The sequence below is a fragment of the Siphateles boraxobius genome, unplaced genomic scaffold (genome assembly GCF_051911475.1).
Source record: "Siphateles boraxobius isolate OS27281-9 unplaced genomic scaffold, OSU_SipBor_1 8, whole genome shotgun sequence".
Lineage (NCBI taxonomy): Eukaryota > Metazoa > Chordata > Actinopteri > Cypriniformes > Leuciscidae > Siphateles > Siphateles boraxobius.
Window position 1 is genome coordinate 29,878,302 of NW_027509208.1, and position 72,089 is coordinate 29,950,390.

At 40.8% G+C, this 72,089-nt stretch overlaps 1 protein-coding gene, 8 non-coding genes and 1 pseudogene across 9 annotated transcripts; all 10 read right to left on the reverse strand.

The window, feature by feature from the left end:
- Positions 1–709: 709 nt before the first annotated feature.
- LOC143730008 (small nucleolar RNA U3) lies at positions 710–915 on the reverse strand. The gene has a single exon (XR_013200250.1). It is a non-coding gene; the product is annotated as a small nucleolar RNA U3 (small nucleolar RNA).
- A 912-nt stretch (positions 916–1,827) lies between these two features.
- LOC143730001 (small nucleolar RNA U3) lies at positions 1,828–2,033 on the reverse strand. The gene has a single exon (XR_013200243.1). It is a non-coding gene; the product is annotated as a small nucleolar RNA U3 (small nucleolar RNA).
- Positions 2,034–2,945: 912 nt separating this feature from the next.
- LOC143730010 (small nucleolar RNA U3) lies at positions 2,946–3,151 on the reverse strand. Its single transcript, XR_013200252.1, has one exon. It is a non-coding gene; the product is annotated as a small nucleolar RNA U3 (small nucleolar RNA).
- A 9,235-nt stretch (positions 3,152–12,386) lies between these two features.
- LOC143729908 (small nucleolar RNA U3) lies at positions 12,387–12,600 on the reverse strand. Its single transcript, XR_013200160.1, has one exon. It is a non-coding gene; the product is annotated as a small nucleolar RNA U3 (small nucleolar RNA).
- Positions 12,601–14,269: 1,669 nt separating this feature from the next.
- On the reverse strand, positions 14,270–14,483 carry LOC143729944 (small nucleolar RNA U3). The gene has a single exon (XR_013200193.1). It is a non-coding gene; the product is annotated as a small nucleolar RNA U3 (small nucleolar RNA).
- Positions 14,484–22,110: 7,627 nt separating this feature from the next.
- LOC143730013 (small nucleolar RNA U3) lies at positions 22,111–22,343 on the reverse strand (annotated as a pseudogene).
- Positions 22,344–30,452: 8,109 nt separating this feature from the next.
- On the reverse strand, positions 30,453–30,664 carry LOC143730009 (small nucleolar RNA U3). Its single transcript, XR_013200251.1, has one exon. It is a non-coding gene; the product is annotated as a small nucleolar RNA U3 (small nucleolar RNA).
- A 10,238-nt stretch (positions 30,665–40,902) lies between these two features.
- LOC143729378 (uncharacterized) lies at positions 40,903–52,237 on the reverse strand. Its single transcript, XM_077220609.1, has 6 exons — positions 52,053–52,237; positions 51,802–51,943; positions 50,980–51,119; positions 50,112–50,297; positions 46,188–46,286; positions 40,903–40,944 (listed from the first exon to the last, which is right to left on the reverse strand). The coding sequence occupies exons 1-6, from the start codon at positions 52,152–52,154 to the stop codon at positions 40,903–40,905; spliced, it is 711 nt and encodes a 236-aa protein (XP_077076724.1). The 5' UTR covers positions 52,155–52,237.
- On the reverse strand, positions 42,569–42,783 carry LOC143729962 (small nucleolar RNA U3). The gene has a single exon (XR_013200208.1). It is a non-coding gene; the product is annotated as a small nucleolar RNA U3 (small nucleolar RNA).
- LOC143730095 (small nucleolar RNA U3) lies at positions 43,438–43,651 on the reverse strand. Its single transcript, XR_013200324.1, has one exon. It is a non-coding gene; the product is annotated as a small nucleolar RNA U3 (small nucleolar RNA).
- Positions 52,238–72,089: the final 19,852 nt, after the last annotated feature.

Below are 72,089 nucleotides of genomic sequence, written 5' to 3' on the forward strand. Positions count from 1 at the left end.
GGCTGTGGTATCAACAAACCGGGCTTTGTTCCACACATCTGTTACAACGCTAGGCCACCTTAAAAGGGCAAAATAGAACTGAAGAAGGTCATTAAAGAAGATTTTGCAAGTCTAACTCTGTCTTCTTACTCTTCAGCTGGTTTCTCTCTTGGCCAACATGTGCTTCAGCACCTCATACTGAAGGATTCTGTCCTTCAAACCATCTAACCTTGAGTGTAGCAGAGTTCTCAATTTTATGGTGACCTCCATTAGGCCATCATTGCCTACAGCTGTGGGTGGTTCCAAGTTTGGAGTGTGAGTAGGTTGAAATGTTCATGATTCATGTCTTCTCCTAGCCGTGAGCTTTTCCATTGGTCCTGGGCTCCTCTTTCCAATATTGAACTGCTACAAAGCGTTCCAGAAAAGCATCTAAAACAATCCACTTTCTCAAAAGGCACAAATGTTAAACAACGCTCAGATCATACCCCTTTCTTCAACATCGACAACAGCAACACAGAAACTTCATCAACGATGAAAACTTGCTTCTTAGAAAACTTGCGATGGCTGACCTCAAACTAGGGACATATCCAAAGCTCTCTTTACTCTAAAACCCACTATTTGCAACTGCTGTCTTAGACAACAGACAGTTCCGCATTTCAACAAAGTTTACTGCATAGGACCTACAGATGCAAAAACAAAACAATTCCAAAATGAAACTTAAATATCAAACACCACTCAGATCACACTCCTTTCTTCAATATTGCAAAAAGCTACACAGAACACTCATCAACGACACAGAGCTCAAAACCAAAGTCACTGCTCTGTGCCCAATTCATGCTCAGAAACGAGCATCTTCTTCACAGGTTGGGAGACAAGCATTTCGGAACACATTTCTAAGCAAGGAACTATAGAAATGATCCCTGAAAATATACTCTTAACAGTTTATAGAAACTCAATTGGCATTCCATTCTGCTGCGCTTCTCCTCTAAAAGGGTTTTGCGTAGTTGAATTTTGTAGGCGCTAAAGTTTAAATGACATTTTAGCGGACACATCGAGGCCAAAAGCAGAAAGGACTTCCTCAATCTCTTTGAAGCCTACTGTTAAGATATGTGAAATACAAACAACAATCCATAATGTCTTACTTTTTTGCAGCATAGCTACCCGTTTCATGCTTTGTAGTTCATTCGTTGAAGCCAAATTTAGAAAACCTTTAATAGAAGTCACACACACATTAACAATTCTTTATGTAGACATTTAACTCTTCTTACTCTTCAGCTGGTTTCTCTTTTGGCCAACGTGTGCTTCAGCACCTCATACTGAAGAATTCTGTCCTTCGAACCATCTAACCTTGAGTGTAGCAGAGTTCTCAATTTTATGGTGACCTCCATTAGGCCATCATTTCCTACAGCTGTGGGTGGTTCCAAGTTTGGAGTGTGAGTAGGTTGAAATGTTCATGATTCATGTCTTCTCCTAGCCGTGAGCTTTTCCATTGGTCCTGGGCTCCTCTTTCCAATATTGAACTGCTACAAAGCGTTCCAGAAAAGCTTCTAAAACAATCCACTTTCTCAAAAGGCACAAATGTCAAACAACGCTCAGATCATACCCCTTTCTTCAACATCGACAACAGCAACACAGAAACTTCATCAACGATGAAAACTTGCTTGTTAGAAAACTTGCGATGGCTGACCTCAAACTGGGGACATATCCAAAGCTCTCTTTACTCTAAAACACACTATTTGCAACTGCTGTCTTAGACAACAGACAGTTCCGCATTTCAACAAAGTTTACTGCATAGGACCTACAGATGCAAAAACAAAACAATTCCAAAATGAAACTTAAATATCAAACACCACTCAGATCATACTCCTTTCTTCAATATTGCAAAAAGCTATACAGAACACTCATCAACGACACAGAGCTCAAAACCAAAGTCACTGCTCTGTGCCCAATTCATGCTCAGAAACGAGCATCTTCTTCACAGGTTGGGAGACAAACATTTCGGAACACATTTCTAAGCAAGGAACTATAGAAATGATCCCTGAAAATATACTCTTAACAGTTTATAGAAACTCAATTGGCATTCCATTCTGCTGCGCTTCTCCTCTAAAATGGTTTTGCGTAGTTGAATTTTGTAGGCGCTAAAGTTTAAATGACATTTTAGCGGACACATCGAGGCCAAAAGCAGAAAGGACTTCCACAATCTCTTTGAAGCCTACTGTTAAGATATGTGAAATACAAACAACAATCCATAATGTCTTACTTTTTTGCAGCATAGCTACCCGTTTCATGCTTTGTAGTTCATTCGTTGAAGCCAAATTTAGAAAACCTTTAATAGAAGTCACACACACATTAACAATTCTTTATGTAGACATTTAACTCTTCTTACTCTTCAGCTGGTTTCTCTTTTGGCCAACATGTGCTTCAGCACCTCATACTGAAGAATTCTGTCCTTTGAACCATCTAACCTTGAGTGTAGCAGAGTTCTCAATTTTATGGTGACCTCCATTAGGCCATCATTGCCTACAGCTGTGGGTGGTTCCAAGTTTGGAGTGTGAGTAGGTTGAAATGTTCATGATTCATGCCTTCTCCTAGCCGTGAGCTTTTCCATTGGTCCTGGGCTCCTCTTTCCAATATTGAACTGCTACAAAGCGTTCCAGAAAAGCTTCTAAAACAATCCACTTTCTCAAAAGGCACAAATGTCAAACAACGCTCAGATCATACCCCTTTCTTCAACATCGACAACAGCAACACAGAAACTTCATCACCGATGAAAACTTGCTTCTTAGAAAACTTGCGATGGCTGACCTCAAACTGAGGACATATCCAAAGCTCTCTTTACTCTAAAACCCACTATTTGCAACTGCTGTCTTAGACAACAGACAGTTCCGCATTTCAACAAAGTTTACTGCATAGGACCTACAGATGCAAAAACAAAACAGTTCCAAAATGAAACTTAAATATCAAACACCACTCAGAACATACTCCTTTCTTCAATATTGCAAAAAGCTATAAAGAACACTCATCAACGACACAGAGCTCACAACCAAAGTCACTGCTTTGTGCCCAATTCATGCTCAGAAACAAGCATCTTCTTCACAGGTTGGGAGACAAGCATTTCGGAACACATTTCCAAGCAAGGAACTATAGAAATGATCCCTGAAAATATACTCTTAACAGTTTATAGAAACTCAATTGGCATTCCATTCTGCTGCGCTTCTCCTCTAAAATGGTTCTCTTACGAGAGGTTCTCTCGTATTGCGTAAGTTTAGCTTACGCTACGGGAAAGATTCATCTTCTCGAGATACTGAAGCCAAAAAATTATCCTTAATTTTGTATACCTTGTCAACGCAGTGCAGCAGCTAGCAGACCTAGAGCAGGCCATCTCGCGTGCTCATTGGCTGCCCTGCGGGCAACTGCTGCAGCCTACCAGTGAGCCCGGCGTGACGTCGCGCCCAATGAAGGGCGCTCGCGCCTTTATAGCGTCACAGCCCGCCAGATAGGCGTGGCTTAGCGTATAAAATAGGGGCTGTAGGCTGAATTCTCTGATTTTTCGACTCTTCAGCGAGCTCTTCGCATCGCTGGATTTGCCAGCCTAGGACAGCGCTGAGGAAGCCGGCCGTCTTCGCCACCTTCAGCCATCCGTGCGAGCTACGCTATCCGGCGACGTATCCTTTTTTGCTATTATTCTAAAAGAGCAGCGAGCGTCTTTTTAAAGATGCCTCGCACTTCCTGTGGCTCGTGTAAAGCCCCGCTCAGCGCCGGAGACCGCCACCTGATCTGCGCTCTCTGCCTGGGCCTGGAACACGCAGAGCTCGCAGCCCCCGGACGCGAGGGCGAGCTCTGCGAGGAGCTTCCGCTGTCGACCCTGCGGGCTCGACTCGAAGCTTTCAACACCGCAGCAGTCATTCCGCCCCCTGTGGGACCGCGCAGAAAGAGGCGCCGTTCCCTGAGACAGCCGGAACCGGTGGCCACAGCGACGCGCTCGCCGGAGAACCTCCCTCGAGCCTCGCTCTCGCCTTCCCCACCTCTCCTCATCGACGTGCGAGCCTCACTGCCGTCGCTTCGGAGGATGAGTCCGAGGGACACGTCACAAGAGACTGCTGCTCTATCCTGGTATCAGACAGCGAGGAATGGTCGCTTCACTCCGCCTCCTCGTCAATCCAGGAATCCACCAGTACCCGCGCTGGAGCTGACGCGGAACTTATGCGCCTGCTGACGCAAGCTGTTGACCGTCTCGGGCTCGAGTGGTCGCTGCCGAAGGAACCCGCGCCGAACAGGCTCGACGGCTGCTTCCTTCAAAGTCGCCGCCGTGCAGTTTCAGAAACTAGGCCCGCTCCATTCCTGCCGGAACTTCATGCGGAGCTGACGAAGTCATGGAATACACCGTTTTCTGCTAGACTTCAGTCACAGGCCTCCGCGTCGCTCTCCCGAGTGGACGGCGCCGCCGAGAAAGGGTACATAGCGATTCCCCCTGTGGAAGAGGCGGTCGCAGCGCACCTTTGCCCGCCCTCCGCGAGATGGCGGTCACGGTCAGCCCTCCCGTCTAAAGCCTGCAGAGCCACTTCCGCCTTGGTCGGCCGCACTTATGCCGCCTCCGGCCAGGCCGCGTCTGCTCTACACTCGATGGCTGTGCTTCAGATCCTGCAAGCCGACTCCTCCGTAAATGGGATGAGAAGGGCCGGGACCCAGCTGCGGTTACGGATTTGAGAAGCGCGACGGATCTCTCTCTCCGCGCCACCAAAGCCGCAGCCCAAGCCATCGGACGAGCCATGGCCGCGTTGACCGTGACGGAGAGGCACCTCTGGTTAACGCTTGCGGATATGAGGGAAACTGAGCGAGCCACCTTTCTGAACGCGCCCCTTTCCCCTACTGGTCTTTTCGGCCCAGCAGTGAACGGGATTGTTGACCGCTTCTCTGTGGTACAAAAGACCACGCAGGCCATGAACCTCTTCCGGCCGCGACGCTCGAGTTCTGCCACAGGCCGCTCTCGCGAGAGACAAAGCCAGCCTCCTGTGCGAACCAGCACCCAGCGTCCAGCACAGCCTCAGCCTCAGCCCTCGCAGCGACGTCAGGGCGGCCGCCCTAGATCGCGCTCAGACAGCCGTCACAGACCGCCGCCCCCCAGAGGGCCTCGGCAAAGAATCACGCTGAAGTCCGAGCACGCGAAGCCCTCCTAACAGCGAGAGAGAAAAGACGCATGTGTCCCGCTGCGGCCGGACCGCCGTCAAAGTTCATTTCCCTGTCAGTCCCCTTCGAACAGGCTACTGCAGTGGTTCAACTAGCAGCCAACGAGCCGGTTTATTCACCCTCTCGCCTGCACACAAACGCCGTTTTCACCCAGAGAAATCTCAAAAAGAGTATAATGTCTGGTCCGGCTCACGCCGTCAGTGTTTTAAGTGTAGTGAATGTGCCCACGCCCCAGTGTTCACCCCTACACATAAGCACCCCAAATCCCGTGTCACTCACAGAGCACACTCTCATAAAGCGCAGAAAAGCCGCTCGAGTGTTGAATGTAAGAAATGTGTCCACAGGTCTGTGCCCACTATCTGCCCGCTCTGTTACACGATCAAAGAAGCAGGTTGTGAACGTAAGTCTCGTGCCCGCCAGAGAGCGCTCACGCTTGCTAACACAAACCTCCCCCCGGGCCCCGCCTGCGCGTTTAAGTGTTATCACAAAACACAGGGCGTTAATAAAGCGCTCCCCATCTATTATGATCGAGGCGTCAGAGACAGTTGTAAGTCTCGTGCCCGCGTGCGCGCGCTCACGCTTACAGAGAGCTCTTCCGCCCAGAGCGCTGCTCGCGCGTCAAAGTGTGGTAAAAGTATGTTCCCCATCCCTTATGATCGGGACATCTCACATAAGTCAGCCGGTTTCGGCTGTCAGCGAGCGGCCATTGCCCAGAACCGAGAGCGCGCGCGCCACGCTCTCGGCTCCGGTTCAGTTTCACAAGCCCGCAAATGGCGGCGGTCTGAACCCGGAGGCCATTCGCCCCCTAGCGGCTCACATAGCTGCGTGGGAAACTATCCCAGGGATCTCAGAATGGGTGTTGAGCACAATAAAGCAGGGCTATACACTTCAATTCATTCGCCGTCCCCCGCGCTTTCAAGCCCGGACCGCGACGATAGTGAATGCGGAAGTAGCACACCTACTTCACGCAGAAATAGCAAAGCTGCTGTGCAAAGGGGCTATAGAAAAGGTACCGCCTTCTCTGACCGAGTCAGGTATTTACAGCCGATATTTTCTCGTACCCAAGAAGGACGGAGCCCTTCAGACCTATTCTAGATCTGAGATATTTGAACAAAGTGCTTGCAAAAAGACCGTTCAAAATGCTTACGACCAGGAAAATCCTCGCGCACGTTCGCCCGAGGGACTGGTTTATTTCTCTAGATCTGAAGGATGCCTATTTTCAGATTCAGATAGTACCCCGTCACAGGCAATTTTTGAGATTCACCTTCGACGGTCAGGCATATCAATACACCGTCCTGCCGTTCGGCCTGTCCCTGGCACCCCGTACATTTACAAAGTGCATGGACGCGGCGCTCGCCCCCCTGAGAAGTCAGGGGCTGCGCATAATGAACTATCTGGACGATTGGCTGATATTGGCACAGTCAGAGACAGAACTACTATCTCACAGAACAGTGCTTCTCAGTCATCTGGAAAGCTTGGGTCTCACGGTCAACTGGACCAAGAGCTCATTACTGCCCAGCCAGTCAATTTCCTTTTTAGGAATAGAACTGGACTCGGTGACCATGACAGCTCGTTTATCGACACAGCGCGCGCGCCGTGTTCGCCACCTAGCCGCATCTTTCCAGAAGGGCAGCTTTCTCCCTTTGAAAACATTTCAAAGGATGTTGGGCTGTATGGCATCAGCTGCAGCGGTGCTCCAGCTGGGCCTACTGCGCATGCGCCCGCTCCAACGCTGGTTGAACGCTCGCACGCCTCGCAGAGCCTGGGTGTCTGGCGGCCAGAAAATCAGAGTGACTCAGACCTGCATAACAGCTCTGCAGCCCTGGTTAGTGGCCGACTGGTACCAGCAGGGAGTAATGATGGGAACCATCTCTTATCGGAAGGTCATCTCGACAGACGCGTCCAACTCGGGTTGGGGCGCGCTGTTCGAGAGCAGACCGGCCTTTGGCCAGTGGTCAGACCAGGAGAAGGGTTTTCACATAAACTGTCTGGAAATGATAGCGGTCGAGAACGCGCTGAAGTGCTTCCTCCCGTTCATACAGGACCAGCATGTTCTTGTCCGCTCGGACAACACATCTTGTGGTATCCTATGTAAACCGTCAGGGCGGGGTCAGATCCAGAAATCTCTGCAATCTGACGGAACGCCTCCTTATTTGGTCACAGATGAACCTGCGCTCGCTGAGGGCGGCGCATGTGCCTGGCCATTTGAACGACGGCCCAGACAAACTGTCCAGGGACAATGTTCCCCCAGGGGAATGGTCCCTGCACCCCCAAACGGTCCAGAAACGGTGGCGCATATTCGGCAGAGCGGAAGTCGACCTGTTTGCGTCAAAAGACAACGCTCAATGCCCGACGTTCTTCTCGAAGGATACTTACTCTTGTCTGTGCTTGTCATTCATCTGTTATTTTGCTTGGTGATTTTAACATACATGAAAACACTGCACAATGCAAAGAGTTGATGTCAGTATTGGACTGTTTCAACTTGATTCAAAATGTAACTTTTGCCACTCACTCCAGAGGCCACATACTGGATCTCATATGTACATCTGTCTTGAATAATATTCTTGTTAACGGCTCTGATTTTGCACTTTCAGACCACAAACTTATAAATTTCAGTTGTTGTTTTCCAATATCTATGTCTCCTCAGAAGAAAATGCTGACCTATCGTAAAATTAACTCTGTTAAGTCAACTTCTTTTTCTGCTTCTATAAGGGCTTCTACTTTATCAGAATGTCTACTGTCTAACCATCCATCAGAAATCTGCTGTACTTACAATAATGCTCTGTCTCAAATACTTGATATGCATGCCCCTGTTAAAACTAGACTGGTTCCATCTACTCGTGCCTCACCCTGGTTCACTCCTGAACTTCGGATGATGAAAACTGAGGGTCGCCGTCTAGAAAGACTATACAGGAAAACTGGACTCATTGTGCACTCTTTAGCTTTTAAAGAACACCTGCTCAACTACCGGACCGTCCTTAACAATGCAAGATCCACTTATTTCTCCTCCACTATTAGAAATTCCTCGTGGAAACCCAAATCACTCTTTGCTATGGTTAACAAACTAACAAATCCACCACAACATGTTATGTCAGGCTCTGTGGAGCTTGTAAATAGCTTCTCTAAATTCTTTTCAGACAAATTGATGTCTATCACTTCTTCCATCACCAAAAACAAGCATACAAGCGACTCAAACTTAATGATAACTGGACCAGCCCACTTGTCAAACCCTCTCTCTACTTTTACTCTGACTACTCCTGTTGCCATAAGTGACCTAATTGTGAAGTCAAATTCTACATCCTGCCGGCTCGATCCTACACCTACTGTTCTACTTAAGAAGTGCGTCCTCGAGGTCGCACCATTCATAACTCACATGATAAACTGTAGTTTAGCCCGTGCCATTGTCCCAGCGGAATTAAAAACTGCTGCAGTGACTCCCATTCTTAAAAAACCTGGCCTTGATCACCTAAACATGGACAATTACAGACCGATATCAAACCTAACATTCTTAAGCAAAATCCTTGAAAAGGTTGTTGCTTCTCAATTACGCTCTTATTTGGATATGAATGGTCTTTTTGAACCTTTTCAGTCGGGTTTTCGCCCATCTCACAGCACTGAAACTGCTCTTCTGCGTGTGGTTAACGACATTCTCTCATCGATGGATTCAGGGTTAATAAACATCTTGATGCTCCTTGATCTAAGCGCCGCTTTTGACACAGTCTGCCATGAATTGCTTATTTCTCGGCTTTCTGATATTGGTATCACTGGTCCCGCTCTTTCCTGGCTTATTTCCTATATCACTGACAGAATGTATTATATCACCATACAAGGTCATAATTCTGCCACCAATTTACTTACACGGGGCGTTCCTCAAGGTTCGGTTCTTGGTCCACTCTTGTTTATCATCTACATACACCCACTTGGTAGCATCATACGCAGGCATGGACTACAATTCCATTGCTATGCAGATGACATTCAAATTTACCTCACCACCAGCTCCGATAGACCATCCCTGCCTGACTCACTCACTGCATGCATCAGGGACATAAAGCATTGGATGTCCCTTAACTTCCTCAAATTAAATGATAATAAAACTGAGATATTAGTGATTGGTTCTCCAGTTTCAGTCAAAAGGATGGACCAGTCCTTCTATATTGATGGTTTCCATATAAAGCCTTCATCACTGACTCGCAACCTCGGTGTCTTATTTGACTCAACTCTGTCTTTTGGCTCTCATATTTCTTCCATTGTTAAAAACTCTTTCTTTCATCTTCGAAATATTGCTCGTCTAAGACCATCTCTCACTTTAGCTGACGCCGAACTCTTAATTCATGCATCAATCACATCACGTCTGGATTATTGCAATGCTTTATTTCTTGGCCTTCCCAAAAAACGTATTGCAAGATTGCAGTACGTCCAAAACTCAGCAGCAAGAGTTCTCACCTCCACCAGGCATTCTGCTCACATTACTCCGGTGCTTCATGACCTTCACTGGTTACCTGTTTCATCACGTATCCACTTTAAGGTATTGCTTTTAACATATAAGGCATTAAATGGTCTTGCACCCCCATATTTGTCTGATCTACTTTTCACCTACCGTCCTGCACGCTCTCTCAGATCAACTGAACTTGGTTTACTGTCCATCCCTCGTTTTCGATTATCTACAGTAGATGGAAGGTCATTCAGTGTTAATGCGCCAACATTATGGAATTCACTGCCCCTTTCACTTCGAAATATCTCATCAGTGACTGCTTTCAAGACACAGTTAAAAACATATCTGTTTAACATGTACTTCGCCTAAATGTGATTATATGTGTCCTTTTTGATTGTAAAGTTGTGCGGCAGTGTTAAATGTATTATAAAGGTACCATGTAAAGCGACCTTGAGCTTTGGAAAGGCGCTATATACATAAAATTTCTTCTTCTTCTTCTTCTAAACTTACGCAATACGAGAGAACCTCTCGTAAGAGAACAATACTCGGTTACTAACGTAACCTCGGTTGTCTCTAGAGAGGGAACGAGTATTGCGTAACCGGCCGTGCTTGCGCCACGAGCGACTTCACATCAGTCGTCGAAAAACCGGAGAATTCAGCCTACAGCCCCTATTTTATACGCTAAGCCACGCCTATCTGGCGGGCTGTGACGCTATAAAGGCGCGGGCGCCCTTCATTGGGCGTGACGTCACGCCGGGCTCACTGGTAGGCTGCAGCAGTTGCCCGCAGGGCAGCCAATGAGCACGCGAGATGGCCTGCTCTAGGTCTGCTAGCTGCTGCACTGCGTTGACAAGGTATACAAAATTAAGGATAATTTTTTGGCTTCAGTATCTCGAGAAGATTAATCTTTCCCGTAGCGTAAGCTAAACTTACGCAATCAAGTCAGGTCAGGTCACGCAATCAAATCAAGTCAGGAATCTGGGTGTGTCTCTGGAGTCAGACCTTAGTTTCAGTAGTCATGTCAAAGCAATAACTAAATCAGCATATTATCACCTGAAAAATATTGCAAGAATTAGATGCTTTGTTTCCAGTCAAGACTTAGAAAAACTTGTGCATGCTTTCATCACCAGTAGGGTGGATTATTGTAATGGACTTCTCACTGGCCTTCCCAAAAAGACCATAAGACAGTTGCAGCTCATACAGAACGCTGCTGCTAGGATTCTGAGCAGAACCAGAAAATATGAACACATCACACCAGTCCTCAGGTCTTTACACTGGCTGCCAGTTACATTTAGGATTGATTTTAAAGTATTATTACTGGTATATAAATCATTCAATGGCCTAGGACCTCAATACATTGCAGATATGCTCAGTGAATATAAACCCAACAGATCACTCAGATCATTAGGATCACATCGGCTAGAAATACCAAGGGTTCACTCTAAGCATGGCGAGTCTGCTTTTAGCTACTATGCCAGCCGCAGCTGGAACCAGCTTCCAGAAGAGATCAGATGTGCTCCTACAGTAGTCACATTCAAATCCAGACTCAAAACACATCTGTTTAGCTGTGCATTTACTGAATGAGCACTGTGCCACTGTTCGTCCGACTGTTTGCACTGTATTTTATTTTATGTTTTAATTATTCTGATTTCTGTATTTTATCTTTTATTCTAAACTGTTTTAATTATTCTGATTTCTTTTGATTATTTTAATTTCTTCTATGTAAAGCACTTTGAATTACCATTGTGTATGAAATGTGCTATATAAATAAACTTGCCTTGCCTTGCCTTGCCTTGCCTTGCCTTGCAATACTCGTTCCCTCTCTAGAGAGAACCGAGGTTACGTTAGTAACCGAGTATCGTTTTGCGTAGTTGAATTTTGCAGGCGCTAAAGTTTACGTGACATTTTAGCGGACACATCGAGGCCAAAAGCAGAAAGGACTTCCACAATCTATTTGAAGCCTACTGTTAAGATATGTGCAATACAAACAACAATCCATAATGTCATACTTTTTTCAGCATAGCTACCCGTTTCCTGCTTTGTAGTTCATTCGTTGAAGCTAAATTTAGAAAATCTTTTAATAGAAGTCACACACACATTAACAATTCTTTATGTAGACATTTAACTCTTCTTTCCCTTCAGCTGGTTTCTCTCTTGGCCAACGTGTGCTTCAGCACCTCATACTGAAGAATTCTGTCCTTCGAACCATCTAACCTTGAGTGTAGCAGAGTTCTCAATTTTATGATGACCTCCATTAGGCCATCATTGCCTACAGCTGTGGGTGGTTCCAGGTTTGGAGTGTGAGTAGGTGGAAATGTTCATGATTGATTTCTTTCCCTAGCCGTGAGCTTCTCCATTGGTCCTGGGCTCCTCTTTCCAATATTGGACTGCCACAAAGCGTTCCAGAAAAGCTTCTAAAACAATCCACTTTCTCAAAAGGCACAAATGTCAAACAACGCTCAGATCATACCCCTTTCTTCAACTTCGACAACAGCAACACAGAAACTTCATCAACGACACAGAGCTGACGTCCAACGAAAAACTAAAAAACCTACCAACAATTGCTAACTTATGCACTTCAGAAACTTGACATTGATTGCATTCTTAGAAAACTTGCAATGGCTGACCTTGAATTGGGCACGTATCCAAAGCACTCTTTACTCTAAAACCCACTTTTTGCAAATGCTGTCATAGACAACACACAGTTCTGCATTTCAACAAAGTTTGCTACATAGGACCTACAGATGCAAAAACAAAACAATTACAAAATGAGACTTAAATACCAAACACCACTCAGAACATACTCCTTTCTTCAATATTGCAAAAAGCAATAAAGAACGCTCATCAACGACACAGAGCTCACAACCAAAGTCACTGCTCTGCGCCCAATTCATGTTCAGAAAGGAGCATCATGACTCTTCATCGTGGGTTGGGAGACAAGCACTTTCGAAACACATTTCCATGCAAAGAACTATAGAAATGATTCCTGAAAATATAGTCTTATCGGTTTATAGAAACTCAATCGGCATTCCATTCTGCTGCGCTTCTCCTCTAAAATGGTTTTCCGTAGTTGAATTTTGTAGGCGCTAAAGTTTACGTGAAATTTTAGCGCACACATCGGAGCCAAAAGCAGAAAGGACTTCCACAATCTCTTTGAAGCCGACTGTTAAGATATGTGGAATACAAACAACAATCCATAATTTCATACTTTTTTGCAGCATAGCTACCCGTTTCATGCTTTGTAGTTCATTCGTTGAAGCTAAATTTAGAAAATCTTTTAATAGAAGTCACACACACATTAACAATTCTTTATGTAGACATTTCAGAAACCTGACGTAATTTGAGCACTTAGAAAACATGCTATGACTGACATCGAAATGTGAAATGAACCCGTGTCAGGCCCGTTTTTTCAATAACACCTGATTTTCATATCTGCTGTCTTATCCGAGATGCAATACCACATCGCTGGAAACATTTCAAGTTTTTGCATTGATATTGTATTGTATCTTGGATGAGACAACGTATGCTTTATACAAAGGATAATGTGATTCGGGCCCCAAGACGAGAGAGGTTTAAACTGCCGCAAAACACAACCACAAGAGAGATGGGAGCCGGGTTAACAGAAATGATCTTATATTTAGCCAAGAACTTAGGAATTTAAACTGGTACTTAGGTTCTTCCCGGGCTGTGGTATGAACAAACCAAGCTTTGTTCCACACATCTGTTACCACGCTAGGCCACTTTAAAAGGGGAAGACAGAACTGAAGAAAGGCAACATCATTAAAGAAGATTTTGCAAGTCTAACTCTGTCTTCTTAATCTTCAGCTGGTTTCTCTCTTGGCCAATGTGTGCTTCAGCACCTCATACTGAAGAATTCTGTCCTTCAAACCATCTAACCTTGAGTGTAGCAGAGTTCTCAATTTTATGGTGACCTCCATTAGGCCATCATTGCCTACAGGGTGGTTCCAAGTTTGGAGTGTGAGTACATTTACATTTATTCATTTAGCTGACGCTTTTATCCAAAGCGACTTACAATTGCTATATATGTCAGAGGTTGCACGCCTCTGGAGCAACTAGGGTTTAAGTGTCTTGCTCAGGGACACATTGGTGTCTCACAGTGGATTCGAACCCGGGTCTCTCACACCAAAGGCATGTGTCTTATCCACTGCGCCATCACCACCCCTTGAGTAGGTGGAAATGTTCATGATTGATGTCTTTTCCTAGCCGTGAGCTTTTCCATTGGTCCTGGGCTCCTCTTTCCAATATTGAACTGCCACAAAGCGTTCCAGAAAAGCTTCTAAAACAATCCACTTTCTCAAAAGGCACAAATGTCAAACAACGCTCAGATCATACCACTTTCTTCAACATCGACAACAGCAACACAGAAACTTCATCAACGACACAGAGCTGACGTCCAACGAAAAACTCAAAAACCTACCAACAATTGCTAACTTAGGCATTTCAGAAACTTGACGTTGATTGCATTCTTAAAAAACTTGCGATGGCTGACCTCGAACTGGGGACATATCCAAAGCTCTCTTTACTCTAAAACCCACTTTTTGCAACTGCTGTCATAGACAACACACAGTTCTGCATTGCAACAAAGTTTGCTGCATAGGACCTACAGATGCAAAAACAAAACAATTCCAAAATGAGACTTAAATACCAAACACCACTCGGAACATACTCCTTTCTTCAATATTGCAAAAAGCAATAAAAACCGCTCATCAACAACACAGAGCTCACAACCAAAGTCACTGCTCTGCGCCCAATTCATGCTCAGAAAGGAGCATCATGACTCTTCATCGTGGGTTGGGAGACAAGCACTTTCAAAACACATTTCCAAGCAAAGAACTATAGAAATGATCCCTGAAAATATAGTCTTATCGGTTTATAGAAACTCAATCGGCATTCCATTCTGCTGCGCTTCTCCTCTAAAATGGTTTTCCGTAGTTGAATTTTGTAGGCGCTAAAGTTTACGTGACATTTTAGCGCACACATCGGAGCCAAAAGCAGAAAGGACTTCCACAATCTCTTTGAAGCCCACTGTTAAGATATGTGGAATACAAACAACAATCCATAATGTCATACTTTTTTGCAGCATAGCTATCTGTTTCATGCTTTGTAGTTCATTCGTTGAAGCTAAATTTAGAAAATCTTTTAATAGAAGTGTAGCGACAATGAGTCTTACATTAAATTAGCTCAAATTATATATAGGGAATTTAATAATTAATCATGAATGATTAATATATTGCACATTACAGTTAAATTCTCGAAGCTGAAAATAGATCGATTGTATATATGAATGATCACCATAATGGGTTATGGTTCGTCATTAATATATCAATAGTCTTATTACAGATCAATTATATGAGATAACCTTAAATGGAATTAATTTAGTTATCGAACAATCTGTTTGTCCAGCAAACGGCCGTAAGATTAACTCATCAACTTCCCAATAAAAGTTATCACTTCTTATAAACTCCAATAAATATTAATTTTCTGGCCGTGAATATTAAATTTCCTGTGTTTATAAAATTAAACCGAACGTGAAGTTACCAAGGAAATAGTTCAGAATTCATCTCCCTCGGGAGGGAGAGGCGAAAAATGAAAATAAAACTTAGTAAAGAAAGAAAAAGAAAAGAAACGCGGTGTAAAGCTCCCTAAGGAGCCATGGGACCGGAAACCTCTCACAGGGAAAGTGCTCTCTGAGAAACTTCTGTGTCAGTCTCTTATAGAGAGGAGGGGTTCACGCCTGCTTCGCGTATGTGAACCAATCATCTTAGAGCATCTCAGCGGGAAAAGTTCTTCTTTGTCTTGTCAGGATAATTTATGATGGTATAACATTTTGTCATTTCTAGCCAGAAAGATTGTACACACAGAACAATACATTTTACTGTAATATCCTATGTATGACTTGTTTAGTCAAAACAAGACGGTCAAACAGGCACCAAGAATGGCCGGAAAGAGTAGAAGAAACATGAAGTTACATTCATATGCAGAATTACACACATTTAATGTTCACTCACATGACTATAAAGCCATAATACTGGCTACCATGACCTAGGAAAGATCAAATTCATGTTTATACATTTCTTAAGTGGTTATACTTATAGAAAATATATAATTGCAGAGTCTATTCCTCTTTCTTGATCAGAATTCAAGTGGGAGCTGTGATTCCCTTGGAATTCCTTTTGGGGGTCATAAAGTTTTATGACCTAGCAAGAGGGAGAGTTACAGAAGATGATCCTGTTAGGTAATCTTTCTTTAGAAATACACTTAAGATTTGAAGTTACAGACCAGTCTCCAATTACATCTATAGAAAAAGACAAAACTAATTAGATATGCATGCATACAGGAAGGTCAGATACAAATCTGTGTTATATACATTAAGGACATTCCTATCCTAAGTTGCACACAAAGGACGTTTGTGTGCGGGTATGTGTGGTGTGTGTGTGTGTGTGTGTGTGTGTATCCTTAGGTATACTGTCCATCTGTGGTGTGCACCATGTGAGGGTTTTCGAGAACAATGGGGACCTGTTTCTTGATTGCTCAATGCGTCATTAATGGTTAATCAATGACCTGCTGGCAGACATTGGGGCACCATTTCACATGATTCAAGGTTTTGTGAATTAAACATATATGTGTTCATATTTGTTCAGTAGTGAAAGGAAAACAGGATTCGGTCAGTCGCTACAGAAGTCACACAATTCAATTCAATTCAATTCAAATTTATTTGTGTAGCGCTTTTCACAATACACATTGTCTCAAAGCAGCTTTACAGAAAGTGCATTTCGGAAATGTACATAGAAAATACAGTTAGTTAATCAAGTAGTAATTTATGGCATAACATATCGCCGGCTTTGAGTCGTCTCTTCACAGGCGTCGAGTCGTCTCTTCACAGGCGTTGGGGCATCTGAAGTCTCCGTGAGAGGCTGGATACAAACTGGAGCTGACGAACGCTATTTACCTCGGGACTAGCGTCCCGAGATAACAGCAGAAAGGCAGATGGGAAATAATTAGCATAGCTGATTTTCATAATGTTAATGCATTCGAACTGATTCAGCAGTAGTATTAAAGGTTAAGCATTAAGTGAATGCTTGGTTAAAGAGATGCGTCTTTAATCTAGTTTTAAACTGGGACAGCGAGTCTGAGTCTCGAACAATATCAGGAAGGCTATTCCAGAGTTTAGGAGCTAAATGTGAGAACGCCCTCCCTCCTTTAGTGGACTTAGATATCCTAGGAATGACCAGAAGCCTCGAATTTAGTGATCTTAAAGAGCGCGATGGATTGTATGGCGATAGAAGGTCTGTTAAATACACAGGAGCTAAACCATTTAGGGCTTTATGGGTCAGTAGGAATACTTTGTAATTGATACGTAACTTAATAGGTAACCAGTGTAGAGATGATAAAATAGGTGTTATATGATCATATTTTCTTGATCTAGTAGGAAGTCTAGCGGCTGCATTTTGCACTAACTGTAGCTTGTTTATTGATGATGCAGGACAACCAGCTAATAAAGCATTACAGTAATCTAGTCTCGAGGTCATGAATGCATGAACTAACTTTTCTGCATCAGAAACAGATAGCATGTTACGTAGCTTAGCAATGTTTCTAAGGTGGAAAAAGGCTGTTCTTGTAATATATGAAATATGATTTTCGAAAGTCAAGTTCCGGTCTAGTATAACACCCAGGTCTTTTACTGTAGTGGATAAAGTAACAGGACATCCTTCTAAATTAAAGTTGTATTGTAAGGGATTTTGTGGGTAGTTTTTTGGACCAATAAGTAGTACCTCCGTTTTATCTGAATTTAATAGCAGGAAATTACACGTCATCCAGCATTTTATATCATTTAGACACTCTGTCAATTTAGATAAGTTAGTGTTTTCATCTGGTCGTGATGAGATATATAATTGAGTGTCATCAGCATAACAGTGGAAATTAATTCCATGTTTTCTTATTATATTACCAAGTGGCAGCATGTATATTGAGAATAGCAGAGGGCCTAACACCGATCCTTGCGGCACTCCATAGTCTACTGACGTAATCTTTGATTTTTCCCCATTTAAACAGACAAAATGGTAACGGTCTGATAAGTACGATCTAAACCAGCTTAATGCCTGTCCCTGAACACCAGTGTAGTTTTGTAGTCGATCCAAGAGTATTTTATGATCTATAGTGTCGAACGCAGCGCTAAGATCGAGTAGAACTAGTATTGAGATACAGCCTTGGTCAGAAGCTAAAAGTAAATCATTTGTAATTTTAACTAGCGCAGTTTCTGTGCTATGATGCGGTCTGAATACCGACTGGAATTTTTCATAGATATCATTTTCTTGCAAGAAAGAACACAATTGAGCGGACACAACTTTTTCTAGTATTTTAGACATAAATGGAAGATTTGAGATGGGTCTGTAATTTGCTAAGTTATTTGGATCTAATTGCGGTTTCTTAATGAGAGGTTTTATTACTGCCAGCTTGAATATTTTTGGAACATGACCTAAAAATAAAGATGAGTTAATAATGTTAAGAAGAGGCTCTTCCACTACAAGGTAACACTTCTTTCAGTAGTTTAGTGGGTATTGGATCTAATAAACATGTTGTTGGTTTAGATGCAATGATAAGTTTATTTAGCTCTTCCTGTCCTATATTTGTAAGGCGGTGTAGTTGTTCTAGAGGGGCCATAATTGAGGCTGAATCATAAGACATCATAGAGGATTGTATATTTACAATTGTGTTTCGGATGCTTTCTATTTTCTTATTGAAGTAATACATAAAATCATTACTACTATATTGTAACGGAATATTTTGCTCTGGTGATGTGTGTTTATTTGTTAGTCTAGCCACGGTGTTGAATAAAAACCTTGGATTATTTTGGTTATTTTCTATTAGTTTGCGGAGATGCTCAGCCCTGGCTGCTTTTAGAGCCTTTTTATAACGTGACATACTGTCTTTCCACGTGATTCTAAAGACCTCTAAATTAGTTTGTTTCCATTTACGCTCTAAGTTACGAGTTTCTCTCTTGATTGCATGCGTAGCATTGTTGTACCATGGTGCTTTAGTTTTCTCTCTAACCTTTTTTAATCTAATTGGTGCAACAATATCTAGTGTCATAGAGAACATTGTGCTCAAACTGCTAGTCATTTCCTCTAGTTCATCTGTTTGTTTGGGTGCACTGAGCAGCTGAGATAGATCAGGTAAGCTATTTGAGAATCTATCTATAGTGGTTGGAAGGATTGTTCTGCCTGGTCGATAACGTGGCGCAACATTACAAATTTCAGCAGTACGTATTACGCAAGATACCATGTAACGATCAGTGAGATCGTCACTTTGCGGTATAATATTTATATCAGTTGGATTGGTTCCATATGATATAATTAAATCTAGTGTATGATTTAGACGATGAGTGGGACCACTGACGTTTTGCGTGACCCTAAAGGAGTTTAATAAATCTGTAAACGCAGCCCCTAACGCATCATTTTTATTATCTACGTGTATGTTAAAGTCTCCAACAATTATTGCTTTATCGACATTGACCAATAGATCTGAGAGAAAGTATGCAAACTCTTTTAGGAAGTCAGCATAGGGCCCTGGAGGTCTATATAGGGTAGCCAAGGCTAGAGATAATATGGATTTGTTTCTTACATCTAAGGGCGTAACATTTAGCACAAGTACTTCAAACGAATTCAACCTGTGACCTGTTTTCTGAGTAACATTAAGAATATCTCTATAGATTGTTGCAACACCGCCGCCACGACCGATCAGACGGGGCTCATGCTTATAACAGTATCCTGGTAGAGTAGACTCATTTAGACCGAAATAATCATTTGGTTTAAGTCAGGTTTCAGTAAGGCAAAGTACATCGAAACTATTATCTGTGACCATTTCATTTACAATGACCGCCTTAGGTGTGAGCGATCTGATGTTTAGAAGACCTAGCTTTAGAAATTGTTTTTGTTCACTGATATTTAGATTTTCTGGTTTAATTACAATAAGATTTTTGCTAGATCCTACACTAGATTTATTGTTTGGCCTCACTAAGCAAGGAATAGACACAGTTTCTATATAATGTTCAACACTACTTATATCAATTAGGTTGGGACAGCAAAGACTGTGATTTGGACTTTGACTTACTAGTCATATGGTGTGTAACGTCTTGGAGATGTTGTCCGACAGAACAGCCGCTCCGATTCTGCTGGGGTGCAGGCCATCAGCACGGTAGAGCCTAGGTCGCTCCCAGAACAGATTCCAATTATTTACAAAGAGCAGTTTCTGTTCATTACACCATGACATTAACCATTCATTTAGAGCAAATAATCTACTGAACCTTTCTTGTCCTAGTCGGGACGTGGGAAGCGGTCCAGACACGATGATCGTTGCTTCAGGCGATGTGCTGCGAACCGTCTCGATCAGGCTTCTGTAGTCCTTCTTCAGAACCTCCGTCTGCCGCAGCCTGATGTCGTTCGTTCCCGCGTGTAGCACCACAGCTCCGACGCGCTCGTCACCATTCAGGATCTCGGGAATCTGTGCAGCGACATCAAGAACACGAGCACCAGGAAAGCAGTGAGTGCGCACCTTACGCTTACCTGAGGTAGCACGGACATGACGGACCATGGAAGTGCCGATGATCACGGCGGCGTCACGTTCCGACTCGCGAAGAGGGGAGAAGCGGTTCCGGGTGGAGATCTCGAAGACCGGGAAGGCGGGAGGGGTCCTTGGTCTGGTCCTGGCTCGTGTCTTCCGATGTGGGATCACCCAGGGTCCATGGTGTGAGCATCGGCGCGTGATGTTTCAAGCGCTGATCGTCGATCTCGCAGCTCGGCTTGCTTCACCAGCAGAACACGGATCTGCTTCTCCACCGACTCCAGCTCCAATCGTAGCGAAAACAGCTCGAATGTGTCCTCACCTGCACTCAGAGGTAACGTTAGACACACATACGATATGTTCGCCATTATAACAGATGAACAGTAAATTAGTAGTGATAGTACCAATATCACTACTAATTTAGGACTGAAATGATGGATATAACCCGTATCCTTTCAGTGAAACGGGTGTAAAATGAGAGGGTCGATAGGCGCAAGGCCACGCGTGAAATGCTAGCGGGCTAAAGGCTAGTAGCCGAGATTCGGAAAGTTGGATCTAAGTAGCGATATCAAAGCAATCCGATTGTTTTTTATATAGTGTCGAGGATAAGTTCACATGATATAAAAATAGAAAGTGCTTGTTTATAAATGAGTGGTAAAGAAGAAAATCAGGGATTAATGAATCAATTCGACGGAGCTCCAAACACAAACACGCGCATGCGCAGAAAAAGAAAAAGTCCATTTCAGTAACACACACATTAACAATTATTTATGTAGACATTTCAGAAACCTGACGTCATTTGAGCACTTAGAAAACATGCTATGACTGACATCGAAATGTGAAATGAACCCGTGTCAGGCCCGTTTTTTCAATAACACCTGATCTTCATATCTGCGGTCTTATCCGAGATGCAATACCACATCGCTGGAAACATTTCAAGTTTTTGCAGTGATGTGGTATTGTATCATGGATGAGACAACGTTTGCTTTATACAAAGGATGCTGTGACACGGGCCCCAAGACGAGGAGAGGTTTAAGCTGCCACAAAACACAACCACAAGAGAGACGGGAGCCGGGTTAACAGAAATGATCTTTTATTTAGCCAAGAACTTAGGAATTTAAACTGGTACTTAGGTTCCTCCCGGGCTGTGGTATCAACATACCGGGTTTTTTTCCACACATCTGTTACAACGCTAGGCCACCTTAAAAGGGGAAGACAGAACTTAAGCAAGCCAACATCATTACAGAAGATTTTGCAAGTCTAACTCTGTCTTCTTACTCTTCAGCTGGTTTCTCTCTTGGCCAACATGTGCGTCAGCACCTCATACTGAAGGATTCTGTCCTTCAAACCATCTAACCTTGAGTGTAGCAGAGTTCTCAGTTTTATGGTGACCTCCATTAGGCCATCAATGCCTACAGCTGTGGGTGGTTCCAAGTTTGGAGTGTGAGTAGGTGGAAATGTTCATGATCGATGTCTTTTCCTAGCCGTGAGCTTTTCCATTGGTCCTGGGCTCCTCTTTCCAATATTGAACTGCCACAAAGCATTACAGAAAAGCTTTTTAAAAAATCCACTTTCTCAAAAGGCACAAATGTCAAACAACGCTCAGATCATACCCCTTTCTTCAACATCGACAACAGCAACACAGAGACTTCATCAACGACACAGAGCTGACGTCCAACGAAAAAGTCAAAAACCTACCAACAATTGCTAACTTAGGCATTTCAGAAACTTGACGTTGATTGCATTCTTAAAAAAATTGCGATGGCTGACCTCGAACTGGGGACATATCCAAAGCTCTCTTTACTCTAAAACCCACTTTTTGCAACTGCTGTGTTAGACAACACACAGTTCTGCATTTCAACAAAGTGTTCTGCATAGGACCTACAGATGCAAAAACAAAACAATTCCAAAATGAGACTTAAATACCAAACACCACTCAGAACATACTCCTTTCGTCCATATTGCAAAAAGCAATACAGAACACTCATTAACGACAGAGCTCACAACCAAAGCCACTGCTCTGCGCCCAATTCATGCTCAGAAACAAGCATCATGACTTTTCTTCACAGCTTGGGAGACAAGCACTTACGGTACACGGTACACGGTACACGGTACACATTTTCAAGCAAGGAACTATAGAAATGATCCCTGAAAATATAGTCTTAAGGGTTTATAGAAACTCAATCGGCATTCCATTCTGCTGCGCTTCTCCTCTAAAATGGTTTTGCGTAGTTTAATTTTGTAGGCGCTAAAGTTTACGTGACATTTTAGCATACACATCGGAGGCAAAAGCAGAAAGGACTTCCACAATCTCTTTGAAGCCTACTGTTAAGATATGTGGAATTCAAACAACAATCCATAATGTCTTACTTTTTTGCAGCATAGCTACCCGTTTCATGCTTTGTAGTTCATTCGTTGAAGCCAAATTTAGAAAATCTTTTAACACTAGAACTACCGGAATTCCATAACTACTAGAACGACAATTGCGGTCATTCTGACCGCTCAAACTTTGACGTTCATATTGCCGTACGAAACGTCATTTTCGTCATGCCACAACTACCTTTGAACTTTCTCTTTAAGTTTTCCGATTGTGGCAGGATGGGTTAGCACCCCTCCCACTTGTTTTAGGTTCGACCAATGGCCAGGGTTCCGGTGCGTATAAGAGCATGAGCTACTAGTTCCTTGGCATGCGTCATTATCCGGGGTCGTGACATCATCTATGCGCCCTGCTGCTTTCTGCTGGGTTCAGCGTAACGTGTTGCTCGTAAAATTTGCCGAAGCTGTTTATCCACTGTCGGTGCTGTTGGCGGGTCTATGGGCTTGGTTGGAGGGTTGAATGTGGACATTTGAGACAGTGTACGATTTATCGGTGCTTCATGCCAACGAGCATGTCGGAGACATTCGCCTCCATCTATCGCATAGTCTGGGGATGGTATTCTGGGACAGCGTGCTTGGTTGCATGCGACAAGGACGATACCTACCTTCTGAATGAGTATTATCTGCCCTGTGTTTCACGACTTTGTTTGCACTGTGCCTCATCAACTGCTGTTCTGTTTGGGTTCTGTTTTGTGTGTGTTGTTTTGTTGCGAGTGAGTCGTCTCGAGTGGCCGTTCAAGTGAACCGTTCAGGTGAACCATTTCAAGTGAACCGTCCTAAGCGGGCCATTCAAGTGAGCCATTTCAAGTGAATCGTTCTAAGTGAGCCATTCAATGAGCCATTTCAAGTGAACGGTTTTCAGCGAGGGATGACTCTGTATTTGTGATATGTTTTGAGTTTGTTTCTTTTTTTTGGTTTATTTCTTTAACTAGTCGAGACCGAGTATTTTTGAAAATTATTGTATTAGTGAATTTATATATATATTTTTTTGTGGTTGAATTGTATTGATTAATTGTGAATATGTGATTTTTTTTTTTTTTTTGTATAACACTGCTCTTTAATGTCCTTTTTTTTCTGTTGTTAGTTGGCAGGGCATGGGCATCCGGGGGCAGATGAGGGGGCAATTAGGTGGTAGGGTCCTAACTGTGTGTCGTGGTCTTTTCTGACCTGAGTCGTGGAGTGTGTGCTGTGCTGGTGTGTGTGCACTGAATAGAGTATTCTTCATAGATGTGATACCTCGAGACTGCCCTTGGGTATGCCCAGGTTTCCCTGTCGCCCACTCTAGAACCTAGTGAATTGAAGAGAGTGATTGCTGGTCAACGCCTTTTATAGAAAAAGAACTGTCTTTTAACAATTAATAAAATATATATGTTTTCAATCACCTATGTCTCTCACTCCAACTGTGGTTAGGATCTGTGCGTGCCTTAGCTTAGATGTCATATTAAATTCTTGGGGCGAAATTCCCCAAGTGGCGTAGTCGGAAATAATAAACTGAATTGAGCGTGGGTATAAATTGTTGTTACGCCCAATGTCATATAGAATAGAGCTGCCGCTCCCGCACTACTCTGCCACACGATGAAACATTTAATTCCTGTCGTCATGTTATGACGTCATCGCCATTAAAACCGCTTAAAACAAACACGAAAGAAAGATTGTCCCGACACGTGCTGCCTCTCTATGTGAGGAAAGTTTTGCGTCAAAAAATGTTTTTTTCACCGCACTTACCACATGAATAGACATGCAAAAAGTTAGGAAACGTCAAAGCTGTTTAGTACAGCCCTGTTTGTAAATAAGTTCAATAATCAATAATAAATCTAAAACTAAATGGATTTACAATATTACGATAGGTAATAATAAAGATCAGGACACAACATTTAAATTCAAATGAATGTGAACATTTATTTTCCAGCCTAATTGATAAATATTTTCTTATTTTCTTTGTACAATAAAAACAAATCTTATGATACAATAACTTATAACATACATACAATAACAAAAACACTACCTACATTTGAATACACTGTAAAAAACTTTCATGGACAGTATGCAGCACAATACAGTACACAAAAACAGGTTAAGAAAAAATGAACATTAGCCAAAAAAGTAAACTGCTTTAGAACTATTAGTTTCAGTAAACAAAAAAAAAACAAAAAAAAAACTTAACGAACAAAATCAGGTTGAAAAGTTTTCCCCAAAGCTCATTTGAACGGTGCAAACACCCCTCAATATTCACTGACGTTTATGCACAGTCCACAAAGGTAAACACCGCCTTTCGTGTATAGCTCCCATACACCACTTGACGACATTTGGCACATGTCTCTTTGGTTTTATTTTGTTTGCAGTACCTCCTTACTTGGCACTGCCGCCTTTTCTCCATCTGCTGCTGCTCCTGCCCGGGTCCTGGCTCTCGCACTACCAGTTGTGAGGTTTTTGATCCCATGTGGTCGGAGCGAAGTTCGCTCGCCAGTCGCATGATAAAGTCCCTCCGTGAAACTTGCTCATTTGTGCACTTCTTGAACAATATGTGTGCGTTGATTGCAGCCAGGTCGATGATGTTATAGAAAACAGCTACTGGCCATCTACGGGAGGGTGCTTTTACTGAATATTTTCTAGCCATTTGATCTACAAGGTCTACTCCTACCTTGGTCTTGTTGTAGTATGTTAACGTCTCTGGCTTTCTTTTCTGGCCACTTGTGATGCCAACAGCTGTGTGGACAGTGCTGAGGATGCAGACATTCTTTTTTTTTTTTTTCTGATATACGGTCAGTGTTGCATCGCCACTTTTCAACACCTCTGTGCTGAACAGCGGCATTTGCGCCTTTATGCACGGGGGGAGCCCTCTTGTTTACCATGTCAACCAAGCTGGTTTTCTTGGCCTGAAGTGCCTTTGCCCATTCAAAAGAAGTAAAAAAATGTCGGTAGTGACGTTTCTTCCCTTCCCCAGGTATGGCTCGACCATTTTCAGCACCACACTGTCTGCAAGTCGTTGACCTGGCCTTCTCGTCTCGTCTTTGCCCAGATAAGGCGCAACGTTTACCATATATTTGGTGTCCACATTCGCAGCAATCCAGAATTTGATTCCGAATTTGTCCGGTTTGTTTGCAATATACTGTATGAAACTGCACCTTGATTTTGTAGGGAATAGCTGCTCATCCACAGTGATGTCGGCACCAGGCTTGTAGCAGGCGATGCAGTTTTGGACAAATTTATCCCAAATATCACTCATAAGGGCAAACTTGTCTCGCAGGCGTGTGCGTCGGGTTTCCCTTCTGTCGTAATGAAGGAATCGCATTATTTCCTGAAACTTGTTTCGGGACATGGTCTCCTTGAAAAAAGCGCAGCCCCACTCGGCTGACCAAAAAGTCGCCAAATCCATCCCTTTTTCACCTTGCGCACCACGAATGTAAATTAAACTAATGAAGGCTTTTAGCTCTTCAACTGTCATGTCCCATAGGTTGTCCTCCTTGACTCGATGGGCCTCAGCCACAGTGCAGTCCCTGATGTGTTTCAGCATGCCATCATCCACCAAACACAAAAAGGCTGTAAGGGCCTGCCGCTTCTGTTATTACATTTTGGCATTGTCGCCTTCCTCTGTCTTCACCCAACTTTACATAGGTCCACACTGTGCCGTCTCTCGCCGTTTCATGCCTTTGGGCTGAAAGTGGGTTTATTGGGCCAGGCTCGTCATCTCGTGGTGGACTGCGTTGTCTTGGCACAGAAGGCACATTTGATAGATCAGGATTTTGCACTATTGCCAGAAAAAAAAAAGATAAAGAAAAAAAAAGAACAGAACAGACTAATTATTTTTTAGTTCATAAAATCATAATCTTGATAGGACTAATTAGCCCATATGATTTCTAATAGCCTGACAAATACTAATAGCAATAGAATAATAATAAAGAAAAGGTGTGTGTGCCGGTGGAGGTGTGTGCCTGACGTAAAAATGTGAATGACTGGATCGGTCATCAGAAAAGTTGCGTGTTTGCGTTGGTAACAGTGGTGGGTGTGTGAGGGGAAAATTAATATGATAACCGATCCGATCGGTAAAGCTATAGCCTACATTAGGTAGTTAGAGATGGATAACTTTACTTTGAAGTTACGTTACAACTATTATTGAGCTAGTCTGCCTCACAAAGTATAAAAAAAGATAGCGAAGAGAAATATACCTGGAATATTATCCGATGGAACAAGGTCAGTTCCAGGATCGGAGATGTCCAGCCGGCTCTTTTTTCGACGGGGAATGAATTCATTATCTGAATCACTCTCAGTGCCGGATGAACTGTCCACACTGTAAAAATGAATATGAATGAATATGCTAAATCTAATCAATAAAATTGAGACAACAGATTACAAGCAATATTATTCATTAAATTTAACAAATTAGAATTGAGTAATAATTAACCAAATTAATTCCTTAAAAGTTAACCATTTAAAATGAGTAAAATTTACACATTTTCTTAAACAAAAAATATCGGAATAACAGACTGACGTCAAAGATGAATTAAGAACACTTTTTTTTATTGCCAACATTGAAGATACCTGATGTTAACAAGCCATATCACTGAAGGAGAAAACCGTAATTGGTATGTTACCATTATGGAGATTAGTGTTTGCTTTAGTTGGGCTCTTGACTCTTAAATCATTGACTTTAGATTTTTGTTTGGCTGTTGTATTTCAGTTATAACAGCCAGATGAACAAACAGAAAAGGTGATCTGATGGTGTTGGTTGTGTTTTAACATAATCATTATTTCACAATCATTTGACCTGAATCATGGAACCTATCCATATCTGCTCCTCCATCAGACTCCTCATCGTCAAGCATTCTAAGCATGGCTAAAACCTCTGTGGCTGTCATTGTTCTTTTTGATGACATTTTGTTAGCTCAAATGTATAATATTTATTAGCGTCGGAATAGCGTGAACAAAAAAAGCCAAATCGTTGCTATGCAACGGGGACACTCATTACAGAGGCGGGAAATGTAGCGGAAGTTTTATGATATCTAATGCGTGCGGTCAAAATGACCGCCATGGCCATTCTAGGTAGAAATAATCAGAACTGTTTTGTGTTTTCTGATTTTAATAAGATAACAGTGTCAGAATAAAATATACACATATTTAGGAAAAGTCAGTCATACAGCCACATGGATTTTATTTTAACAAAGTTATTACACTGTACAATTCAAAAACGTCAAAATGACCGCCTTGGTAGTTCTAGTGTTAATAGAAGTCACACACACATTAACAATTCTTTATGTAGACATTTCAGAAACCTGACGTCATTTGAGCACCTTGAAAACATGTTATGACTGACATCGAAATGTGAAATGAACCCGTGTCAGGCCCGTTTTTTCAATAACACCTGATTTTCATATCTGCTGTCTTATCCGTTATGCAATCGGCATTGCTGGAAACATTTCAAGTTGTTGTAGTGATGTGGTATTGTATCTTCGATGAGACAACGTTTGCTTTATACAAAGCACGCTGTGACACGGGCCCCACACTGTAAAAATGAATACGAATGAATATGCTAAATCTAATCAATAAAATTGAGGCAACAGATTACAAGCAATATTATTAATTAAATTTAACAAATTAGAATTGAGTAATAATTAACCAAATTAATTCCTTAAAAGTTAACCATTTAAAATGACTAAAATGTACACATTTTTTTAAACAAAAATATCGGAATAACAGACTGACGTCAAAGATGAATTAAGAACACTTTTTTTTATTGCCAACATTGAAGACACCTGATGTTAACAAGCCGAATCACTGAAGGAGAAAACCGTAATTGGTATGTTACCATTATGGAGATTAATGTTTGCTTTAGTTGGGCTCTTGACTCTTAAATCATTGACTTTAAATTTTGTTTGGTTGTTGTACTTCAGTTATAACAGCCAGATGAACAAATAGAAAAGGTGATCTGATGGTGTTGGTTGTGTTTTAACATAACCATTATTTCACAATCATTTGACCTGAGTCATGGAACTCATATAGAGCCCAATTTAGGTTTACTTTATTAATTATAGCAGCACTGCCCTTGTAAAGCATAATATTTGCAACCTTTACAATCCTAAGAATTTTTTAAACATATCTCAAATACAATTTTTTTTTTTTTTTTTTAGTTTTTAGACACACAGACATCAAGAATCAGCCTGTGAATCTCAACAATGGTGACAATTATAAAGCATGTTGCAGTGCGTTCTGCATGCCACCAATCAAAACTCATTCATGGCTCCCATCATGCATTGCTGCATGAATAAATAATGAGCTTGTGTTCAGAGTTGATCTGTTTGTCACCATTGTTGAGATTTATACGCTAATTCTTGATGTCTGTGTGTGCCAACATAAAGTACCTTTAAAAATGTCTTATTATTGATTTGGTCTAATTGAAAACGCTAAAAATATGAAGCTGTACAAGGACAGGGCTCCTATAATTATTTACTTTTAAATATAAAGTAAACTTAACTGAGAAATAGGACTCTATATAAGCTCAGTGACTCAGGTCAAATGATTGTGAAATAATGATTACGTTAAAACACAACCAACACCATCAGATCACCTTTTCTATTTGTTCATCTGGCTGTTATAACTGAAGTACAACAACCAAACAAAATCTAAAGTCAATGATTTAAGAGTCAAGAGCCCAACTTAAGCAAACACTAATCTCCATAATGGTAACATACCAATTACGGTTTTCTCCTTCAGTGATATGGCTTGTTAACATCAGGTATCTTCAATGTTGGCAATAAAAAAAAGTGTTCTTAATTCATCTTTGACGTCAGTCTGTTATTCCGATATTTTTGTTTAAGAAAATGTGTAAATTTTATTCATTTAAAATGGTTAACTTTTAAGGAATTAATTTGGTTAATTATTACTCAATTCTAATTTGTTAAATTTAATTAATAATATTGCTTGTAATCTGTTGCCTCAATTTTATTGATTAGATTTAGCGTATTCATTCGTATTCATTTTTACAGTGCAAGACGAGGAGAGGTTTAAGCTGCCACAAAACACAACCACAAGAGAGACGGGAGCCGGGTTAACAGAAATGATCTTTTATTTAGCCAAGAACTTAGGAATTTAAACTAGTACTTAGGTTCCTCCCGGGCTGTGGTATCAACAAACCGGGCTTTGTTCCACACATCTGTTACAACGCTAGGCCACCTTAAAAGGGGAAGACAGAACTGAAGAAAGGCAATATCATTAAAGAAGATTTTGCAAGTCTAACTCTGTCTTCTTACTCTTCAGCTGGTTTCTCTCTTGGCCAACATGTGCTTCAGCATCTCATACTGAAGGATTCTGTCCTTCAAACCATCTAACCTTGAGTGTAGCAGAGTTCTCAATTTTATGGTGACCTCCATTAGGCCATCATTGCCTACAGCTGTGGGTGGTTCCAAGTTTGGAGTGTGAGTAGGTGGAAATGTTCATGATTGATGTCTTTTCCTAGCCGTGAGCTTTTCCATTGGTCCTGGGCTCCTCTTTCCAATATTGATCTGCCACAAAGCGTTCCAGAAAAGCTTCTAAAACAATCCACTTTCTCAAAAGGCACAAATGTCAAACAACGCTCAGATCATACCCCTTTCTTCAACATCGACAACAGCAACACAGAAACTTCATCAACGACACAGAGCTGACGTCCAACGAAAAAGTCAAAAACCTACCAACAATTGCTAACTTAGGCATTTCAAAAACTTGACGTTGATTGCATTCTTAAAAAACTTGCGATGGCTGACCTCGAACTGGGGACATATCCAAAGCTCTCTTTACTCTAAAACCCACTTTTTGCAACTGCTGTCTTAGACAACACACAGTTACGCATTTCAACAAAGTTTGCTGCATAGGACCTACAGATGCAAAAACAAAACAATTCCAAAATGAGACTTAAATACCAAACATCACTCAAAACATACTCCTTTCTTCAATATTGCAAAAAGCAATACAGAACACTCATCAACGACAGAGCTCACAACCAAAGCCACTGCTCTGCGCCCAATTCATGCTCAGAAACGAGCATCATGACTCTTCTTCACAGGTTGGGAGACAAGCACTTTCGGAACACATTTACAAGCAAGGAACTATAGAAATGATCCCTGAAAATATTCTCTTAACAGTTTATAGAAACTCAATTGGCATTCCATTCTGCTGCGCTTCTCCTCTAAAATGGTTTTGCGTAGTTGAATTTTGTAGGAGCTAAAGTTTACGTGACATTTTAGCGGACACATCGAGGCCAAAAGCAGAAAGGACTTCCACAATCTCTTTGAAGCCTACTGTTAAGATATGTCGACTACAAACAACAACCATAATGTCATACTTTTTTGCAGCATAGCTACCCGTTTCATGCTTTGTAGTTCATTCGTTGAAGCCAAATTTAGAAAATCTTTTAATAGAAGTCACACACTGTTACGCCCGCCTGGTTGCCTCTACTGGCTCTGCTACACAGTGCAGGCGTTAGTTGAGCAACAGGTGTATTCCATCCCTAATTAACTCCTTATATGGAGTAGTATAAAGATCTGTGATTGGGGAGTGAGCGGTCTCTTTTAGTCTCAGCTCTTAGTCTCAGCTCGTAGCTCTGAGGCTCTGTCTCTCTCGGGAGCTGAGTCTCTCTCACGTTTTTTCTTTTTTTTCTCTCCCACCTTATTTCTTCTGGGTATTTGTTTGTTCTCCCATCTTTATTGTTAGTGCCAGATATTGTTTATTTTGTGTAGAAACGCGCGTGTATTTACTTTTTCCCTAGACATTGATTTTTCTGATTAGTTAATAATTGTTTTATTTGGTATTTCAATAAATTGGTTTATTGTTCAAGTATTTGTGGTTTGCCTCTTTTGTGTTGCGGTTTACGAGCCAGCCGTAACATGAAATGGGGCCTCGTCCGGGATTTTTGAGCATTTTTGTTTGAGGTAGTGGTTTATTGTCTCTTCAGGATTTCTGGTAAGGATCGGCTTTCACTCCGGTTAGTTAGAGTGTTTCAGCTGGGCAGCTCGTGAGCGTCCTTCCATCGTAACACAGTTAGTTGTTTTGTTGATTTTGTTTTGTATTTTATTTGGAGTTTTGGAAGGAAATCCCGGGTGGTGGTACGCTTCTCGCGCAGCTGAACTCATTTAGAGAACGGTTGTTACGAGGTTCAGCGTTTCAAGTCGCCTCGAGCCCGGCAGTCCTTTGAAGACTAGAAAGGATAGTTAGTTTCAACAGGCAGGCATATCGGAGATGAAGCCAATGGAAATCCTGGTGAGTACTTTATATTTTCTCCCTGAATTTGTTTAGCTTGATTATAAGGAGAACATGTTTCGCGTGCGATTATCAGTGTGTTTCGTTTTATAGGAAGTTGATGTTTGTGTAGAACGGTTAAAATATTAAATTTGATTCGTTTACAGGAAGATCTTGTGTTGAGGACAATAGTGATAGATGACTAGTTGGGAAGTATGTCACAGCAGTTGTAGCCTATAGAGTATGACCGATTGTTGTTTACTGTGAGTAAATTAGCACTGTATTGAGTGGTTATACCAAGTTTTCCTGTAGTAATTGAGCACTAGTTTATCATCCTTGTTATGACACTGACATTTTTGAAGTGACTTTAGAATCTGTTTGATTAATCTGAATAAAACTAAGATTTTTGTCATGGACATATAGATTCACTTGATCTTTTTGAATTTCTAGCTTTATAGGGGCTAGGGCTTAAGCTGTTTACTGGCACTTTTGTTTTGGGAGGTTTTATTAGAATTATTTTGGATTTGTTGTAGTCAATTAACTAATAAATTAATTGTGTGAATTGTATATTAGTCCAAAATGACTTCCATTCAGGGATTGTTGAGCTTTCTGAGAAGTTTCTGGATAGGTGCACCAAGGAACAACTTCTAGAAATTGCAGAGAGGTATACAATCATTTTGACTGGAACTGATAAAAAGCGCAAGGAGGATTTGTTAAGAGCTGTTAAAACTCAGTTGATAGACAAAGGAATTCTGGTTGTGGAAGATGAAGCTGGTCTTGGTAAGACAGCATATCCATTGGTTGAGAGAGATTTAATCTCTACAGAGAAACAAACACAGTTTGAAATTGAGAAGCTATCGTTTGAACATACTCAAGCATTAGAAAATAGGGAATGGGAAAGACGTTTTCAGTTTAAGAAGATAGAGCTTGAACAGGAGCGTGAGCGTACACAATTTAGGCTGAAGAAGTTAGAATATGCACGTGAGAGTGAACGTGAACATAGAGAGTATGAGATGAGGAAGCTAGAACTTGAATTGGAAGCAAAAAAAACTGAAGCTTCGAAATTTGTTCAGGTAGAGCGTTCTTCATTTGAATTTGATGTTGGTAGAAACATTAAGATGGTGCCACCATTTTGTGAACGTGACGTAGACAAGTACTTTGCACATTTTGAGAGAGTTGCTTCTTCTTTAAAATGGCCAGAAGAAGTTTGGACTTTGCTTTTGCAGTGTGTTCTGACGGGAAAGGCTTTTCTTCTCTCTCTGAAGAAGAGAGTGGAGATTTCAAACAAGTTAAAATAGCCATTTTGACAGCGTATGAGTTAGTACCAGAGGCTTATCGTCAGCGATTTCGTGGTTATAGAAGACTTGAAAGGCAAACATATGTTGAATTTGCTCAGGAAAAAAAAATTACATTTACTAGGTGGTGTCAGTCTCAAAAAGTAGAAACCTTGAACCAGTTGAGGGAGTTAATTCTTGTGGAAGAATTTAAAAACTGTGTACCAGCGTCTGTGTCTACTTATTTGAATGAACAGAAGGCTCTTACATTAGCTAATGCAGCTGTCTTGGCTGATGAATTTGTTCTGACCCACCGAGTTTCTTTTCCTGATAGAGGTTCAGGTGAGCCGAGTAGAAAGTCATTCCGGAATCGTTGCATGCCTCCAGTGAGAACATCAAATACAATCCCAAGTGTGCCCCCTGTCAGTCAGAAATTTTCATCAGAGAAGGGTAAGGTGATTGGTTTTTACTGTCACAAAGCAGGACATAAGATATCTGAATGTAACGCTTTGAAGAAGTCTGCGAAGCAAGTTGGGTTGGTTGGACGTGAACCACTGGAGAGTTATGTTTACCAACAGAATCCTGAGATTGAAAAGGGAATCTCAAAACAGGTAGATGTTGGAGATAATTATTCAGAGTATGCTCCATTCATTACTACCGGCATAGTTTCTTTGCCAGGGCAAGAGGGAGAAGTTTCTTTGAAGATCTTGAGAGACACTGGCGCTTCTCAGTCGTTTTTGCTAGAGGGAGTTCTCCCACTCTCAGGTCAGACTGCGACCGGTAAGGATGTATTAATTAGGGGGATAGAAATGACCTTCTTAAAAGTTCCTTTACACAGGGTACACCTTGCCTATGATATTGTAAATGGAGATGTGATTGTTGGAGTACGATCTTCCCTTCCTGTACCAGGGGTGTCTTTTATTTTGGGGAACGATCTTGCTCAGGGAGATGTCTGGGGAACATTAAAACCTGTACCATCAACTGTTGTAGTCTCCTCACCTATGCTTACAGATGTTCCTGATGAGTGTGGTTTGAAATTTCCCCACATGTTTCCTTCCTGTGCTGTCACCCGAGCCAGGGGAAGACAACTTGAAGCTGAACGACAGAGTGAAGGTGAAATTTATTTACATCCTGATGGTGAAATAACCATGGAGGAACAGCTATCCATTCAGTCTGAGGATGATGTAGAACGATGTAGTATTTCAGACTCAGCTGTTTGTTTGTTTTTTCAGAAGAGTTTGCCTCTGGGGAGACGGCAGTTTCGGAGAAATTTTTATCTTCCATTTTCCATGTTTCTAGAGAGGACCTGATTCGAGAACAGTTAGCTGATGTAACGCTTAAGCCTTTGTTCTCGGTGGTATGTGTCGAGTGGGATGTTGAGACTTGTTGAGAGGGTTACCCTCTTGTTACTTCCTGAAAGATGAATTGTTGCTCAGACGTTGGGTCAGTGAATCTGAGCCCGTTACTAAGGTTTATGTTCAAGTGATAGTTCCTCTTAAATTTAGGCAGTCTGCGATCGCGTTAGCACATGATGGAATGGCTGGACATATGGGAGTAAGGAAAACATATGATAGATCACAACGCAGGTTCTTCTGGCCTGGTTTGAAAAGGGACGTGGCAAAGTTTATTAGAACTTGTCATGTGTGTCAACTCACTGGTAAGCCAAACCAGAAAATCCCTGTTGCTCCTCTCCAACCTATCCCAGCTATCTTGCTGGTTGATTGTGTAGGTCCTTTACCTAGATCAAAGACTGGTCATTTTTATCTACTTACGGTAATGTGTTTATCTACCAGGTATCCAGCCGCATATCCTGTCCGGTCCATTACTACAAAATCTATTCTAAGAGCATTAACCTCCTTCATGTCAACATTTGGCATTCCAAGAGTTATCCAGGCTGACCAGGGCTCTAATTTTATGAGCCGTCAGTTTGCTAAGGCCTTACGTCAATTGAAGATCAGTCACAACATTTCTAGTGCATATCACCCTCAGAGTCAAGGGGCCCTCGAAAGATTTCATCAGACCTTAAAGTCATTGTTGCGATCCTACTGTGTGGAGCTTGGTTCTGATTGGGAGGAGGGGCTGCCTTGTTTGCTTATGGGAGTGAGAGGGGTTACTAAGGAAAGCATTGGATTTAGTCCAAATGATCTGGTATTCGGTCATGAAGTTCGTGGTCCTATTGTGGTTTTAGCTGACAATTGGAGTCCTTCTGAACCCTCCAAAAATTCTTTGTACTTTGTGAGCGGTTTCCGATATCGGTTACATGAGGCTCGAGCAATTGCTCAGAGGAAACTGGGGAAGTCACAGAGTAAGATGGAGAGGTTGTTTAACAAACGAGCAGTGGCTCGGAAATTTAAGGTTGGGGACCAGGTACTAGCTTTGTTGCCGCTTGTAAGTAATCCTTTTCAAGCCCGTTTTGCAGGTCCCTATCCGGTTCTCAAATGTCTTTCTGGACAGAATTATCTTTTGAAAACCCCAGAACGACGTAAGGGAGTACAGGTTTGCCACATAAACCTTTTGAAGCCTTACTTTCCTTCTGGATCTTCTGTGCGATTAGTGGCCATTGTGCCTGCTGATTCTTCACAGTTGAGCGTGGAAGAAACTCCATTTTCAGAAACATCCTCCTTGAATTGCATGAGGGATGATTCCATACATTTTCCTTCTCGAGGGGTTGTCGAGGGACGGTTGAATAACTCTAAGATGTATTCAAACCTGGTCTTTCATTTACCTCATCTATCTCCCTCTGAGAAACGCGACATTCTTCAGCTAGTGGAGTTTTTTCCTCAGTTGTTTTCGGATGTGCCCACTTGCACTACAGTGATTGAACATGATATTGATGTGGGTTCTGCTTCACCAATTAAGCAGCATGCGTATAGGGTAAATCCTGTGAAACGGGACTTGTTGAAAAAGGAAGTGACTTACTTATTAGATCACAACTTGGCTGAGCCCAGCTATAGTGCCTGGAGTTCCCCCTGTCTTCTTGTAAATAAGCCTGACGGATCCTACCGATTTTGCACAGACTATCGTAAGCTTAATTCCATAACTAAGCCTGACTGTTATCCTTTACAAATACTTCGTTACATTACTTAAGTAGAAATTTTGGGTATCTATACTTTACTTGAGTAATTATTTTTCAGCCGACTTTTTACTTCTACTCCTTACATTTTCACGCAATTATCTGTACTTTCTACTCCTTACATTTTATAAATAGCCTCGTTACTCCTATTTCATTTCGGCTTGTTTTCATTTCGGGTTGTCATCGTTCAAAAAATGGCCAATTACACAAACGTTTAATAGATCTGAGTCCCGTGTGTGTGTGTGTGTGTGTGTGTGTGTGTGTGTGTGTGTGTGTGTGTGTGTGTGAGAGAGAGAGAGAGAGAGAGAGAGAGAGAGAGAGAGAGAGAGAGAGAGAGAAAGAGAGAGAGAGAGAGAGAGAGAGAGAGAGAGAGAGAGAGAGAGAAAGAGAGAGAGAGTGTGTGTGTGTGTGAGAGAGAGAGAGAGAGAGAGAGAGAGAGAGAGAGAGAGAGAGAGAGAGAGAGAGAGAGAGAGAGAGAGAGAGAGAGAGTGTGTGTGTGTGGTTGTGTGTAACCCTACATTATAGGATCAAAATATCCCCATAAAGATAGCAATATCCGAAATCCTTGTCGGGATTTTTTTTAAATTTTATTGGAAAACGGCTTATAAATCAGATTAAGTGATGTTTTTTGAAAATGCATAAAGTTATCTGTGACAGGGTTAGTGTAGGGGGGTAGAATACACAGTTTGCACCGTATAAAAATCATTGTCTATGGAAAGTCCAAATAAATCATGAAAAAATAACATTGCTTGGTCTGTTGGTCAGAGGCCTGTTTGATCAAGTTGAACCCTTGTCATCCCAGTCTCATCAGTTGGACTGAAAGAAGTTTCAGTGCACTTTGGACGCTGAAAACATGTCTCAGAGCAATGGTCACAATGACACAATGACACTTGACAGTATTGCTGTGTGTCGTGTCCAACAGGACAAAAACTTGACAGTATTGATGCAAAACATATATGCCAACAGTAAATTTCTGTTAAAGGGATAAGTTCACTTATTTAAAAATGAAAATTCTGTCATCATTTACTCACTCTCAAGTTGTTTCAAACCAGATTCTTTCTTCTGCTGAACACAAAAGAAGATATTTTGAAGAATGTCGATAACCAACAGTTGATGATAGCCATTGACTTCCATAGTATTTTTTTTTTCCTACAATGGAAGTCAATGGCTACAATCAACTGTTTGGTTATCGACATTCTTCAAAATATCTTTTTTTGTGTTCAGCAGAAGAAAGAAACTGGTTTGAAACAACTTGAGAGTGAGTAGACTAAATGATTTTCATTTTTGGGTGAACTATATCCTTTTAATGAAAGATGCCAACGTGTTTGGCTTCTTTAAAAAGCAAGGAACAAGACAGTATTGCACGATTGCATTGCACTATAAACGGAGTAAAGTTAAGTCTCTGTTAAACTGCCTCCTTGTCTTTATTACTTACCTGTAACATTACAGAATTAATGAATTAACGTATTTGTCAGTGTTGGGCAGTAGCGTCGCTACAAGTAGTGACGCTACTAGTTTAACTACATTTCTCAGTAGCGTGGTGGTAGCGTCGCTGTTTTCTGAATCAAATAGCTTTTCAGTAGCGAAGCTCTTTTTTTTTATCAAGTAGTGCGGTAGCGTCCACACAAGCTAACGTTACATTTTCCCAAGCATTTCTAAAGCTCAAGCTCAAATCGGAAATACAACTGCTAAGTATCACTGATGCTGGATCAGTTAGTGACGGTGACTTATTCTTCTTCTTGTTTTACGGTGGTTGGCAACCATAGGGCCATATGATTTCATTAAGTTACCGCAATAGGGAAAACATGGACTGAATTGCGATATCCATGCACAAAAACAAAATTTAGGCTACTGTATAACGCGGAATTTCACGGAATTTGTCAGATCTTAGATGAAAAGAAGGTAAGTAGCCTAAACTTAAATAAAATCGCGATATAGACTAGTGTCTGTGAATATTAAACCGCTTAAAGACTATTTAAAAAGGAATCATGCATGTTCTGCGTGTCTCTGTGCATGAATGGCTCAGACGCGCGGATTCATTTACCTCACACTGAAGCACCCATGACGCTTGCAATGTTTTCAGTAATGGATCGATGAACTTCATCTACACAGCCGCTCTGAGAGTCACTTTAGCAGCATTTTAGCTCGATTTGAGAAAAACTATCGTCATATCAAAAAACAAAAAACAAAACAGAGACTCAAAGGTCTAGCTACATGGCAACCTGTCAAAATAAAAGGTTGGTTTTAACCTTTGAAGAAAGTTTTGCTTAAATCATTTGGCCTACATTTTAAATAATTGGTCATTACAATTTAAACCATTAAAAAAAAACTATTTTATAGAGCCCTTAAAATGTAATTTATTTAAAAATGTTAATAAATTGTTGTTAAATTATATACGTTTCATGATTTCAATTAAATACACGTTTACAATGTTATTTAACCATTAAAATGGGAGTCCAGAAATATGAAAACAAAATAAAACTGAATTTGGAATGTGGGAAAAAATAAAACGGATTTCATAGGGCGCTACAAACCAGCTTTTTGGTGCATTACCATCACCTTCTCCGTATGGTGTGACATCACGTACCAGTATCAATCCTTGGGCTGACACGTGAAAAATGGAAAAAGATGCACACACTCTTGACACCTGGTTTTGTTATAGTTTTATATAGTTATATGGTTTTATATAGTTATGTTTTTTTTTTTTTTGGCCAAATTGGTTTGGAACAGTTGTTGAATAAACAATTGAACTGACAAATTATGCCTGCCTATATGTTTGATTGACAATTTTATTGATCACTGAGATAGCACTGACTTGGAATTAAGTTGGTTCAATATAAAAATTAAATTTGAAAAATTAGCTTTAGATGTAGTAAACTACTTTTGCCATATTGCTGTAGCTTAGCTTGCTACATTTCCCAGGGTGGTAGCTTCAGTGTAGTGAAGCTACATTTAATGTAGAGTAACTGCTAGCTTAGCTTACTACATTTTTTAAGTAGCTTGCCCAACACTGGTATTTGTTAAGGTCAATATAGACTAAAAACCTTAATACATTATCCTATTAATTTCCTGATTCCTCCACTTCTGTGGATGTCCCCAGTCCCCACTAATCTCAAAATCAAACCTACGCCCTTAAAGAGAAGTATAAACATATACCATTTCGATGATAACATGCCTCTGAAGTTTGACTTTTTGCACCATTACAATACTTATAGGCAACTAGTCATCATATCTTCCTCTCTATGTGTAATGATGGCACAGATACTGAGGAATCCATTTGCAGCTTTAATGAGAATGGTCAAACAGGCAGGGTAATCGACAGCAGAAAGTAGCAGCGAAGGTAACACAGAGAAGGTCGGGGTCACAGGCAACAGTCAAGGCAGGCAGAAGTATACAAATCCAAAGGGCAATCCGGGTCGAGACAGGCAGAGAACAGTCAGAGGTCGGGGTACACAATCCAAGATCACAACACAGAATGGTAAACTCAGAAATAAACGCTTGTTATTGAAAGACAGGGCAATACAATACTTCGCAGAGAAGTGGTGTGTGGAAGTGGCTTTTATGTGTGTGTAAATGACATGCAGGTGTGTGTGCAATCAGTGTGGTGCAGGTGTGTCTTGTAATCAGTCCCAGGTAAGCGGCATGATGGGATGTGAAGTTCCTAAGGATGGTTAATATTCCGGGGAGGGATCCCTCCGGTGGCGGAGAGGGAGCGAAGCGGAAGCCTGTTCCGTTACACTATGAAACAAATGTTAATGCTCAGTAGTACACACATATGAAATTGAACTGAAATTCATTTTCTATGGGCATATATGCGGCTGAAACAGGTAGTGCATCCCAAATTTTTCAACATTAACATTTTAATATAACGTTATAGTCATGGCCTTTAGAAACATGTTGTTTTGAGGAGGTGGTAGTGCCCCTGTGGAGCGGCCTAAGCTTTTGTCCTTAATGGCATTTTTTTTTCTTTGCATTACTTTTACTTTTATACTTTAAGTAGTTTTGAAACCAGTTACTTTTACACTTTTACTTGAGTAAAAAGCTTGAGTTGATACTTCAACTTCTACAGAAGTCTTTTTAAACCCTAGTATCTATACTTCTACTTGAGTAACAAATGTGAATACTTTTGACACCTCTGGGATAGAGTGGGGTCTGCAAAATTTGTGAGCAAGTTCGATCTCTTGAAAGGATATTGGCAGGTTCCATTAACTGATAGAGCAAGGGAACTTTCTGCATTCGTAACACCTGATAACTTCCTGCGATATCGTGTGATGCCGTTTGGGGTTCGAAATGCTCCCGCTACCTTCCAACGCCTTATAAATAAGGTGTTGTGTGGATTACCTGACTGTGACGCTTATTTGGACGATGTGGTTCTGTACAGTTCCTCTTGGTCGGATCACCTAGTCCAAATAAGGGAGTTGTTTGTTCGCTTGTCTGACGCTTCTTTAACTTTAAACTTTGCAAAGTGCGAATTTGGGAAAGCTACGGTTACCTATTTAGGGAAAATAGTAGGAAACGGACATGTTCGCCCCATCGAAGCTAAGATTGAGTCCATCTGTGCTTTTCCAGTGCCTACAAATTGCAAGGAATTGCGCAGGTTTCTGGGAATGGCCGGATATTATCGGGGGTTTTGCCCAAATTTTGCCTCTATTGTATCATCTTTGACTGATCTCATAAGCCCAAAAGTAACCTTTAATTGGACTACAGCTGCCCAACAGGCATTTGAGGGAGCCAAATCACTGTTGGCTAGTGCTCCTGTGCTTGTTGCACCCGATTTCTCCCAGCCTTTTTGTTTAGCTGTTGATGCCAGTGATACTGGAGCCGGAGCTGTTCTCCTACAGAGAACTCAAGAGGAAATAGACCAGCCAGTCTGTTATTTTTCAAAAAAGTTCAACGTCCATCAGCGAGTTTACTCTGTGTTTGAAAAGGAGACACTTGCTCTTATCTTGGCCATCCAACATTTTTAAATTTATCTGGGATCGTCCACAAGTCCAATTGTGGTTTACACCGATCATAATCCTTTGGTGTTTTTACACAGAATGAAGGATCGTAATCAAAGGTTAATGCGGTGGAGTCTCTTCTTACAGCCATTTTTCCTTGACATTAAACACATCCGGGGCACGGAAAATGTCATCGCTGATGCCTTATCTCGAGCATGAGTATATAATGTATTGCGTTTTTCCCTTTTTCTCCCTTCTCTTTCTATCCTGTTTTCCTAGGGCCCAGGAAGCAGGAACCAGGAACCGAGTGGAGTGGGATAAACCGTGCAGTTGTTGTTGTGTTGTTGTTTTTTGTTGCATTCCTTAGCTTAGAGGAATACTTTTTGTGAGGGAGGTGTTACGCCCGCCTGGTTGCCTCTACTGGCTCTGCTACACAGTGCAGGCGTTAGTTGAGCAACAGGTGTATTCCATCCCTAATTAACTCCTTATATGGAGTAGTATAAAGATCTGTGATTGGGGAGTGAGCGGTCTCTGTTAGTCTCTGTCTCTCTCGGGAGCTGTGTCTCTCTCACGTTTTTTCTTTTGTTTTCTCTCCCACCTTATTTCTTCTGGGTATTTGTTTGTTCTCCCATCTTTATTGTTAGTGCCAGATATAGTTTATTTTGTGTAGAAACGCGCCTGTATTTACTTTTTCCCTAGACATTGATTTTTCTGATTAGTAAATAATTGTTTTGTTTGGTTTGTCATTAAATTGGTTTATTGTTCAAGTATTTGTGGTTTGCCTCTTTTGTGTTGCGGTTTATGAGCCAGCCGTAACACACACACATTAACAATTCTTTATGTAGACATTTAACTCTTTTTACTCTTCAGCTGGTTTCTCTCTTGGCCAACGTGTGCTTCAGCACCTCATACTGAAGGATTCTGTCCTTCAAACCATCTAAACTTGAGTGTAGCAGAGTTCTCAATTTTATGGTGACCTCCATTAGGCCATCATTGCCTACAGCTGTGGGTGGTTCCAAGTTTGGAGTGTGAGTAGGTGGAAATGTTCATGATTGATGTCTTTTCCTAGCCGTGAGCTTCTCCATTGGTCCTGGGCTCCTCTTTCCAATATTGGACTGCCACAAAGCGTTCCAGAAAAGCTTCTAAAACAATCCACTTTCTCAAAAGGCACAAATGTCAAACAACGCTCAGATCATACCCCTTTCGTCAACATCGACGACAGCAACACAGAAACTTCATCAACGACACAGAGCTGACGTCCAACGAAAAAGTCAAAAACCTACTAACAATTGCCATTAAATTAGGCATTTCAGAAACTTGACGTTGATTGCAATTTTAGAAAACTTGCAATGGCTGACCTCGTACTGGACACGTATCCAAAGCGCTCTTTACTCTAAAACCCACTTTTTGCAACTGCTGTCATAGACAACACACAGTTCCACATTTCAACAAAGTTTGCTGCATAGGACCTACAGATGCAAAAACAAAACAATTCCAAAATGAGACTTAAATACGAAACAACACTCAGAACATACTCCTTTCTTCAATATTGCAAAAAGCAATAAAGAACGCTCATCAACGACACAGAGCTCACAACAAAAGTCACTGCTCTGTGCCCAATTCATGCTCAGAAAGGAGCATCATGACACTTCATCGTGGGTTGGGAGACAAGCACTTTCGAAACACATTTCCAAGCAAAGAACTATAGAAATGATCCCTGAAAAGCTGCCACAAAACACAACCTGGTTTCTCTCTTGGCCAACGTGTGCTCCAGCACCTCATACTGAAGGATTCTGTCCTTCAAACCATCTAACCTTGAGTGTAGCAGAGTTCTCAATTTTATGGTGACCTCCATTAGGCCATCATTGCCTACAGCTGTGTGTGGTTCCAAGTTTGGAGTGTGAGTAGGTGGAAATGTTCATGATTGATGTCTTTTCCTAGCCGTGAGCTTCTCCATTGGTCCGGGGCTCCTCTTTCCAATATTGGATTGCCAGAAAGTGTTCCAGAAAAGCTTCTAAAACAATCCACTTTCTCAAAAGGCACAAATGTCAAACAACGCTCAGATCATACCCCTTTCTTCAACATCGACAACAGCAACACAGAAACATCATCAACGACACAGAGCTGACGTCCAACGAAAAAGTCACAAACCTACCAACAATTGCTAACTTAGGCATTTCAGAAACTTGACGTTGATTGCATTTTTAGAAAACTTGCAATGGCTGACCTCGAACTGGGCACGTATCCAAAGCACTCTTTACTCTAAAATCCACTTTTTGCAACTGCTATTTTAGACAACACACAGTTCCACATTTCAACAAAGTTTACTGCATCGGACCTACATATGCAAAAACAAAACAATTCCAAAATGAGACTTAAATACCAAACACCACTCAGAACATACTCCTTTCTTCAATATTGCAAAAAGCAATACAGAACGCTCATCAACGACACAGAGCTCACAACCAAAGTCACTGCTCTGCGCCCAATTCATGCTCAGAAAGGAGCATCATGACTCTTCATCGTGGGTTGGGAGACAAGCAATTTTGAAACACATTTCCAAGCAAATAACTATAGAAATGATCCCTGAAAATATAGTCTTAACAGTTTATAGAATCTCAATCGGCATTCCATTCTGCTGCGCTTCTCCTCTAAAATGGTTTTGCGTAGTTGAATTTTGTAGGCGCTAAAGTTTACGTGACATTTTACCGGACACATCGAGGCCAAAAGCAGAAAGGACTTCCACAATCTCTTTGAAGCCTACTGTTAAGATATATGGAATACAAACAACAATCCTTAATGTCTTACTTTTTTGCAGCAGAGCTACCCGTTTCATGCTTTGTAGTTCATTCGTTGAAGCTAAATTTAGAAAATCTTTTAATAGAAGTCACACACACATTAACAATTCTTTATGTAGACATTTCAGAGACCTTACGTAATTTGAGCACTTAGAAAACAAGCTATGACTGACATCGAAATGTGAAATGAACCCGTGTCAGGCCCGTTTTTTCAAAAACACCTGATTTTCATATCTGCTGTCTTATCCGAGATGCAATACCACATCGCTGGAAACATTTCAAGTTTTTGCAGTGATGTGGTATTGTATCTTGGATGAGACAACGTTTGCTTTATACAAAGGATGCTGTGACACGAGCCCCAAGAGGAGGAGAGGTTTAAGCTGCCACAAAACACAACCACAAGAGAGAAGGGAGCTGGGTTAACAGAAATTATCTTTTATTTAGCCAAGAACTTAGGAATTTAAACAGGTACTTTGGTTCCTCTCGGGCTGTGGTATCAACAAACCGGGCTTTGTTCCACACATCTGTTACAACGCTAGGCCACCTTAAAGGGGGAAGACAGAACTGAAGAAAGGCAAAATCATTAAAGAAGATTTTGCAAGTCTAACTCTGTCTTCTTTCTCTTCAGCTGGTTTCTCTCTTGGCCAACGTGTGCTTCAGCACCTCATAATGAAGGATTCTGTCCTTAGAACCATCTAACCTGGAGTGTAGGAGAGTTCTCAATTTTATGGTGAACACCATTAGGCCATCATTGCCTACAGCTGTGGGTGGTTCCAAGTTTGGAGTGTGAGTAGCGTTTTATGGTGTAGGATCTAATATCTCATTATCGCCTATATATAAATCCTCTTCACCTTCTACCTTATTTTGTTTATAATCTCAGATAAGGTAAAGTATTGGTCAAACTCTACCTAAGATAATAAGTATTGAAACTCATACTTACAGTCTAGTAGAGAGACCCCTCCGTGGTTAAGTTCTTTATAGAAAGCAGAGACTTGTTGGCAGGCAATCTTTTTTATAAAAATTATAAGTATATTTATTATAATCGTTATGTAAAGGTTTCGTACAAAGTAACAAGGTTTGTTTATAAAAGTAGTTCACAAGTATCACCAGCAGGTGTCAGGCTTGGATCATCAAACAATGGAGAGGCTGGCTTGTCTTCCAGCGTCTAGTTTACACATGGAGTACAGTACCTTTTATAAGGCTTTTTACACATCACACCCCCATATTACATATTCAACATCATATGCACAATATATCCAATTGTAGATCTTAAACAATGGTCAACTCCTTAAAGCCTCTCACAACTTTGTTATAAAAAGTTCTGTGTGTCTTCTTTCTCTTCCTCCGTTCTCGTCGCCTCAGATTCCGTCTCCTTTTGGCCTGGAACATCACACTCAAGGTAATACTGACATTTTCTTTACTGCATGCTTAGTACTTGTCTTAATACAGTTTACAGTTCATTTATCTGATTTATAAAATCATTTTTACTTAAACATGTCTCATGGTGTCTTCTTTTATCCTTCTTCAATAAAAACATCTTTATCAAAACCTGTCTCTGTGCATTCTGTACAAACCCAATAAACATTTATTCTATTACATCAGGTCTCTGCGTCTTATTACCTGGGTTTCATCCCATAATCAATCTTTTTATGTTTGTATACAATAGAATACATATTAAGTCTTATAAGCAGCTTTACAATAAAGAGATGTAATGAAAGACTACAATAGAATACACACTAAGTCTTATAAACAGCTTTATAATAAAGAGCTGTAATAAAAGACTCTCTATAAAAGTCTCAAAATAGAAGGCTATTTATAACGCCTTAAATAGCTTATTATAAAAGCTACAAAAATAGACTTTACATATACTGTTTAAGGATATATTGGGAATAAATGACCAAATTGCATGTATCTATAACACGCCCCTTATGCAATTTAGTCACTTATCATCAAAGCCAGGTAGGTCCGGTAACATTTCGTCTTCTTGTCATATTTGGCTAATTGGGCATATATTCGCCCCTCATCTGTATATATATTCTTTTGAATTATGTTCATGTATCGTTCCACCCATGGTCTTTTACTTTTTGGTTTCATTAACTTACTTTCAATTATCTCTCCTTTTACAGGAGTTCCATGAGGCCAGATTTTTGTACTCTGTTTAATCATAGTTAAATAACTTCCAAATTCTCTACACATCCATTTGCCCTTAGTTACTTCATGCAGACATGCTGTAATCAATTGTCCATCTGGTGTTTCACATACAAAGGTGCGGCCCCTTCCGTCATTCACACAGATCGTGCATAAGTTGAATGTTGGAATCAGGACTTTCGGCATCTCTACCTTGCCCCGGGCCGTCTTCCCTTTCTTGTTGTCCCAGTGACCCAATTGAGTTAGGCGAGTAGGCTTCTCCGTCACTTGGAGATCCATTTTCTCTGTCTGCTATAACATAGAATGTCCCATTATGTTTAATTACTTTCAAATCATTCCCTGCTCGTTTTGCTTGTAATATATGTACAAACAACTGGTCTCCTTTTCTCCAAGCTTTATGAGCCGACAAATCACTGTATATCTCCCTGACCACAGGATGGAGCTCTTTGAACATATAATTAAACTGATCTGCTATTTCTACATTCATTTGCTTTACTATATCAAATGTCTCAACACAATACTCGATTGTGTTCTTCTCGTTATACCAGAATACTACATTTGTTTTTTCATAGCAAATGTTACACAGACCTCCTCTTCCAAATCATTAAGACATTTCATACACTCAGTTTTTCTACCCTAACCCAGTAATTCTTTGGTTTAGACAGTGCATGGCCAGTAGGGGTCCTCCTAAGCTCCAGATTTCCAAAATCATCAAGCCTGTCCAAGGTATTCTCTGGTTGTCCAGCGAAGGCCATTCTGCTGTAAGCCATAATGTTCCCTTCTGCTTTCCAAAACTGCAGTGTGATAACTGGTCACACATAACTTCTAATATTTTGTCTAGTCACACCTCCACGTTTAAATGACCCTCGCATGTCATGGAGTTCCATATCATTGGAATTAGTCACACCCCGGTCACAGCATTTGATGTATTTGCATAATCTCCAAATCACACGGAAACATATGCTAAACAGTCTTCCTAACCCTGTACATTCTATTAGAATTAATACAAACAAGATTGTTACTATTGTCAATATTAATTTGAAGTGGTTAGCTACCCATTGTATTGTAATGAATGCCTTGTTCCTTAAAATCTTTCTTTGTACTTCCTTATTTCCTGATGACCACTTGTCACTTATCTATTCTTCTAGATTCCATTTTATCTTCTGTGGCTCTACATGTTGCATTTCCTTATCAAAGAATTACTTTCTCGCTAATAGAAAATAGAGTGGAAATGGTGGCATACATCTACTATTCTCCTGTATACTAAAGTTTGCCATAGTGTCTGCATAAATGGTTTTCTCCGTCTCTATTGGTTCAGATAACACTCTGCAAATTCCCTGATTAATTTCGTTCCTTTTCCAGTTTCCATCTATTTTCACGTTATCACAAGTCCAACCTGAATAAAGCCAAGGCTGGATTCCCCTAATTACTAAAACAGTCCAAAACTGCTTATAGTCAAACATTTCTTGCTCTTTTAATGATCTACAATTGTAGTTCTGGGACCTTTTGTATACTGGTCTAGGAATGTCTTCTCTACCATGATACTCCTTTATCCCAGTCTGGATCATTTTTGTATCTTATTCTGACTATGGGTATCGGATAGTACTTATTTAATCTATTATTATTATATTGGACACTTACTCCCTAATGCTTCAGTCCAAAATTATTCTTTGCATCTATGATCTTAGTTGGGAATATTTTTTCCTCTTGTCTTGTAGCTACATCCTCTTTCAGATCAAACAGTCTAAACTGGATTATCATTTGATCTGTTACTGCACCATTCTCTGTTATTATATCAATCCATAGATGAGATCGTCTTTGCATTGTTATCAATTTTACACCTTGACTTCTTACTTCATTTCTATTCTTAACTACCAGCCAATGCGTTGTATTATTATTCTTTTCTTTCATTGTATTTTTATGGTAATTCATTTCACATCTCCACTGATCTATGCACACGCAGCCGATCCAATTCATCTCATAGGCCTTACAATTTTGATTATTGAATTGCTTAATTAATCTCTCTATTACTTTATCCCTCCAAATATTATGCAGCTTCCAATTGTACCTGCTTTCAGCGCATTCATGGATATTACTGTCAGGACACTCTTCCCAGAATTTATCTGATTTTACACTTGTCTGGAAAAACATTTCCTTCTTTATTCCATATTTATCTCTTCCTATAGCAAGCTCAGCTATCCTTGTTGTTTCAGTATACCAATTTAATTCTGGAATTGGGTTACTTAATTTTTCCAATATTTCATACATTGTGTATTTCTTATCTGTAAATGCCTTCATACACTCTTTTGCAATATATCTGTCCTCTATACTTTTTGTTTTCTTTTCATTTATTGCTATTGATTCCACAGGTTTTGCTTCACTCTGTTTTTCGTTTTGTCCTCTCAAGTCAATCTCTTTATTAATTAGATAAGTTGTATCTATCTCATAATCCGGATCCATATATTCCATGTTAGCTTCTTTGTTTCCATCTACCACCTGATCTATTGCATCGTCAGTATTCTTTATCTTAACTTTAATCCACAATATCAATATAACAATTCCAACTGTTATATTACTCCCTTAAATATGGGTCTCCTGACACAGGCTTGTTTCCATTTTCGTGTCACCTTTGGATTCCTTGACCTCACTGGCCTTCTCTGGTTTAGGGACTCCATTTTCTGTAAAATAACAAGCTTTCCTTGGTCATTAATCTTCAAGTAAAAAGGTAGCTCTTAAATCTTCCTATTCCTATCTGATTTATCTGCTTCTCTTATGCTTTTACATTGTACATGCTGAATAGATTTTCAATACTTCACTGATACTAATTACCCCTTTCTTGAAAATCTATCATCAGCTTTTCCCTTTTATTGTACAAGGTTCATACTTACAATGTTTGATATCCAGCCATATACTTGTCAATCAGAACTTTTCTTTTATTTTTCAGTTATTTTTTTTTCATGTTCCTTCGTACACATACTTACAAATTTGTACGTAATTGAACACTGCCAAGTATAGTCTCTTTATTTATTGCTTTCTCTCTCTGCTCCTTATCTTTTTACTTATAGTTGTCGTCTAGTTGCTATATCCAGTTTCTTAGTTAAACAACATTCCTTCCATCCAGAAAACCCCTCATCTATAAATTGAGACTGTCCTCGAGATTTACACACTAAAAAATGATGGGTTAGAAATAACCCAAATTGGGTTGTTTTATAACCCAACCGCTGGATCACTATTGCACCAGTCCAACAGTAGTTAATTTGACCCAGCAAGATGGGTTGGTAATTTTTAACCCAACAGATGAGTTAAATATTCTACCCAAATGCTGGGTCAAATTAAATAAAATTCTGGGTTGATTGAACTACATATTTGTTATATAGTGTACCCAAATGCTGGGTCAAATTAATTACAATTCTGGGTTGATTCAACTACATATTTGTTATATAGTGTACCCAAATGCTGGGTCAAATTAATTACAATTCTGGGTTGATTCAACTACATATTTGTTATATAGTGTACCCAAATGCTGGGTCAAATTAATTACAATTCTGGGTTGATTCAACTACATATTTGTTATATAGTGTACCCAAATGCTGGGTCAAATTAATTACAATTCTGGGTTGATTCAACTACATATTTGTTATATAGTGTACCCAAATGCTGGGTCAAATTAACCCATATGCCAGATGAATTCTAGCACATTACAGTACAATTGAAGAAAATAAATGGCAATAGACTACCCATAGCTATAAAACTGTTAAACTACAAACCTAGAACAGAATACATGCTAGATTTAAGCATATATTGTGCAATAAACACTTAAACCATACAAAAACAAAACAACAATGGAATCTTTGAAACAAAATATTTTATTACTTTAATATCAACAATATAGTGGAACTGGTGCAGTTAATATCACTTAAGTAGGAAAACATTCAATTATGAATGAATTGGCTTAACATTTAACAGTCCAACAGTCAACGGGAGCCATTAGCTCTACTTGCAAGCAAGTATTCTACTGTGAATAAACTTGACCATTTTAGATTCCCCTCCTGGCATTTCATAAATAACAGTCTGTATGAATTCCCAGACATGTTCACACTGCTTCGGGTATTTTACGTCAAAGACATAGAATGCCTTAAAGCAGACATCAATGGCCTGAAGCAGTGTTTCTTGTTCCAGGGCCTGTCCAGCTATTATGGCAAAGGCCTGAAATGCACTCTGCTCATTTCCCAGCGTCAGGATGTGGGGGTATGGCTTGCATGCCTTGGCCTCATGGAGGTACTCCACCATGTTTATTCCAGGCTAAAAAAGAAAGAATACAAGAGAGCAAGTGAGAGATTGCGAATGAGTAAGGACCAAATGTCAACCGACTACTATAGTTGAATTAAAATATAGACATTGTGAGGACCATTTTCCTGGTCCTCACTAGATAAATTATTGTTTTATGATAAAGTCTAGTTAGCTTTACAATTTGGAAAAGATTTAGTGCATCTCTAATTCAAAAAGTTGAACTGTAATAGTCTACATTTCATTGCACATATGAAATATTCCAAACCTTTTTTGATTAAGTCTTGATGGTTATGGCATACAGCTCACATTACAGAAAACTATTTAAAAAAGAATTCAGACCTCAATTGACCTAAAAAGCCATAAATCAATTGATGATCTATCATTACAATAAACATGCTCAGAAAATGCGTGCGGCCCACCTATCTGACTATCCTATCTGGTCAATAGGCAGCCGGGTTAGGTGGTCAGATAGGTGGCCTCGAAATGCGCGCCCAGGGTGCTTTGATAGTGACCAACGCGTTGTAGGCTTGTAAAACGGCTATTTTCAGAATACTGTCAGGCTATATTTGATGCCTGTCCCCAAAAGTATAGTAAAACAAACCTGGATATGCATGTGTGCGTGCACACATTCTTGAGCTCAGATATGTTGATAAAATGAATAAAGTTTCCCCTTTAGATGTGCTTGAGGACTTACAGGCTTATGGTCGATGAAGGCCAAGCTGCATTCCTGGATGGTGTGGCGAACCACTTTCGCACCGCGGCCACGGCCAGCTTTGTATGTTGTAGGTGGAAGCAAGGCTGGCAGCTGCTTAAGGGCGAGATCCCCAACGCCATCTGTAGGAAGACATAGGTGTCAATACGATGTGGAATTGCATACCTGTGATTTTGTCATTCAATATCAAACTAAAATAAAGCCGATTTCCGCGCAAAATAAGCGGGGCTTGCATGATTTCATAATCCCCGCAATTTCATCGCATAAAATTGCATAAACATCCCGCATATTCCATCGCATTTTTTTCGAAAAAGTGCCGCATAATCAAGGATTTTTGCCCGCAAAAATCACAAAAAAACTCAGCATTTTTCTGGAAGGACTGGTTAATGTTATTAGGTACACTAGTACTGCTGTGTTGACTCTGCTGTGAAAACTTGGAATTTTTAGTACCCAATTAACATAAAGAGGCTGACAAATTTGTTTAACTCTATTCCTATGATGATGTCACTCACTATTCTCAGAGCTCATGTTGTTTTTCACTGTGTAACATGTTCGAGAAGGCTGTGAATTGTTCAAATACAGGTGTTAATAACTAAAGCAAATTTACACTTTTTATTTTAGTTAGCTACAGTAATGATAGCGGCCAAAATGATGTGAAATTGCACTGTTTTTGGTCAAAAACCTTCAAAAATGTTGGACAGAGGAATGCTTAACCCCCCGCTGCTACTTTTGCCCACCCACATAAGCCCTCTAAAACCCCTGGGAAAACTGCATTTACAAGATCTGCAGACAAGAATATATTACCTGGTGTTAATCCATCCAGGGGCAATGTCAGCTTCCCCTCCTGTCTTGCCAGCAACAGGATCTTGTCAGCATAAATGGGTAGCCACGTTTCAAACAATTTTGAAGCAGCATCCCCATGCAGGACAAGAAAGTCCTGTGCAATCTATAAAATGGAAATTTTTATATTTTTAAAACCAATTCAATGTGACACACTAATAAAAGGTTATAAACAATGCATCCTCATATGTAAGATCATATTTCCCTATACCTACCATGCCTTTGGTCATTAGGCGAGGGAACTCTTCGAGGATCTGATCGATGGTCCAATTGTTGTCCCTAATCCACTTGGCCCTGTAGACTGCCGTGTTCTCCATGTAGGACTCTATCTGGCTGAGGGGCTGAGAATTGTTTCTCAACCATTCTTTAAGCTGTGACGCACGTTCGTCTGATATGGTACATTCTGTAAAAAAGAACAAGAAAGTTGTCAGTCACTGAAATATGGATGTTTTGCTTCATCAAATAATTTTTCAGTTTAATAATTACCTGGTATAAGAGCCCTTGCAAGGGCGCCATCATCTGGCGTTTGTGGTGGTGTCTGTGCCGTGCTTCGCGGCCTGCTGGTTGATCTCAGCCGTTTCCTGACGTTCCGCAGCCTTTCCTCCAGGAATCCAGTGGCTGGCCGGTGGCTCCGTCCTGGGGTGTACCATATTTCCTGCCAAGAAATCTAAATCTTTAATGAATAGAGATGAGGCATGTTTGGCTTTGACAGCGTGGGCTACGGTTAGAAAAGGGTTTGTCTGTATGTCCTCAGAGAAGATGATCAATTATTGTTACTGCTGCTTAGTGCATAACAGCAGGCATCAAACAGCACAGAAAAGCATTTCTAGAAGGACCGAGATGTATTTTGTTTGTTAACTGACTGTTTTAGCTTTTAAGCTCAATTGATGCTTCTCCATGCTCCGTTGGCACTTCCAGCCAAATTTTGCCACATATAAGGCCTCAAATTCCTGATTATTTTTATTATTAATATTAATATTATTAATTATTTATTAAGAATTTTTTTTTTAAAGGACCTGCGGGACAATAATTTTCACATGTACGAACCCTATTGTGTATTCTTTGGTGAGGATTTGCCAGAAACAGGAGATCTACATTGGAAATCTAGCAAAAACAGAAGGGGGCCTGGTATAGAGCCCTCGGCTAACTCCAGTTAACCAAGTTTAAATTGAAAATCAAATTGGATTGCAACCTTAAAAATCAAACTGAATCAGTTTGAGGATCATGACAACCCAAATAAATATCTCAATGACATTTTTCAAAAAACACTCACGCTGCCACTGCTTGATGAGTCTTTCAAATAGGCAAATGACTGAACCAAACCCGATGCCAGTGCCCTTTTGATTTCTGATGTAGGACTGTAAAACAGAAGAAAAAAAAAATCACACATCACACAGCTAAAAAGTTCAAACTAGATTTAAATGGATAGTTTGGATACCTTATTCAATATAAAAAAATAAATAAAGTACTTCTCTCCAAACTTCTCAATGAGGTACGACACCAAGATACGGACGAGGAGACGTCTCTGGCTAGTTGTGATGACATTATCTTCATCAAGGCTCTCAACAATTTTCTTGCCATCATGTAAGCCTGTAAGAATCTGCCGGACATCCTGAGAAAATTGCCATAAGAGACATTGCAGATTTCTTAATTTTTATTAAGTGAAGGGTGATATGAATTCAAATCGATATCACCATTATTTCAACCTTTGCCTTGATTTCAATTAATGAACTGCTCACAGGGCATCACAATGTGTTTTAAGCTTGTATAGAGTTATTTTCACTCTTTTCAAGCACCACCATTGTACACGCAAAATATAACATTGGGCTTAAGGTGCTAATCAAATGAATTTAGCTGATTATAAGAAAATTACTATTTCTTATTTAGGGTGGATTTGCCAATTTAAGAAAAAAAGCATCATGATCAATCAATATACACAAGATACATTCAGTTTTGTTTCTACATTTTGGCTTTGATTAATTGCCCAGTCTAGTGTTGATTAAACAAAGTGACAACCAAGTCTTAAAGTGGAACTTACAAACTGTGGAATGATGTGTATTGTCTGCATCAGCTGATTTACTGGTACCACAGCTGCTGCTTGTTCCTCCATGGGGTTTGGAGGAGTGGCAGTTGGTGTGACATCAGAGATTGTAGGTGGGATAGCAGGCACAACAGCAGGCTCAAACTATGCAGAAAATCCAGGTCAATATAATAAACAGTGGCAGCCACCTAGAATAGCTTACTAAGCATCAGTAATGTAAACTCCTGTATAGATAGTGAACAAGGTGACAGATGGGGTGGGAGTCAAGATATAAAACTGTGCATGTATTTGCCAAATTAAACTAGTGGACTCAGAAGACTGCATACAGTATGCTTGGTGTGATGGATGTGTACTGGCTGGCATTCTCACAGAATGTATACTGTAGCGAACTCTGGGCGGTATATGCGGATACCTAACAGCTCTGCCAAGTGGAGCTGCCCCTCTTGGTGTTGCGGTTAGGAAACATGCATGGGTACCCGGGTTTGAGAACAGTGGGGTGCACTCCCCGCCATTCTTTACAATAGATTTGGAAAGAGAGTGCACATCGTTTCAGACACAAAACCGCTCAGCAATTCTTCACCCAAGTGCCCTGTGTTTAGGTGTAAAAGGTGACATGTTTCCTTTCTTGGACCATGCAGGTGTCTTTAAAAAAGTGACTTCTAAAACATAACAGTGGCAGTGACTAAGACTGTATATGGAGCAGATAGACATTAAGTGATTAAACTGAAAAATACTTACAGTACAACTTATAACATCCCAGTAGTCATTTCAAGAACATCCCATTAGTTCGGTAACGTCATCCCATGCCGGAAGTAGTTCTTCCCATCCCATTAGTTCGGTAACGTCATCCCATCCCAGAAGTAGTTCTTCCCATCCCATTAATTCGGCTAAAAACTAAACTAATATGGCGGACAATGTCAAGCTAGGCCGTTTCAAAATCTATAAACCTGTCAAAATACTATTTACAAGTGTCATACACACACAAACACCTGGTGGCAGTCAGCTGATTATCTAAAAAAGTCTATAGCGCAGGGAAATGTATAAACTGTCATCATCCTCTTAGTGCGACTTGACTGCATGGATGGGATGGTGATCAAGCAGCTCTCTCACATCTACAGCTGCCAAAACTTGAGTGGGAATCACACTGTATGAAAATAAATGCCTATCAAACCACTGTGTTTCCCACTTCTTTACAACAAGCTTTATTGTTGGTGTATGTGATGTTTGCTCCAGTAGTAAAACTGATTGTATGACACCAAACTGAGGCTCTCCATATGGATCATAGGACAGGAATACGGTCATGCCTGCTCTATATTTAGTTCCCTTAAATGTAACCCAGGCTGGCACATACAATTCACTAAAAAGGGGAATACCTTCTAGACCACTTCGGATCTCTTTAAATCCCTCAATGTTGGCCAGAAATGTAGTGTACCCAGGACCAACTTCTGTATTGTGGCACAACACACTTCCACACAGGAAATTGTAGCACTGCATCATCTGATGGCGAAATGCCATGGTTTTACAAATGTTTCTGAAGTTGCAAGTTACATGGCTAACCTGTTTGAAAAATGCATGTCGAGCTTCAAATCTCATCGCCCAGAAGTGCCTCAATGGTCCGAGTTTTTGAATGACTCCTGGGTAATGGAGCATAAAGTGATGTTTTGGCCGTAAATGTAGGTGAGGATAGAGCTCCAGGAAGAGGGAGTGATGCTCTTCAATGATTTTGCTTAAGTACAGTGTTGCTGCTACAGTAAGCGAAGGAGAAAAGATAAACTCCATGCACAAGAGTAGGAGGAGAAGAAGTTCCCAATGCTTGTTATCCATAGGGATAAGGTCACCTATCATTGTCGGCAGTAACCTAAGTAGGCACCACATTTGAGATGCTGACTGCCGCAAGGGGGCTTCAGGGTTTCTGAGATTGCTTATGGCAGAAGGTTTGTTACTCTTATCACAAAATCCATAGTCAAAGCTTGTTATTCTGTAATTGAGCTTTTCTAGTGTGAGATACTTTTGCTCAATTAGTGAATTCAACACAAGTTTGACTTCATAGGGCCCCACCCCTTCCAGTACATCATGCATGATGTCAACTGCCACATTGTCTGATACATGATAAAAAGACAAGTTGTTCAAGACACTGTCTCTTTTCAGGCCTGTCTGGGAGGAGTCGGCGGTACACAAATCTGCCTCATAACTATTGCGATCACGCAACAGTGCAGGTTCTTCCAGCGTCAGAGATCTCACACCCCTTTTATCTGCTTTGCAGAACCGACACACATAGTTTCCACTGAAGCTTTCAATGTAGCCAAGAACGCCATGCAAGCCTAAATTGTCTCCAACTACCTGGACCACCGTGAACTTGACAACACCTTGATAGTTGGGGGTATTAACGAAGATGCCATCACTCTCTAGACACCTGATCTCTTCCACGATAGGGCGCAGGATTGCATCAAGGCCATAGGTCGCTACGTCATCAGATTTGTACACTGCTAAAAGTAACTGTGACTGCAAACTTGATAGCAGGTCTGGTGGCAAGCTCTTCAAGATGAAAAAAATAAGTCCTAACTTGTGAATCCCAGTCTTAGAACCAAGTGGATTTACTATCTCACAATCATCTTGGTAAATCACAAGTGGGATTGAAACCCCATTCTGGAACAATGGATGTGTTTTACAAAATTCCCCATCAAAAACATCCTGAATTGCATCACCCTCTCTGCACTGCCATTCCAGCATGGCCTGTAAAATCCCGGGAATTTCAAGAATCTTGGTCAAAAGGCTCTTTAACGGAATACGGTGATATGAATCAGGAACTGCAACTTGCCGGACAATGCCAGTGGCAGTGGCCATTGGCTGAACATAGGAAACCCCAGAGAGAAGCTCCTCAACTGGGTGAATGAAGTTTCCAGATTTAGCAAAATACTGCATCTGTTTATAATCTGTCTCCATTCCTTTGAAAGGCTCAGCTGCTTCTGTGAACTCCACCCCAAGCTCTTCTACCTCTGGGCTTTGATCAAGACCAAACTGACGAAATAAAGACATAGTCTTTGATTGCAGTCTGCTGACAATATTGCTAATTAAACTGGAGGTATGCTGAACCACAAAGTTTAAGTTTGAGTATGTCATAGAAGATTTGGATTTAAGGTGGGCTAAAAAGAGGGCCACCCGATTGGTAATACCATCTGGCTCTAGTTCATCCCAATCCTCCTTAACTTCCTCATCTCCTGGCCCCATTTCCGCAATCAGCATTTCAACATTCTGTACATCAACAGGTGGGGCTGGACCTTCAAAGGGGTCATCAAGAGTATTTCCAACTTTATGCTCCTTTTCCAAGTGTCTTTTAAAAGACCACATGTAAAAAAATGTCCTACCACAACCACTCTCACTACACTGGAAATGTGTTGATGCTGAGTTTACATGGTGTACTGCACGTAAATGCATAAAAAGACTCTTGATACCCCCTGAAATTTGCCTTTTGCACTTAAAGCAAGTATAAGCCATCTTCCCAAATAAACTATTAAATACTCAGAAATAATAACAGTGTGTGGAAAAATTAAGAATTGAGCCTCTTATGTTGATCTTACAAGTCCTCTAAATTTTTTGAAGAACTTTAGCCTAGGGCCAGCTCTTGGGATCAACTGGTTGATGGTAGCCTCATCTAAAAGAAGAAAACTCTCCTCATCAATCCCCTCCTCTGAAAGACAAAAATAGAAAACACAAAGACATCTGTTTTTACAACAGAGGAGTACAAAACTAAAATGTATAGGTAATTAAATGGAAGATATAGTAATAAACATGCATATTCCATCATTTGTTATTACAAAATAGAATGAAGCACTGAAAGTCTACAAAAGACATGTGCCCTATTCATCTATTGGAGTCACTTTGACACATTACATGGAAGCTATTGAAAAAAAGAGGAAATTATATTTCATAAGCATTCATGTCTGAAAAGGGCTTGAGTAGCAATGCAGACTTGATATGCTGTGGATGGGAAAACAAATATTTCTTACCTTGAAATCTTTCAACAAGGTCTGTCAGCTGCCAGTCTGTCAACGTGTCAGTGACAAAGCTGTCCATTGATCTGAAACAAACACAAAAAGAGGTTAAGCAAATATACAATTGCTATTGTATTAACTACTCAGATGTCACCATGCAAATGCAGACTAGCAGCAGAATGTAATCCAATGTGAAGATAACAGCCATTTTATTTAGCATCACAAAATATAGAGAAAACAATCCTCCCTATCTCCCTATACAATTCATATGACAAATTGCATACATGTAAATTGTCTATGCTTCACAAGAATGTTTGGGGCTGCTCACAGCATAACCTTCAGGGCACGACTGTCAGTATAACAGTCTACAGCAGTGGTTGCTGTACACCTACAGCAGTCCCAAACTTTTTATTACATATTTCTACATACATATTATTACATATAAGCGCGCTCATTCATAGCCAGTTAAAATAACATAGCTAAGTTAGCCAGGCCACCATTTTATTTAAAAAAAATTCTTATCTATTGTGTGTCATTACTTAAAAAAATGCACATAAATGCATTTAGTCAGACATATCAGGTTATCTCACTGTTTTTACATACTTTAATCAGTCTAACACTGTGTTATGCCTTCGCATTTCACATTAAAAGCTTTGGGGGTGAAAAAGCGCGCTCATTTTTAGCCAGTTAAAATAATATAGCTAAGTTAGCCAGGCCGCCATTTTATATAAAAAAATGTTTTCTTATCTATTGTGGGTCACCACATTACTTAAATAAATGCACATAAATGCATTTAGTCAGACATATCAGGTTATCTCACTGTTTTTACATACTTTAATCAGTGTAACACTGTGTTATGCCTTTGCATTTCACATTAAATGCTTCAGGGAAAAAAGAGCGCGCTCAATTATAGCCAGTGCTTCCATGATAACGGCCAAATGGCTAACGTTAGCTACGTTGTTAGACAAACCAACCAACTAGCCTCGACAATATAAAGATATTACTTTAATAGGTAACGTAGACTCACTGTATTCCGGATACTAGACCGTTTCCCGCAAATTCTATATATAAACACTTCACGGTCATTGCATCCGTCTCATCTTTGCCTCATCCTCTTTCGCTTCCGACCAACCCAGCTTATAGTTGTTAAAATGTATTAGAAATGACATGTAGTGTACACAAACCTTAATTTATTTGCCTTGCTGGATGAAGAGTCAGGTTCTCTGTGACGAGCGCTCGATGTGTGGATTCGATCTGGTGGACTCTGAGTCTGGTGATGATGTGATGATGACGTTCGAAGCACAAACAACCCACGTGCTGGGTCAACCGATGTATGTTGGGTAGATGGAATTTGGGTTATTTTGTGCAACTCATGTGTTGAGTCAAAATCCATATAAATAACCCATAATGGTTAAAACATTTCATAACCCAGTGGTTGGGTTGATGAAATAACCCATCATTTTTTAGTGTGTACGATTAGTCTCTAGTGTATAGCCGCTCCAAGTCTGTGACCTGATCATCCGTATCTAAGGATTAGGTACATGTTTTACGATCATTTAATTAGAATCAGATTCCGCTTACTCCATATACCATTAGACTCCAAACGAACAGTGTGATCATCTATTACATCAATTATTTGATCTTTCTTCGTAATTAAGTCTTTAAATGGTTTGCTCGGATTTTTATTCTGCTATTTGATCCAAACATAATCACCAATCTGACATTTGTCTTCAGGTTGCTTTGGCTTAAGTTTGACTGCCCTATCACCTGTATTCATGTTCACATAATATAGAGCTTCCTCGATATGTTCATCCCATTCTCTATTATTGTAATTTGCCCTAAAAAAGCTTTTCAGGCTGCCTATTGATCTCTCACTTAATCCATTACTCTCTGGTTGATAACGAACTGACTTCATTAATTTAATATGCTTTTCTGTTAACCAATTCTCTAATTGTCCTCCAACGAAATAAGATCCATTATCAACTCTTATTGCTTCAGGTCTACCCCAGGCTGACATTAATTCCTGTAGTGCTTTAATTATGTTCTTTGCACTAGGGTCTTTCAATGGTTTTGCCCAAATTTTATTTAAATATGCTTCTACTGCAACTAAAATAAACTTATTACCTGATTTTGTACGAGGATTTAGCGGACCTGCTATATCCAGATCCCATTCTGCGTTAAGTCTATCTGGAATTATGCTTCTATAATCTGCCCTAATAGTTCTGTTATATCTGTCATGAGGTAAGAGAGCCAGACAACAGGTGCGGAGAAATAGTCTATTTTAATGAGAGAGCTTGCCAGGAGATCGATAAACACAAATATTCTCAATAAGAACTTAGGGCTTCTTGAAGAAGGGTTACATTCAAATAAAGTCTCTGCTTGAAGAAACAACTAATACAGCAATCAGCCTAGTAGACGATAGTTAGTTGAGATCTCCGTCAAGTGAGTAGAGGCACAGGCTGAAGGCGCTCGAGGGAGACTTGAGGCAAGCGGCGAGTCTCCGGCTCAGATCATCAAGGCTATAACAATCAGCTCTCCGACACGACAGGACAGAAGACAAAATGTTAGATGGCACATAGCATACACACAGTAATGCAATACTCAGGCAAAGACAGGAAGGAAGAGAGGGGAGAAATAGAGACGCTAATCAAGAGAAAAGGATTCAGGTGAAGGGAGGCAAGGGCCCCAATTAGTGAACGAGTAACAGCTGATGAGGATAACGAGGGGGTGTGTGAGATAATGAAAAAACAGCGTGATGTGAGAGAAATGACCAGGATCATGACAGTGCCCCCCCCCCTCAACGAGCGCCCCCTGGCGCTCCCGAGGGAGAGAGCTGACGGGACCGAAAGAAATCGTCAATGAGGGACTGATCTAGGATGTCACGAGAGGGGACCCAACTCCTCTCCTCAGGACCATAACCCTCCCAGTCCACAAGGAACTGTTGACCCCGACCCCGGCGGCGAACGTCTAATAGTTTACGGACTGTGTAAACAGGAGTACCCTCGACACGAACAGGAGGAGAAAAGTAGCGCAGAGGGGAACGAATAACCGGTTTAATACATGAAACGTGAAAGACAGGATGGATGCGACGAAGATGATTGGGGAGCTTTAGTTGGACCGTGACAGGACTGATGATCTTAGACACAAGAAAAGGTCCAATAAAACGAGGTGCGAGCTTTCGAGAGACAGATTGGAGAGGTAGATTAGAAGTTGATAACCAGACCCTCTGCCCGCAAATGTATCTAGGGCTCTTGACACGACGACGGTTTGCAGCCCTACGAGTGCGTCTACGGGAACGGCAAAGAGCGGTTCGAACTCTCAACCAGGTGCGCTTACAGCGTTGAACGAATTTCTGAACAGAGGGGACGTTCGAAACAGGACCCTGAGATGGAAAGAGGGGAGGCTGATAACCGAGGCTGGCCTGAAATGGCGAGAGACCGGTAGCGGCGGAGGGGAGCGAATTATGAGCGTACTCAGCCCAGGGAAGCTGTTCAGCCCAAGAAGAGGGGTTACGAAAGGCAAGAGAGCGTAAAATTCGACCAATAGTCTGATTGGCCCGTTCGGCTTGACCGTTTGTCTGAGGGTGAAAGCCGGACGAGAGACTGGCGGATGCACCAATCGACCGGCAAAACTGTTTCCAAAACTGTGACGAAAACTGAGGACCCCTATCTGACACAACGTCAGAGGGGAGTCCATGGAGCTTGAAAACATGTTCGATAACGATCTGGGCGGTCTCCTTGGCAGAGGGGAGCTTTGGAAGTGGAATAAAATGAGCAGCCTTGGAAAAGCGGTCTATAATGGTTAAAATGACGGTGTTGCCTAACGATGTAGGGAGCCCAGTTATAAAATCAAGTGCTACATGAGACCAGGGGCGTGAAGGAATAGGTAAAGGTCTCAAGAGTCCGGCAGGTGGATTGTTGCTAGTCTTAGTCTGAGCGCACTCAGAGCAAGAGGCAACAAACCGACGAGTATCGCGTTCGCAAGAGGGCCACCAAAAACGCTGGCGAAGGGACGCTAGAGTTCCCTTTATACTGGGATGGGCAGCGAGTTTAGACGAGTGAGCCCACTGAAGAACGGCACGACGCACAGAGGCTGGTACAAAAAGTAAGTTACTAGGACCCGACTGCGGGGAAGTAGTTCGTGAGAGGGCGCATCTAACAAGTCTTTCAATTCCCCAGACAACCGCCCCAATAACGCGCTTCTCAGGAATAATAGGGGTGACGGAATCCTCAGCCTCCGAGGGACCAAATAGACGTGACAATGCGTCTGGCTTTACGTTCTTTGTTCCAGGGCGAAAAGAAATCGTAAAGTCGAAACGGGTAAAAAATAAAGCCCCAACGCGCCTGACGGGCATTAAGTCTCTTAGCCGATCGAATAAATTCGAGGTTCTTGTGGTCGGTCCACACGACAAACGGAACAGACGCACCCTCTAGCCATTGACGCCACTCTTCAAGGGCAAGACGAATGGCAAGTAGCTCGCGGTTTCCCACATCATAGTTGCACTCGGAGGGAGACAACTTGTGTGAGAAAAACGCGCAGGGATGGACCTTATTATCAACGGGTGAGCGTTGGGAGAGAATGGCTCCGACACCCGATTCTGACGCGTCCACCTCAACGATAAATTGCCTGTTAACGTCGGGGAATAACAGGATTGGAGCTGAGGTGAATAAGGATTTCAGACGATCAAACGCGTTCTGGGCGGACTCGGACCAAAAAAAGCAGGACTTGGAAGACGTCAATGAAGTCAAGGGAGCGACAATCTGACTGAAGTTACAAATAAAACGCTGATAAAAATTGGCGAAACCGAGAAAACGCTTAAGAGCGTTTCGAGAATCTGTAACTGGCCAATCAGTGACTGCTTTTACCTTGTCAGGGTCCATACTAACCCCCTCCTGCGAGATTACTGAGCCCAGAAAGGAAACTGACTGGGCGTGAAACTTGCACTTCTCAGCTTTAACAAACAGTTTATTCTCGAGAAGACGTTGAAGGACCCGTCGAACGTGCTGAACGTGCACCTGGAGAGAAGGAGAAAAAATAAGAATATCATCGAGATAAACGAAAACGAAAACGTTCAGCATGTCCCGAAGGACATCATTGACCAAAGCATGAAAAACTGCGGGGGCGTTGACCAACCCGAACGGAAGAACGCGATATTCAAAGTGCCCCAGGGGAGTATTGAACGCAGTTTTCCATTCATCCCCTTGCTTAATACGGATTAGGTGATAAGCTTTGCGGAGATCGAGCTTAGAAAAGAACTTGGCTCCCTGTAAAATCTCAAAGGCCGATGACATAAGCGGTAAAGGATAACGATTCGCGCCAGTATCTCAGTCGGAACCTCACGCGCCAGTATCTCATCCTTGACCTGAGTGTTAAGACCCTCGAGAAAGCGAGCCAACAGTGAAGGTTCGTTCCATCCGCTGGTGGTGGCCAGGGTACGAAATTCTATGGAAAAGTCAGCAACTGAGTGCTTACCCTGGCGCAGTGAAGAGAGAAGGCGAGAGGCTTCCTCCCCATAAACAGACCGGTCGAACACCTTGATCATCTCCTCCTTAAAACGAGGGAAACGCCTTACACACTCGGCGTTCGACTCCCAAACTGCTGTTCCCCATTCGCGAGCCCTTCCAGAGAGAAGTGAGATGACGAATGCCACACGAGTGGAGTCCTCGGAATACGTGGAGGGCTGGAGAGAGAACACAACCTCGCATTGAGTCAAAAATGAACGGCATTGAGTCGGCTCACCGGAATAACAGGGAGGATTATTGACGCGAGGTTCAGAGAGGGCCTGCGAAGCGTGAGTAGCAGATGGATCATGGCGGACCCGGTGAAGCTGTAGCGTGAGATCATTAACTTGAGCGGCTAGGGAATCAACGGCGCGCCGCGCAGCAGCGAGTTCCTCCTCGTGTCTTCCCAGGACAACTCCTTGGATCTCTATAGCTGACCGGACAGGATTCTCCGCAGCTGGATCGTCTTGGCCTGAGTATTCTGTCATGAGGTAAGAGAGCCAGACAACAGGTGCGGAGAAATAGTCTATTTTAATGAGAGAGCTTGCCAGGAGATCGATAAACACAAATATTCTCAATAAGAACTTAGGGCTTCTTGAAGAAGGGTTACATTCAAATAAAGTCTCTGCTTGAAGAAACAAATAATACAGCAATCAGCCTAGTAGACGATAGTTAGTTGAGATCTCCGTCAAGTGAGTAGAGGCACAGGCTGAAGGCGCTCGAGGGAGACTTGAGGCAAGCGGCGTTTCTCCGGCTCAGATCAACAAGGCTATAACAATCAGCTCTCCGACACGACAGGACAGAAGACAAAATGTTAGATGGCACATAGCATACACACAGTAATGCAATACTCAGGCAAAGACAGGAAGGAAGAGAGGGGAGAAATAGAGACGCTAATCAAGAGAAAAGGATTCAGGTGAAGGGAGGCAAGGGCCCCAACTAGTGAACGAGTAACAGCTGATGAGGATAAAGAGGGGGTGTGTGAGATAATGAAAAAACAGCGTGATGTGAGAGAAATGACCAGGATCATGACAATATCCTTTCCTCATACAATTCTCGCATTTCAATTTTATTTTTTACTTTTTCCTCCAATTTGGAATCTTTATATTATTGTCTGATAATATTTTTCCCATCAGATTCATACCAGGAGGTTTTAAACAATCATGCAGTTGTTGTAAAGTATTTACATTCTCCGCTTTGATGATGACAACTCGTCTTAGCCTGGCTAATTTATCTACAGCATTATTCCCTTGGGATAGTTCAGTCTGCTCCTTTGAATGTCCTTTCTGATGAATTACGATCAGAGCCAAATTCTGCACAATATCATCAATCTCTTTCCACATATCTTCATGTTCAATTGGTTTCCTGTCACTTTTAGTAAAACCATTCTGCTTCCAAACTTTCAAATTCTCATTTAAGCCCGTTTCTACATATTTCCTGTCCGTCACTATTATAATTTGATTAACGTCAATTTGTCTTACTTTTTTCAGCGCTTGTAAGACTGCCATTACTTCAGCACCCTGTGCTGTCCCTGGAAAAGATCCCTTATCGCTTATTTCACTGCAATTCTTCTGCCTAATTATGTAAGCCCAGTGAGCTTCTTTATCTGCAAGGGTTTTTGATCCGTCTGTGTATATCACCGTTCCTTTAAATAATGGTAAGTTTATCTTCTGACATTTTTTACGTTCCTTATTAAGTATCGTCAGACTAGGATCTAGTAATATATTTTCCCATCTTTGCCATCTAGTATTTTGAGCTTTAGCATCTTTGACCTTATTCTTAGTTAGATGAGCCATTACCCTTTCGTCTGTATTGATTTCATTTGTTGACCTCTTGCCAACCCTTTCAGCTCTGAATATCTCTTACTAATCGCAGCTAGCTTTTTCTCTACAGGCAAGAATTTAATCTCTGGTATTTCCCAATTTCCTGTCATTATCCTTATTGGTATTATGCTCTTTGCATTTCGTATTATTAATTGATAGCCTACATCATCTGTGTCTAAGTCGATCTCTAATTGTTTTTCGTCGTCTCTGCCTTCTAGTTGTCCTGAGCTTAAAATAGCTTCTTTCAGATCACACAGTGCCATTTCAGCTTTTTCGTTCCAGTCCAACTTATAGTTTTTTATTGTTGCATACATTGGCTTTGCCATTTGACTAAATTTAGGAATAACGTCTCTAAGATAATTCAAAAGTCCCATTATTTGTTGAACATTTTTAACACTTTTCGGTGTTTTCATTTCTGTTGTTCTTTCTTTCATAGTCTGCGTAATCCCCCTATTGCCTGACGATATCCAAAATCCTAGGAATTCAACCATGTCTGTCATGATCTCACTCTTCTTTATATTTATTTTTAATCCCGAGTTTGTAATTCGTTTTAATACTTCTTTCACGGTTTCTACATGTTCCCTCTCGCTTTCACTTATTATTAAAATGTCATCTATATAGATTTCCACTGGTAAGTCTTTTAATATCTCCATAATTACACTTTGAAATACTACTGATGCATTTATATATCCTTGCGGACGTCGTTGGTACAAAAACATAGTGTTTGTTATTTACAGTAAATGGAGTTTTTTCTTGACTATTTTCTTTAAGTGGAATAGCCCAAAATCCATTAATTAAATCCAACTTCGTAAGGAACTTACCATCTTTTAATCTTTCAATTGTATCTCTAGCATGAATTAGGTAGCGACGATCTGGTTTTGTTAATGTATTAAGAGCCTTAAAATTCGTAACTAGACGAGATCCTTGATTTCCTGGTTTTGGGACTAATAGAATCGGACTATTGGTTATTGCTGAAGCTACTTCCCTAACCCCTTGCTCCAATAATTCTTGTATTGTTTGATTCAATTCTTCTTTACCCAATTTATTAATTGGATACTGTCTCTGTGGTTTATGTATTCCACCTTCAATTTCGTGAGCAAAATTCTCACTAACTGTTCCACAATGGTTCTTGAATTCCCCACATGGAGTTTCTCTTAATGCTTGTATTAATTCCTCTTTCGATTTTTCACTACCAGTCATTTTTTGTCTAATACGATTTAATTCTTGTTCTATGTTTACCTCTTTCAATCTCAATACTCTTTTCAGATCTCTACCAGCAAGTAGATTTTCTTCACCTTTTATCATGTTTATTCCGAATTTCTCACCTACTCTTGCTTCTTGTATTTTACCATCATACGTTTGAACTAGTATTGTATCTTTATACTGTATTGGCTCTGTTGTATCTGCGCTCCTGTATCAACGATAAACTCTAGGCCTTTTATATTCACAAATAATTCTTCATTTCTTTCCAATACTCTGTATCACAGACATTCCTCTTCAACAGGCCAATTTAATTTCATTGTATAGGCTTATCTGATTCTTCTGTAATATCCGTTGTCTTTTTCGGCTGTGCAACAGCCTGTATATCTTCCTAGAAAACTAGCTTGCTTCTCCTCAATTTCTTCACATTTGAGGTTGTGGTTTTACGTTTCTGCAAAACTTGCTCTTTCTGCTCTGGTGTCATTTTTCCCCACTTATCATCTGGGATGTAACTGGACTTGCTTACAGTGCCTCTCTGATCACTTTTAAATGTATTTCTAGAACTACTATTCTTTCCCCAGATTACCGTTTTCTGATATCCTGCTAGTGATGCATTGATCCTGTTTCTTTCTCCTTGTCTGGCCCGAAACCGTGTATTATACGTCTTTACATTATCCATTTGAACCTTTGGCTGTTTTCTCATCTCCCCTTTTGGTTGTTTTGGATTCTTTTTACTTTGAGGCTCTTTTCTTTTTACAAATTGAGTATTTAAGTCATACTCAGCCAATCTCTCTTCTATCTGTTTTTTAGTAGTTGTGTTCAGGATTGTCACTAACTTATAACCACCTGGTATCCTACGTCCTACTTCTCTCAGTAGTCTCACTTTGTCTGACATCGGTATTTCATCTTCAATAGACAACCAAACACTTAGCAATGGTACTTGGTCTTTATTGGCAGTAACCAGCATATCTCGCCACTGTGCAAATTTGTCGTCTACTCCAGTTAGGCTTCGAACTTTCTCTAGTGCCTCTGCAGAGATGGCATGACCCGTACATGTATGCACTAACCTAGTTATCGCCTCCGAACTTAAGCTTGCTTGTGTTGCTGATTTAATTATGCGATCTGTATAACTATTATAATCTTCTCCTGATTTTTTAGCCCCCACTTGTTTCCTTACTGCATTAGTGAGCTTCAATTCCAGCAGTTGCATCTGTACATCTTGTTCCCTATTTCTCTGGGGAGTACTAAATCGCAGCTGCATTGCAGGACTTTCTCTCTCACTGGGGGTTACAGGTCTCCTTAATTCATCCTGAACTAACTCCTCTACACTGTCGCGCTCCCAATCTTGTTCAACCTCTCTGTTCAGATTTTCTATCGCCCTTAGGCTTCTCGTATTCTCCAGGTCTCTATCCAATTTTTTATTTTTATTCTTCAACAGCTTAATTACGTTATCCATCTCAATAATTATCCTTCTGTTGTATTCATAACCTTCCTGGAACAAGGTCTGTTTTCCTGACTTCGACCAACCTTCCTGATCGGCTATCTGTGCGGCAGACGGGGATCTACTAGCCGTTTTGATTTGACCATAAGTCAAATCTCTTTCAGGTATTACTTTTTTATCCCATTTGCTCAATAATTCTCTATTTCTTTTTGCTCCACTTGGATTTCTATATTTATATCCCTGAAATTCCACCTCTGGCCAGTCGTTTTGTATTTGCTTGGAGACCATGTTTAGTGGTAATTTACCACCCTTTTTATGCTTTAATATAGCTTCCTTTCTGATCACTATTTCTTCCTCGCTAACTTCATATTCCGTACTTATTATTGTGGAATTTAATTCCTCTACTTCTCCTTCTCCGTCTAGGCTCTCCACAGAACTTTCCGAGACTACTTTATCTCGTCGCTCTGTCACCTTTATTAGCGTTTTGTTAGCGAGTTCTATCCCTTGCTGCTCAATTTCCATTCTTTTTTCGTATTCCTGTCGGAATTCTTCTCTTTCCCTATCTGTCATTAACAAATTTATTTTCAGATTATTTTCTTTTGAATTACTGATTATTCCTGATATTATTCCTTTTATCAATGCAGTACCAGAATGTCCAAATTGTGCTGACCCTTTTAGACTCATGTGCAACTCCCCTATTTTATTTTCGTTTGCAATGTTCATTAGTGAGGACATTATTGTCTCCATCTCTTTTTCGGATTTCTTGACAGTACATAGTTTCTTTCTACAATCTGTCATTATCGCATGAGCTATAAACTGCCAGTATGGAACTCCAGATTTTAATCTCACAGATCCAACGGATTTCAATTTCAGCTTTTGTTCTACGTTTTCTATTTCTCTCATGGCCTGTGAGTCCAACATATGTTTTATCACATTTATTTCGTCACTGTCCTCATTCCCATTTAGGACTATTATACCTCCTCTGGTATCCTGTATCAATCCGTCAGAAATTATTATTTCTACATCTCCTATTTTTATTCTTTGTCTGTTCGTCTCATCATCATTGTAATTTCCTGCATACTTTTATTCATTGCTCCCTTGATCTCTAGAGTTTGTTCTTTTTCTTTATCCAAGGGAACTATTTTTTTCTTTTTCTGATTGTTCTGCTGACATTTTATTCAGCATTTTATAATCAGTATCATATATTGTGACTGTTTCTTCTTCTGGACCTTTCGACAATATATTCTCTATTTCCTTACTTTTGCACTGTATAAATATCGAGCTTCTCCTAACGTGTCCTATATTCTTTGCCCACTCTATTACATCAGCGGCTATCTTTGTCTCGTCAGATTTTTCTTCACTTAATTGTTTTCTGGATGGAAGCCAAAGCAAAAATAGATTACTCTCTATTTCTATTACTGATTTATTCACTTGTAACGCTCTTTCTTCCCATTTTATCACCCTAGGATCTTTCCATGTATATATCCTAATATGGGTCTGTTCTTTCACTGCAATCTCCATCCAGCGACGTGCACTTCGCTGGGTAGTTCATGCAGCCTACACTAAATCTTTTTGCTTTAGATTTAGCTAATCTCTATTACTTTTACTTATGGAATTTCTTCTAATTTTTCATTTAGAATACTTTTCTCTTTTAATAGGCTTAACGTTCCTTCGTGTTCCTATTTCATCTTTTCCTTATGCATAATAGAGATTTTCTTTTGGTAGTGTCGTGCATGCACTTTATAACCCTTACCAGGTTATTTTAATAATTCTACAGCGAATTATTTTTCGTCTATAAGATTCCTTCTTTTAGACTTCTCACTCTTGAGACCTTAACACTACCTATTTGTTTAACCTTTCCATTAGGTTTAACAAATTCGTTTTTTATCTTTTCTATTAGATAATTAAACGATACTCTTCATTACCTCTGAGCATTTGTTTATTGATTTTGGCCAGAAATCAATAAGCAAAGTGCCCCACGTTGGGCGCCATGTTTTATGGTGTAGGATCTAATATCTCATTAGCGCCTATATATAAATCCTCATCACCTTCTATCTTATTTTGTTAATAATCTCAGGTAAGGTAAAGTATTGGTCAAACTCTACCTAAGATAATAAGTATTGAAACTCATACTTACAGTCTAGTAGAGAGACCCCTCCGTGGTTAAGTTCTTTATAGAAAGCAGAGACTTGTTGGCAGGCAATCTTTTTTATAAAAATTATAAGTATATTTATTATAATCGTTATGTAAATGTTTCGTACAAAGTAACAAGGTTTGTTTATAAAAGTAGTTCACAAGTATCACCAGCAGGTGTCAGGCTTGGATCATCAAACAATGGAGAGGCTGGCTTGTCTTCCAGCGTCTAGATTACACATGGAGTACAGTATCTTTTATAAGGCTTTTTACACATCACACACATTACATATTCAACATCATATGCACAATCTATCCAATCGTAGATCTTAAACAATGGTCAACTCCTTAAAGCCTCTCACAACTTTGTTATAAAAAGTTCTGTGTGTCTTCTTTCTCTTCCTCCGTTCTCGTCGCCTCAGATTCCGTCTCCTTTTGGCCTGGAACATCACACTCAAGGTAATACTGACATTTTCTTTACTGCATGCTTAGTACTTGTCTTAATACAGTTTACAGTTCATTTATCTGATTTATAAAATCATTTTTACTTAAACATGTCTCATGGTGTCTTCTTTTATCCTTCTTCAATAAAAACATCTTTATCAAAACCTGTCTCTGTGCATTCTGTACAAACCCAATAAACATTTATTCTATTAAATCATGTCTCTGTGTCTTATTACCTGGGTTTCATCCCATAATCAATCTTTTTATGTTGGTATACAATAGAATACATATTAACAGGGGCGGATTGGCCATCGGGAATACCGGGAACAATCCCGAACGGCCGGTCCATTTCAGGCCGAAGACCGGCCAGTGGTCAAAGAGTTTTTTGTGTTTTTTTAATGATACGCGACCGGCCTAACCGGCCACTCAGCTGCAGCAGAACACTGTGTGTGTGTGTGTGTGTGTTTCAGACCGGGCTAAGCCAATACTTTCAATCTGAGGGGGGATACGAGCGGCCCCTCCCAACTTGGACTGATCCTCGTTTTTCCTGACATTCGATTGGCTCAAACTAGGCGCCGATCAAAGGAGTTTACTTTTGGTCATGTTTGGCGGGTTTGTGTGAATGCAATACAGACGGACGGTAAAATGGTGAAAATTAGGAAAGAAGAGAAAGAAATGGGTGGGGCCGAAAAAATAAGAATTAGAAAGAAAAAATGTTGGCACAAGAGGCAGCTAAATGCTGCAGTCATATTGATGAGTCGGGAGAGAATGATGAGGAGGAGGAGAAGGGGGAGGAAGGAAAGCAGCAAGAGAAAGAACAGCAGGAGGATGAGGAGAATGGAACCAGTACAAAAACAGTGACAGGTACAGGGGCAGTGTGCAGGGCTGGGTTGCCAATCATATTAGGCATATCAATCAATCAATCAAAGCTTGATTAAGGACACACAAAATAGAAAAATACAGAACAATATTACATATTTACATGATAAAATGCCAATAGTTCCACATACTAGATAATAACCTGACTGAAGCACAGATTTAATTAGAAAAAGTATTATTCTTAGTCATATTTATTACTGATATTCTTCTCATGTTCTTCTCATCTGTACAATCGGTAAGCAGAGGCAGCGTCCAGCACAGGGGAAGCTGAGCCAGGGAGAATTGAAAGTGAGGACACACACAAATCTCTATTGTATGGGACTGCAGTATTTGAGTGGGTATTTGTTAGTTTTTGTGACTATTTTATCACTTCGACTGACTGTACATATCACATGCTGGTGGTTAGCAGTATACTCTGGCTTGTGTGTTCGAGATTAGGTTTTGCTGACCTGATTGTGTTTAGTGCACCACTTGCTTAGTCAGGTGTCATCCTAAAATTTCTTGAATGTCTTCAGTGTAATCTGATTCTCTTTATACAATAAAAAACACAAATAAAATAAAAACAAAACTGCAAAATACTTCTGCTCATGCGCCAAGGCCACTCACATAAAAGGCCTCTCCATCTTAAAGTCCCGGGCTTAATTTCAGTCCCAGTACGTCCCTGCATATTAAGTCTTATAAGCAGCTTTACAATAAAGAGATGTAATGAAAGACTACAATAGAATACACACTAAGTCTTATAAACAGCTTTATAATAAAGAGCTGTAATAAAAGACTCTCTATAAAAGTCTCAAAATA

What these genes read in the sequence shown, in the direction of transcription:
- LOC143729378 (XM_077220609.1), bottom strand. Translation starts at nt 52,154, where the DNA reads ATGGAGAACACGGCAGTCTACAGGGCCAAGTGGATTAGGGACAACAAT. An exon ending in CCTTCATCGACCATAAGCCT is followed by an intron (nt 50,298 to 50,979) that starts GTAAGTCCTCAA and finishes TTTCTTTTTTAG; the next exon opens with CCTGGAATAAACATGGTGGA. An exon ending in GGAAGACGGCCCGGGGCAAG is followed by an intron (nt 40,945 to 46,187) that starts GTAGAGATGCCG and finishes AGTTCTCTGTAG; the next exon opens with GAGAACAGCTCCGGCTCCAG.